Source organism: Rhamphochromis longiceps, linkage group LG13 (assembly GCF_057381845.1).
Source record: "Rhamphochromis longiceps isolate RC_006_pf linkage group LG13, R_longiceps_female_GT1.1, whole genome shotgun sequence".
Classification (NCBI taxonomy): Eukaryota; Metazoa; Chordata; class Actinopteri; order Cichliformes; family Cichlidae; genus Rhamphochromis; species Rhamphochromis longiceps.
The window spans coordinates 18,843,641-18,904,588 of NC_140569.1; the positions used below are offsets into that span (position 1 = coordinate 18,843,641).

Here is a 60,948-nt window from a genome sequence, read left to right on the forward strand (position 1 = left end):
CCACTAACAGGGCTGATTCTTTGTCTGTAGATAAGTCGAACCTGACTCATGTTTTCCTTGAATGACATTCAGAAGCTGTTTCTTTTTTTTGCCTTTGTCAATCAGAACCAATTCATCCATTCAGAAAGAAACAACAAAGCAGGAATGAGTCATCTTGTTAACACAAACTCTGTACTTACATCAATGGTGGTATCCACTGTTAGTGACTGTAGTACTTGGCTTAGTGTGGTACAGTTCTGGCATCTTGAATCGGATAAAGTCTGATTGATGCTGTTTTTCACAGCAGTGATATTGGCCTGGACGCGGTCTGCGCTGGACTGCAGCTGGACCAAAGACGAGTTCAACGTCTTCAGTTGACGGCTGGTGTTTTCAATCTCTGCTCGTATGAATCAAATACACAAATATTAGTCTCTATGTGTGTGTTTATACACTACATAAATATTCATCTAAGGCTGTTTATATAGGGGGGGGGGGGGGGTGTCCCTGCTACCTTCCTTTGAATGTAAAAGCTATATAAGAAGCTAAAATTCATGGGAAATTCTCACATAAGCCAAGTCAATGAACAACAGGAACATTTGTTTACCCACCCTCTTTTTACAATCCTGCACTAAGCCTGCTCTCTGTTACTTTAAGAGTGGATGTGCTCTGTAAAGAAGTGTGTCAACAAATGATTCAGCTGCTTTTGCTAAAAAGAAATGCTGAAATTCCCATAGTGAAAAGGTGGATCCTTAAAAGAGAATATTCCGGTGTCTAGACTAATATACTAAAATTAAACGATTGTAAATTAATAAACAAACATATCTAGGTTCCTTATACTATTCAGAGCCTCCGTGTCTCTGAGCTGACACCCTGGAAATGTTTTTAATACAAAGAGTCTGATCAAATGAGCTGCTGAGAACCGGAATGTCCACAGCTTAGGTTTCAGCTTTATAGGATAACCCTTCACCACTGCTGCTTGTTGAAAGCCACAGGAGATTTTGATGTAGATGCTTTAGATAAACTATAAAGGTTTCTAACAAAGAATGAGCTGACTGAGGAACACTCCAGACACTATTATATACTGTATACTGTGTCCCAAATATGATTATTTACTAGTTTTGAAGCTTTTTTAACCCAAACTGTCAGCAGACGCACATCATTAGAGTTCATATAAGGGTTAGAAAGCAGTATGATTGGGAAATCCACAGCTTTTAACCTATAATCTCTGAGTCTAAAAAGTGAAGTTAGTAAGGAAGTGCCTTGAGCCAGAATTCTAATGACCAGCAGGGGGCGATGTTTCTCGTTTCAAAAAGAAGTGAGATTGTGTGAAATCTTATGAGAAAACTTTCCAGATTCCTAATTCCTTGCAAAAATGTGAGAAGTCTTACATAATATTTGATATTTTTTTGTTCAACCAATTTAGAGTTAATAGGCCAGATTTTTTTTTTAATTGTATGCAGGGTACGCTTTTGGGTGTGGCTCCCTCGCGACTGTCCAAGTTTCAAAATGTCAGCCTGTAAATCAGTATGTAACCAGAATTATTATATTTTTGTGTTATCTAATTAGTTTTTATTTTGATTTCCTTTTGAATTTTTGTTTTTCACTTTCTTTGGTGTCAGTTAGTTTCCAGGGCATCTTTCTCCTTTTTTATTAGTTTCGGTGTTAGCTTTAATCTTTTGAATTATTTCTCTATGAGGGGCATGTGTCAGGGTTAAGCTTTAGGAAAATCAGTACAAGTATTACAATAAAAACCTTTTAAAAGCTAGTTTCACAGCTAGTTTTAGTTTTTAGTTTTGTTTTGTTTCACTATAACAACCTTATATGTAACATAATTCTTTTAGCTAGTCAAAGCATTGCACTTGCACTGTTATTTCTGTACTTCTGTGTCTGTTTTTTTCTTAGCTAAAAAAAAGAAACTAAAAAAGCTAACTAAGTAAATAAAGCAAATGCAAAGGTTTAAGGGAAAACTAGATAAAAGGGATGCCAAGGTGAAAAGCATTTACAGTAAACTGTACACTGTGTTTTTTGGTGGGGGTGGCTTTGTTATTGCCAATCTCATGACAGGTATCTACATTTGAACTTTCATTAACACGCTGATGCAGGACTCAGCATGCAGATATGGCTCATACCTTGATCCAGAAGTTTAACGGAGCGCAACGCTCTGTGCAGGGTACCGTTGAATTTACTCTGGATCGCTGATCCCAACTGGATTCCGATGTCTAAGACAGAAAAACATGTTTTGAAATGGTTAAACATGTGACAAGGGTGGGAAATGTATTGCAGCAGTTTGGTTGTACAATAGTTGTTCCTCTGCTCCTTCATTGTTAGTTCCTTTTTCTTACCTTTCAGGTTTTTTTTAACCTCATCCACAGTTTTGTTGCTCTTGTCCACAACACTGTTAATTTGCTGGAAATGGAGTAAAAACGAACTATTTCAGACTGTGTACTTAAGATATGGTTCACAACACAACAAACAGAGATGGCTGATTACATTGGCTGATCATACATAGCAGCTTTTGCAAGTGACGAACAACAAACAGCCCCATTTTCCATCCAACCTTTTCCCAGTCTCTTGTAACTTCAGATAAGTATATTGACAATGTGGAAAACGGAGTCGGTATTTAATCAGTGGTCTGACTTCAAAACTGAGGTCTGTTTGCATCTCACACAAAAGCTGCAGAGGGATTGCAGGAGAGCAGCACTTACTGTGAATAATCCGTAACAGGAACTAACAAAACAGTTTACGGTTAAGAATAAAGTTCAAGAGCAGTTAGTCAGCCGGTACCAATAAATGCTGTCACAATGCATTTCCACATTTTAGAAATGTTCTCTTGCCTCAGGCACATTGGTGAAGAAGGTGTTAATATTTTCAATAGTGTTTATCAGCTCCCCTGGACCCTTGTCCACGCTCACTTTGAAGGCTTCGTTACTTCTGAACATGCAGACATTCCCAGCTCTGCAAAACACATACAGACACAAACACAATTAAATTTATGTCACCAACGTATTGTTGATCTGAGCGATGCAGTGAGCCGTGTGCATTCAAGCTGTCTTCACTGCTAATTTCAGATAACACATCATCATTACGCTGGTCAAAACCTCCCAAGAGCAGCCTACACACACTCACAAGATAATGATGGTGGTGGCGAATGCACACCAGTAGAGTGTTTTCCTGCAGCGGTGAATGGAGGATGACTGCTCCTGGTACATCTTCCCACCGCAGTTGCCACAGCAGCGGCAGCAGGCCAGGAAGAATCCAACTATGGGCATGAGGACGATGTACAGGATCCCGATGGCAATACACACCAAGAAACCCACTTTGTGCACCAGGATCTGAACACGTAACATGCCCACACACATACAAACGATATGTATTAGCGTTAAGGTGTCACAAATATCAGTTTCAAAGCCAAGACGGCAGAACTGCAGCAGTTCTTTGTGGCCAGCTGTGACGTCAAATACCTGTGAGACATCAGTACACTGTGGATTTACTTTACTGTGGTGACAGTCCACAATCAAGTGGATCAAAGAGCTTTAGTACATTTAATGGACTGGAACAAAACACAAAGGGATTTTTTTTGAGACAGTCTCATATAACAGCCGTCAGAGCTCTAATGACGGAGTGGCCTTTTCTATTATTATTAGCACAAAGTTCCTGTTTACAGTAAAATATGTGGAAATCATGTACACTGCCTTACTTCTTTGATGGTTGCTTGATCTGGCGGCCCACGTTGGAACTCTTTGACTACCGTGACCACCAAATCTGGAAAGAAATTAAAGAGAAACATTTTATTTTTTTAGTACATGAGTGGCCAATACAAATCTATGCTGCTGGTTTCTGTCCTAGTCATCCACACAATTTGTACAAAGGCTAGAAGGACAATATGTCTTTCGCTCTGCATACGCGTTTATTCTTTCTCATTGTAAAAGTGGAAACCTGACACCTTGCATCTTGCCGTGACCAGGAAACCAGTCTAGCTTTCAGAAAACATTAGATACCAAAAACAACAATACAAAACCTATCATTTAATGTCTGACAGGGACAACAGCAGGCACAGGTGACTGAGAAGACATGTCGATCAGGAGACCAGATAAATGTTAAATGTCCTTTAGTATGTTGAAATGAATTTGCATTTTATAAAACATTTGCCAATTGATAACCACTGGCTTAATCGCTTTTTCCTAAGTAAGAACCCTGTTCAGCATTTTATCCTTATCGTAACATTAAGTTATTATTTTTTTATGAAACGCTGTTTGTTTAAGCCCTGGTGACCTCATGAGGATGGAAAAATCAGCGGACTCTTTATAAATGATTAAAGTGGTCATTGTGCGAAATCTACTCAATAAACATATCTAATACTAATACTGATAATCGTCGCTTTTAAATTCAGTCTGAACTGGTGAAAGGCAGGCTTTCGTGTAAACGTTCCTTCTTTTCATAAATCAATACTACATAGAAATTATTACACAGGTTTATGGAGCAATTGGACAGACAATAGATGTGACACACACACGTCTGAGCCAGGATACGGGACCTTACAAACAACAGAGCACCTAAAGGTTAAATATTCACTCTGCAAAATGCAAGAATGCCCATTAACTTCTTACTGATTAACCAATTCCATCATGTTTTTGTCTAGTTTCTTTGTAGCACGGAGCAGGAGTGCAGGGTAATAGTGTGTCACCTTTAACCAAACAGGGAAATTTTGCGACATGCAGAACATGAAAGCCAAAGGATTTTATTGTGATTTGAATATTTCCTGTCTGCTCTGTGCGTGTGTAGCTCGACATGTTGCTACATGAAGAAGTAAGGCAGTAAAGGTCGGTGGTGATACTGACCTGAAGAAAAGGCGTTTGGCTCAACTGTGTGGAGAAAGGATTGGACTATTGCTGACATAAAGCCTGTTTTTGAATTATTTTTGGCTGTATTGTGGTAGTGAGGCTGGGTAAAATTCTGTGGGGCCACATCTGCTTTACAGCTAGTTTGAGAAAGGACAGGCTGGGTCAGGCTGAGCCCGAGCAGCACCACTCCTACTACTCCGCACAAGTTCCTCATGTTCCCGTATAACCCCATGTTTGCAGGTGAAAGCAGTCAGAGAAGGCAGGTCCACAGAGAGCTCAACTCATGGCGCAAGCTCTTCCTTGAAGCATCTGAAAACAACACAATGAAACTGACAAAACCATGGTGCATCCGCACAAGGCAGAAAAATTAGAGACTGAAGAAGAGACGCATAAAGCCACAGACTGAGTCACACAGACAAAGAGACAACAGAACAGTTTGTTACAGCCAGGAAATGGGAAAGCAAAAAAACACTGCTGGCATTTTGTAAAATGGGAAATCTGAATACAGCGCATGTAGGTCCTTTAGGATTCTGTGTTATTCTATACTTATCGAGAGACACTCAATTGTGACCCAAAGGAGTGACCTTCATAATCACAGGAAAAGTTGGTAAAAATTAGATGAAGCCTGAATACTTTCATGGAATCGGTCCCTGCTATGTTTATAGTGTAAACACACAAATAGGTATGTGTCTCATGTACCTGTATCCTTGCTGTTTAACCCTAAACCATGTTTGTTATTCATAGCAGGAGACAGTAAAAAGGAATAAGCGGAATAAAAACAATTTTCAATGCATGAAACTCACATGCAACACTTGAATATGACTGTAATGTTTGTGAAGGTGGAGCTCTTTTAAGCAAATTATATTATCGTGATAATACAAAGTTCTCTTTTCCCGTTCTAAAATGCGTCACTTTTATCAGTCTGCTGATATTTGCCTTACATACTGACACTCAGCTGGGAAGAGTTTGAGCATGTCCTCCACGTCTAAACAGCAGCTGAGGTAAGAATGTGAACAAAGTGCGGTCAAAGTGAAGAGAGTAAAAATCATGAAGTAACAGAAGCGTAAAGTGAAGCCGAGTGTGAAAGCAGAAGACAAAGAGAGATCATTTGGATCTTGTCATTTGGAAAACATACCTTTCTTGGCTTGAGCGTTGAAGGACCGAGGAGCTGCTCTAGTCTCTGGTGAATTAGTAGGAGACTCTCCAATCCCACAAAAGAAATGTAATATGCTCAGTCTTGTTATCAAGTGGACTGTGTGCTGACTTGCAGAGAACTGCCACTGAGAAGAGAGGGAGGTAAAATTATAGACTGAAGGAGGGATAAAGGGAGGGTCGACGCGTGGTGTGTCAGGGGGAAGGAGGAGTCATAATAGGGGTAAACAAAATAGATTTTACTAATTTTGTTTCCTGTATTCTCAAATGCATGTAAGGGATGTCAGACTTGTTTGTTTTGGAAATGTTTTCTTAACATGTATAGTTGTAGTTAAATTTGTGGCGCCTAGACAGGCGAAAAACTAAAGAAACCAACAAAACAAAATTGTTTTCAAGAAAATGTGTTAAAATTAGGAAATTATTTATCACAGAAAGTCATCGTCGACCCAAGTTCACTCCCAAGTGAATCAGTTCACATCTGCAATATGAAACGCAAGGTGTGGCTTTAATGGAAGCAAGGGCAAAGCCCAAACATGTAGGGGAAGATGGAAAGGACATGCTTGGGATAAGAAAGAAAAATGACTAAAGCCTGCCAAAAAATTCTCCAAAATATTTCAACATCGAGCAAATTACTGACAGCAGCTGACAAATTACTTTCACTTTGGTCAAAAGATACTGTGTCTGGAGTTGGCAACAAGTCAAGACAGGACAATTTTTACACAGACTGAGCAACACTTGACAACAAACTATTTACAGTTGCACAAGAAGGAAGTCCCACTACACACCTGCATGGGTAGAATTCCCCACTGTGATCATACTGTTAACATTTTTGCATGGAAAGAATCAACAGCGTTTTCTAAAACATTTTGCAGGAAAAACATTTCCCTCTCTGTGTAACAAAGCGTAACCTTTCTGAGGTGGGTATTTCTTGTTTAGAAGGTGCATTCATGGAACGAAGAAAGGATTGTAAAATAGGAATGCATTTAATTTCCATAATGCAAACAGAATTCAAAGAGTTTCTGTCCAACGTCAACAATCATTTGCTGATTGCTTATAGGTGTTTTACTATAACCTAAAATTTTAGGTTTTCCGGTTTATAACCCTGTCAGGTAGCTTTAATACAAGGATGACATCAACACCTTGCAGTGCTTTGACTTGCTGATTGTCCTTAATAATTGTGTGCTCTTGAAATAACATCACAGGTCATGTAATTCTCAGTTAAACAAGAACTAAGAGGGCAGATTAACAACATAACAGTACTTTTCATCAATAAGGGCAGCATGTTCCATTTACCAGCAAGAATTCAGTGAATGATAAGGCAACACCAGTGACTCATCCTGTTTATTATGTCAGCGCTCATGATCCTTCTTCTCCTTTCAGCTTGTGAACATAGGGGTGATTTGGTGACTAAAGAAGTTTTTGTTAGTTCAGGATAAATTGCAACAAAACTGAATGTACTTTAAAAAATTAAATATGTAATCAACACTCTCTGTTTAACCTGTTTTACAGTATCTTAAGTTTATTTTCTGCCAGTTATCAATAACAAAGACATGCGCGGATCTTTACTTAATTGGTAACCTATGGGTAACTATGGCTACATATACATAAAAGCCACACAGACTTTGACAATTTCTGCCATCAGAAATCAAGAAATAGTGAAGAAGTTCTTTTAAAATGGGGGGGGGAAAAAACAAAGAGAGATGACTCACCTCAGGAAATGCAGCTTGGATAATCTGGCATTTATAAACTCAAAACAAGTGCTGCTGTGTCTTGTTCATATTAGTCTTCACACTGTCTCAGCAAGAAAACTCTTGTGCACCCATTCTGCTCGTCTGTACGTTAATTTTCTTTCCGGAGGCAAGTGATTTTAAAGAGTATGTATTACCACAGAGATTTTACATATCCATAACCTGTGAATAAACAATAGTGGACCGCACCCACCTGCTGTTCAAATCTCATGTTTACCAAGGGCAGACAGTCAGGAGAAAGTAGGCAAGATGGTAGGTTTGAAGGAAACAACGATTTTAATTCTTCTTCTTCTTTTTTTTTAAATTTCAGACAGTGGATTAACTAAAGGGCAGCTATGTAAGATGAATAAGGATTATATTGAACTGTACATCATGCAAAGGAACTCTTCCAAAGCACAACAACAAAAACTGTAAATGAGGAAAATAAATCCTGCTTTGAGGAAGTTATTATTTGTTGTGGGTGATTCTCTAACATGCAATGCAGCAGGTATACAGCCAATAAAAAAACAAAACAAAACAGGAAGTTGTGAGAAAAAGTTGTTGAAGGTAAGTTATGAAGAGGTGATCAGTGAGCAGCAGTAAGGCTTTATGCCAAGAAACAGCTCTACAGACGTGATGTTTGCTTGAAAAATCTTTAATGGGGAAGTATAGAGAAACGTCAGAGGGAGTATTAGTGCATTAGTGGATGTAGAGAAAGAGCATGTAAAAGGGTGCCAACACAGGAACTGTGGTACTGCATGAGGAAGTCAAGAGTGGCAGAGAAGTATGTGGTGCACAACATGTACGAGGGCAGGGAGTTAGTGGTGAGGTGTATGGTAGGAGTGACAGACGGGCTCGAGGTGGGGCAAGGATTACATCTGGAATCAGCTCTGAGCCCCTTCTTGTTTGCGAGGTGATGGACAGGCTGACAGATGAGGTCAGGCAGGAGTCTCCAGAGGGTATGTAGTGAGAGTAGTAGTTCCTGAGAGAAGAGGAATGACTAAGAAGCAAGATTGAACACATGGGTGTGAATTAGAAGGAGAAAGGTGTAACGACGAAGAAACGAGGAGCACAGGTAGTGAAAGCAGATGAGTTTAAATACCTGGGGTCACCCATCCAAAGCCATGGAGGGTTTGTGTTGACTTGTGAAAGGAGGATAGCAGCAAAAGTGACACTAACAAGACAGGAGGATGAGCTGGAGATGGAAAAGTTGAAGAAAATAAGATCAGGTCAAGTGGTTTAGAGACAAACAGAGGCAAGGCTGAGACAGAGGGATGGTGGATATTGGAAAAAAGTATGGTGACACGAGAGCTGCAACTGAGGGGAAAAAAGGGGAAGACCACAGAGAACATTTATGGCGGATATGCAGAGCTGGTGTGACAGACGGGTTTAAGGGACACGGTGAGATGAGATGGCTGCAGATGATTTGCTGTGGGTGCGGTCACCTATGTGTGACAAAACGCCAAAGAGCTTCCTCTATCACCAGCAATAAAGACAACCACATTTTTCCGTGAAAATTCATCTTTATTGATACCATACATGAATTATCAATGACAGAAACCTGGCAAAAAAATATAGATATAAAACCACCCCCATGATGAGGTGCTACAGGAGCCAGCTATGGGTGCATTGCCATTTCATCTCTGTCTCATACACCCTTATATTTCCCAAACAGAAAACACAGGGTGTTGATAAGTTGCTCCTAGATTCAATTCTGTGTCTGCCTGCTGAACTGAAACACCACAAAAGTAGACTAGGGGTGCTGGAGACGATGAATAAGGATTTCAACACAATAGCCTGCAGCCTAGTGTAGATTTACAGATGGCTTTTCAGCCAAAAACGATGGAGGAATTTCTGGCAGGCTGCGCACTCATGTGCTCTGTGAGACCCCTGCTGGACAGTCTACAAATTACCATGCAACAGCTGTTAGCCGGCATCTGGGTGATGCTGTCAGGCAACTTTTTCCCTATTTCTCTGCAAACCCTGACACCACAGCTTTAAGACCAACTTCCCCAAGGGTAAGATCCAATGTCAGTGGTCAACCTTCCTTTTTTGTTAAACTCATCTCTCAGATATTAACATTTATCTGAAAAACAGACATCAAATAGCCTAAAAACAAGACCATAAGTATTATAATTAAAAGGTTTTGGTCAATCCTATTAAATTTCAATAAAGGTCGCACCATTGTGGCACATTTCCAGCATCTAAGGAACTTGAGGCATACAACTGGATGACTTTGAGGTCAACACTTTCTGTCACCGTTGCCATTTACTGGTTTTCAAATACACCTGACGCTTCCACACCCTCGATGGCATTTAAATTCCTCCTCGATAATACTGAGCCAACAGAACAATGTGCAAACTGCATCTCCGTAAGAAACACAACAGAATGACCTCCGTTGGCATTAACTGACTCAGCAGCCCCACAAATTCCTCCATATATCATCATGAATATTGTACAGGTGGGTTCAACCTAAACAGAACATCAGTACATAGAAAAATAAATACAGTTTCCTAAAATGCGGGCAAAAATTGTTTTTTAAGTCAGTGATTGTACCATTAAAAATCACGTTTTTAAAAAAAAAAAAAAAAAAAAAAAAAAAAAAAAACTTAAGAGGTTTTTCATCTCTTTACATTAGATTGAGTATCTCATAGTTCTAGGGAGGAATACATAGAATAACTTTTACAGAAATTACTACCTAAAAATATACAAGCACAGACACAAACATGAGGAGTAAAGCCAACAAATGATTCATTATATAACATAAAACAGCGCCGTTTAAACAGTATAAGAATCTTTACATGTAGCTCCTTGGTCTGCAGCTTTCTTAATTGTACTTAAAAACATTTCTGGGAAGCTTAAGTTAATACAAAAGTCTTATTTTTTATTTTACAACCCCATCAAAAGTTGTTTTTAAAATATTTGAGTAGCAAATTTGATTTCTATCATTATATTCTTTGAATAGAGGACCCTCACCCCAATATAGAGATCTGAAGACAAAGCAAACAGTTCTGCGATGATAAGACAACAGATGTGAACCAGGTGCTCGATGGAAATTTACCTGGGGAAACTGGTTTCCAGTGTGCTACTCTGAACTCGCATCAGATAGTTAAGCACTGGCCCTGTTGTCTCCAGCCTGTTTAGCACTGAAGCCAATGGGCCAGATGACAGCTGGATGTCTGAGACACATGGATGACATATCAAGGATAGACTTACATGAAAGTTATTTACCATCACAATAAGAATGATCTAACAGCAATATTTCTACATTAATATACTGCAGGTTTCAGATGTTTACAGTTCTTACATTAGCAATAATAGAAAAGGAAAAAAAATACACCGTCAATTCATAAGAAAAATAGATTGCCGTTAATAGTGGAAAACAGTGCAAAGAATATTCTGGGGTGTTTTTTGTTGGCTTGCTTGTCTGTTTATTTTTAGAAATTGTTTACAAAAAAATTGAAAAACAAAACAAAATCAAAACAAGTCTAAAACATAGAAAATAAAAACACACTTCTGTTAGCGCCTGGTGCTCTGGTCCAGACACGCTGCATACCACCTTTCTCCAGTACCTCAACGTTTTATGCTGAAGGTGTAAGGTAACCGTGTTAGTGTGTGCGCACTGCTGTGAGTGTGTGCGTGTTTGCATGTGTGTGTATGTGTATGGGTGTGTGTCTGTCAGTGTTTGTGTGTGTTTAAGATTTAGCGTAGTGGTTCTCAACTCCGGTCCTCAAGCTCCGGCACTGTACAGGTTTTTGTTCCAACCAGGTCCTACAAAAACAAATAATTGAGTTTTTAAAAACCGAACGTTGAATTTTGATACTAAGAGTGCACACAGTTTTCTGCAGCCTGCAAAAACATGTCAAATAAAAGCTAAGCATTCCTTCCCTGTGACATGAGCACAACAGAAACAGTGACGTGCGAGGCTGACGGGAACGCACGCCTGAGAGACCCGAGGTTGGAACAAGAACCCGCTGACATGGGCGCCGCTGCGAGCACTCGGACAACCGGACACGCCAACTCTGGCTCAAACATTGTGGTGAGCGATGATTGCGGGACGAGGGAGGTGGGGGGGTAAACACACATACACGCACACTGCCAGCCCGCCAGACTCACCACACCACTAAGAGGACTGGTTGTAGCCGGGCAGACTAGGGCCAAGGCTGAGCACCAATGATCATGTGAGGGAGGTAGAGTGGCTGAACTGGCCTTTGTGTGACGGCAATAAGCTCGATTGGTCAATCTATTTCACCACCCACTCTCCTTTTATCATGAAAGAACACAAATAAAAATTAACTCAACATAAGCGCTCGAAGCCGCCCTCCCTGACCCCTCTTGCTAGCATGTTGGCTCAGGTGGATCCCAGTAAGTTTTTTGGGGGGGGGGGAGAAAAAAAAAATACAAAAACAAAACGAGTTGGGACCCCCCTCGTCTACTGGGACGACTGGGAGTTGTCATTCTTGCTCTCCTGACTGGAGGGTGCCTTGTTGTTCCAGGGCGAGTGTGCCCCCAGTGCAGGTGAGCTGTTGAAACTGTCCTCATCCTCCAGGCCATTCGCCCCATCGTACTGCGTGTTCTCCAGCCGCGTGATCAGACGCTCGTCCTCGTCACCAAACTCCCCTCCCATCAGAGTGGGCTCGCCCACCATCATCACATCCTAAAGGGGACAGCAAGGGCCGGTACAAATTATCCCCATAATACAGGGGGGTGCGCGGAATGACTGCACGCATGGGTCACTAACCCTGAACTCAACTCTGTAGTTGTTCATTTCGTTTTGGTTTTTGCTTTAGGTGCAATCTGACTGGGCTCAATTCCAGCATTACATTTATTTGTTTTATGAACGTCATTATACTGGAAATCAAGGGAACCCAAGTATTAAAAGCTTTCCATTTTAGTGTCCTCTTATTCTGAACCAAATCACAACTGGACAATGTGTGTTCAGGTCATCTACTCAGACATTTAAGTAGTCCATGTGGCCCTGACTCCCTGTCCCGAGAACCAGGGTCGAGAAGCCTTTCCTACTGGCCAGAAGTGGGCATCCCTGATCCTTGAGTGCTGCATCACGGGGGTTTTCATTCCACCTCGGGTCTCGTTCGCTCAGTCAAACAAGCAGTGCTGTGTGAAATCACGTGCTCTGATAGACTCAGTGGTAACTCTAAGACCGGGATAACACGGCAGATTTAGAGTGAAAGCCTAACTATCCCACTGGAAATCAGAGCAAGGTTAACCCTACCCCACAGACCCAAAATATATTAAGCAGAGACGGAGGTCAGTTGTACCTCCTCTATATGATAGACCGTTTAACCTGTGGCCCTAGAGGACCAGGGACTGCCCATCACTGGATCACATGAGGGGGTCTAAAACCTAAATCTATCCTCTGTAGAATTACAAAAAACAAAACCACACACACACGCACACACACACACACACCTCCACACACACACACACAAAAACCTAATCCCACCAAACTCCGAGTCCAAATGCCTCCCTGACCTACCTCCACCCAAACCTGGTACTACAACTAAACATGCTAGCAACCCCAGCTCCCACCCAATATACGCATACAAAGAATTTTCTGACCCCTCTGCCCTTCTTTCCAACCCTTACACCCTTTTTTTCCCCCCCATGCTTTGCTCAGCTGAAGTTTGGAGGTGCAGACAGAAGTCAAGTAGATGTAATGCTTACAGGTACCTGGCTGGAGAGTGAAAAGCTGTTGGCTGGACTCTTCTTTTTACTGTTGCTGTTGTTATTGCTGCCTCCGCCAGAGCTCACGGTGCTCCCGCCGGACACCTTCCTTTTCCGCCGCTTGTTTGGAGCTTGTCTGGCAGGCTCAGCTACAAGCACAGAAAGACATGTTTCACATAAATCTCTATAAATCACTAGTTTCTAGGTCATTTACAGATAAGAAACTATCACGCAGCAGCTGCTGGATTTTAGTATGGGTGCTTCAAAGCTTAAATTGAAAGGGTAACTATCATAAATGCCACTGGCTATTTCAAACGCGTTACCTGGAGGCGCTACCATTCTTTGCCACTTTTGGAAGAGGCAGGTCTTCAGGCAGTCTCTGGGGCTCAAACTATAGGTTTTATGCCTAGACATCAATTCTTGCATGGGTTCCAATATCACACATAGCTTAAGGGAAGACGAGAGAGGCCAAAGTTGAATGATAGATGTTAGATTGTTCCAAACACAGATAATTCACCAATATGTTACCAAAAAAAAGAAGAAAAAAAAAAAAGAACAAGATCAAGAAGGAAATTTGCTTACACGGAGGTAGTTGAGCGTGGAGTTGGACAGCCCACATCTGGTGATATTTTTAGCCAGCTGATCAAGCATCTGGGGATCCTGGAGGATAGGGGGGAAAAACAAACAAGTAATGACCAATTGCACGCACGGTACGTGAATCTGAGTATTAAAGAGGGGCTTGTTTACACGGCAACTCACATGCATAGCCAAAATGCTCCTCGGTAGGACCTCTCTGTGTTGTCTGATGCTGAAGTGCCACGTCTTGATCCTCATCATGTCGTCAAACATAAACTCTAGGTACAGGCGGCCCTCAACACAAATCTAAATCAAACAGCAGAGATCATGGGTTACCATCTCAACAAAAGGTTCAGAGACAATTGTGCGTCTATTATCCACACTGGCATTACCTGTGTAAACATAGGTTTGCCGTTCTGGGTCACCATGGTGCACTGGTCACAATCGAGAGACACAAAGTTACTATGGAACGACTCCTTTGGATGCTTCAAAACATAGAAGAGCTCAGTGGCGCCCCCCTCAAAGATACTTCTGAAGTACCGGGGAATCAACGTTCTGCCGATGGCTGCAGACAAAATGTGCCAAAGTTAAAAGCTTAAAGCTGACAGGACATTAAAAAAAAAAAAAAAAAAAAGCCGTCATCTGATTTATAAAAACCTTATAATACGGTACAACCCCAACAGACCACTCTTCTCTTAGACAGCAGGACATTTAAAAGTAGCATGGGAGGCAGAGCCTTCAGCTTTCAGGCCCCTCTCCTGTGGAACCAGCTCCCAGTTTGGATTCAGGAGACACCCTCTACTTTTAAGATTAGGCTTAAAACCTTACTTTTTGATAAAGCTTATATTTGGGGCTGGATCAGGTGATCCTCAATCCTATTTAGTTATGCTCCAATAGCTCTGGGCTGCTGGGGCCTTGCCATAATGCAGCAAGTGTTTCCTCTTCACTTACTTCTTTTCACTCTGATTATAAACCACTCTGCATTTAATCATTAGTTATTATTAATCTCTGGTTCTTTTCTACAGTGTGTCTTTTGTCCTGTCTCTCATTCCCACTGTTGCCAAGTGCTTGCTCATAAGCAGGTCACCTGATTGTTGGGGTTTTCTCTTTATTATTGTAGGGTGTTAAAATAAAACATATTCAATGACAAGCAGCTATCATTTCTTTGAAAACATATTTCTTACTGTATCGTTTTGGACCATCTTCCAGACAGAAAGTGATCGTGAGCATAGCATCATCTTCAAAAAACTCTGTGGTGAAGGCATCCCACCAGAGATTGTCACAGTCCTATGAGCAGAAGAAGAAACATTTTTCAGTTTTTGATTCCTCAAAATGTGCAGTGAGTTATGTTAAAATAGGTCATGTTCAAAAGGAAGAACAGATGCCATTTGAAAAAAACAAGAACTAGAAATTCATATACCTGCACCTCTCCTATAACCTTTCTACTCCTCAGGACAACAGAATGAAACGCACGCAAAAAGCCCTGCGATTGGCGACCTGTCCATGGTGTACCTGAATCTCACCCTGTGACACCTCAGATGATAGTCATTCAGCAGCTTTAAGCATTTTCTTAAAGATAAATGTTAAAGTGTGTTTTCCTGGATAAGCAACCAAACCCAACAATTCACTTTCCTGAAAGTAAAACTCAATTCCAGTAGTTCTTCCAGCTGTAGCATTTCCTGTAGTGTGCAAACAGCCTCACAACCTAACAACACATAATGGCTACTCTTTTGCCCGTTTAGGCATAGAAACAGTTGGTACTCCAATTAGGGCTGAACGATTATGGAAAATAATCTAATTGCGATTTTTTGCCCCAATATTGCGATGCGATATGCGATTATTTTTTAAGGTCTTTGTCTTCTGTATTATTAAACAAAGACAAGCAATACATCATATAGTATGGCCAATACTATATTACATTAATTTTAAACTGTTCTTTCCTGGAAGACAGACCTCTGTTATGATGACATGAGGTGATGCATGAATTGATGACTGACATTTTTATTTAACTTCTTCAATCACAACAGTATATTTGAACATACACAATAGTTTATTTTTAGCTTACAAACATCTGAGCATAAAGTGCTGGCAAGGAACCCTGGTGTAAACATTAAAATGAAAGTCAGTACAATGTGCAGATTGCAGAAATATACATTAAAAAAAATCAGTGGCTTTACCACACTCAGTTTTTCGACATCTGTGAACTACTAGACAGTCATTCAATTAAAAAATAATATTAAATAAATAAAACTAATAAATAAAAAATACACACATCTTACTGATCTCTGCAGTCAGTAACATTACACATAAAGTGCAAACATAATAGCAATTGTATAAACACACACACAAACACGCCTTTAAAGTTTAAAGGCGTGAAATTGGACGGTCTAGCCTTCTGATTAGCTAATCAGAAGGCTAGTTCTGATTAGCGTCACCGCTGTCTCGGTGGAGTTTAATAAACTCGGCCGTCTGCTTCTTGCTATCTAAAATATAACCAGACACTGGCGTAAATTCTCGACTGTCTCATACTTCTGTTTAATAAGTTTTCTGTTTGACGTTTAGTCAGCTGTGTGAAAACCAAGGAGGAACCCACCCGGGGGATTAATAAAGTTTTATTTTATCTAATCTAATAACTTTAATCTCAGCCAAACCGATTTACTCACGAACAAACAAAACACTGAAAAAAGCCCAACAATAACATTTTTAGGTTGTCTAAGTGACTTATATATCACGTTTAACCCGAGCAGCGAAACTCCGTGGTGATCTGAAAATGATGTGCCGGGAGTTGTGCCGTTCTCGGCCGCATCAGTAATCCTCGAGCTCCCGGCTAGCTGTCGAGCTGGTGGGTAGCAGACGCCTCTGAAAACGTCGAAGCACTTTTGCAAATATGGGATATCTTGATAAACCGAGCAGATATTTGATGTTTACACAACTACTTTCTCGCCTGAAAATATGTTAAAAGTTTATTTTGTGACCCAGAAAGATTAGTATGAGTAATTTTAAAACTTAGTAGCGGCCGCCATTGCTGGAAACTGGAGTTTGGCTGGGCCGCGCTATGAATTCTGGGATATGGTAGTAATTTGGACAGCCTTATAATCGCAGTATAATCGCAGCCTTTGCGGTTAGAAAATTGCACTTGATCATGTCGCGATATTATCGCAAATGCGATATATCGTTCAGCCCTAACTCCAATTATGTTTTAGCCAGGTTTATCAGATAGTCCTATTAGAGTCTGGATGTAACTCAAGTCTGAGTTCTGACTTAATTTTCTCGCATAATCCCTAACATGGTTACCTACACATCAACAGCTGTTGGGAGGGAAATCTAAAAATAGGGCAACAGTACCGGTAAGTGGTTTACAGGATCTGCAAAATGTAGTTCTACGAGGACTTTATTACATTTCCTGCTTGGAAATAAAAGACAGGCTCTGTGTTTTTGTGAAACAGTTTGTGTTGGGTTGCTACTACACTGTGTGAAATACAAAACGATTCTCACCTCTGTCCAGTTCTGTAATCTTTTGTTCAGCTCATATATCCGGTAGTCTGTCTGGTTCCCATACGGTGTGGGTCTCCTGAAACAGAAAATGGGGATATTCAACACCCTGCAGTGGGGGCTGCTTCAGTGCACTTACACCCGTAGTGCAAACAAAAGCAATAATCCAAGAGCAGCTTCAAACTAAATGCAGCATAAATTTTTGAACAGTATATGCTATATAAAGGACTTCTGACCTAAAACAGGATCAAATGGCGTTAATTATTTAAGCATCAATGTGCTCACCCCATTCCAGGCTCCATGTATGAGGGGGGATACATGGGTGTAGGCCTAGGACAAAAAAAAAAAAAAAAAAAAAAAAGATATTGATAATCTCCACCAAGCATGTATGCCTTTAATAACATTCTGCAAATAGATTGCATTTCATAACCTCTCCATATTATTAAAATTAAATAAATAAATGTAAAAACAGACGTCTTATATTCTTAAGTAAACATCAAGAAAACTGATTTTATAATAAAAACAAGAAGCCTGCAAGAAGTCAAAAGATAAGACATCAAGAGGGTAGCAAATGGCATAATTTACTGGCTGAATGAATTCACAAATTTCCCTTGAGAGCTCAGCTCAGACCTACCCCACATCTCTGTCCAGCATAGCGCCTGGGTGGAAGGGGGGAAAGCTGCCGCCGTTGGGGGGCTCCTTAGGAGAGTACAGCTTGAATGACTTTGACGAACAGCCTGCACACAACCCCGGAGCAGAGGAGGAGGAGGGGGGGGAGGGGGGGCAGAGAATTAAAGGAGATTTAGATTACTTTGGATTTAGCTCATTCAAATCGCAGCAACATCTCAGTAATCTAATGTTGGATGATTTTGTTCAGACTTGTTCAAATAAAAGCCCACTGCCATAACAATTTCCTGCTGCTCTCATCATCTAATGCACCTTCAATCTGCTAAATGGACAAGAAAACAAATGATTGTTTTGGGGAGGGGGGGTATATTTATTAACCTGTAGACATCTGAAAACACAAACTGCAAAATGAGTGGAAACCAGATCCACTGGCATATTTTTTGTATTTTTGTGGCACCTGTACCATTACTGGTGACCCTCCTCTCAACATACAGCCCTATGTGAACCTAAAACCATGCCTCTCTACACTGTGTGCTGGACTCCCCCCTCTTGCTGCCTCTTCTATACCCATCCCCCCCCCCATCCCTACACTGGCTGTTGTTAACCCCTGTCTGCCCAGATAACACAGTCATGCTCAAACAATCTGGCAGTGCTGAGAAAACATCTACTCAAGAAGGCTCCACACAAACAGCTGCTTCAAGTTTTAGGGTCTCAAAAGATATTTTATACCCAGGTTGTAGGAAAACAACCCCTAGAAATCTGAGTCAGACCGGCCAGTCAGAGCAACCCTCCAGTTCCCCTACCCTTTGAAGCAGACACAGAAGTGGGGCACCAACATGAGGAATTTAAAGTATGTTTTGATAGGCAGGTATTAGCAACATTTAAATAACAGCAAAACCCATTTGTATCCAGTTGTTTAACAATGCCTACACTGCCTGTAAATGTGGTATTCCCAACAGGCACCTGCATAATGTTAATTTGACCTACAATTTATGCACAACGGTTGGTCACTGTCTGCTTGGCATAGGAAAGAGGGGGCTGTACTTAATTAAAACCAGCAGGGGGAGAAACGTCGACTCCCAGCGCCATGCATGCTAATGCAAACCAAAACCATAGAGGGGTGTAAATGTAAGATTTTTGCCACTTTCTGTGAACTGATCGAGTTATCTACATGTGCACCAATTCTCAAATGGTGATTGTTAGGTTCAAACAGAGAGAGAAAAACATTAATTGTCCTCCTTCACCACACACTACTACAACTCCTCCTCCATTTACTTTCACCCTTTTCTTCCTTCTTTCTGTATACTCTCAAGAGTCATGGTAGGTCATCTTCTCCTTCCTATTAGTATGAGGCTGATCTTGCTCAAGGCCACCCAACAATGGTTCCCTACACATTACCTCTGACCTATACACCCACCCCCAGCAAGTCTAGCCATTAGTCCCAGACTGCATTCAGGCCCATATGATAAGCCTTTGTTCATTTTGATGCTGATCCCACAGCTTTGTGCAAAACATAATGTCCAGTGTAACAAATCACATCTCTATTGTGAAAAAACAAAAAAAACAACCTTTCTTCAATCACAACCCTTAATGTGAAAACAGAAACAGCTACAATGAAGCTACAATCAAATTATGCAAAGATATTTTAAAACAAAGGCCCTGAGGAAAAAAAAATGTTGACACATGGGGGATTCTCACCTCTAACATAAATACACACACAAATATGAGGTTCAATCAGCAGTACTAACCCATCTAAAAAAAAAAAAAACCCTGCAGATCATTAGATCCTTATGCATGTAAACAACTACTAACACGAAAAGACAGGCTCAGAGGCACCTGAGGTTAAAGGATGTCACGTACTGACAAATGACTACAGTCCTTAAGCATCCTTGAACAGAGTAAACTTTAACAAGGTGAGAGATCACGATGCATATTTCACTACGCTAACAAAAGGTTAACTTAACTGGACTTTGATGCAGTTCAGTCCGCCCAAACTGCTTAATGCAAACAATAGAGCTGCATCCAGAGGATGGCCATCAGCCAATAAAACATCCAAAGCTATGTGCAAGACTCCTAACGTATTTGCACAGCTCTCTGGTGTCACCTCATTGCTCCGTGTATTCACATGCATGAGCAGTATACCTGTAAAAATGCGCGAGCATCCACTTTAACAGCACGGGCCAGGCGTAAACTGAACCACAGGGCCGCGTTCATTAACATTAACCGTTTGCAGAAAACGGATGCCATTGCTAAGCTATTAACCCACTTGCTAAATATCACCGCCCTCCGCTCCCTATCCCCCCGTGTCTGTTTACGATCAATTTCAGCGGATATTGTGAACCTGTGATGCTGCTAACCTGGTATAGCAGTTCGATTGAGTTACCTGCAGAGAAACGTCCACCTAAACGCGGTGCTGCTCAACACCTCGGGTCGGTGTTTCTAGCCAGCTAGCCTTGCTGCTAGCCGGAGCGGCTGGATGGTGAATTCTCCGCCGCTGATAATGTACTCTTGTGGTCCTAAACCAAACAGCTGACGACGGGAACTGAAACACTCCCGCTACTTCCCCGCTTCTGGTGAATTTGCGATTCCTGCTTATATGTTTTAAATGTCATTTGTCTGGAGGACTGTGTTCTACTACTACCGGACCCTTTGTTCCTGCCAGCCGAGACACGAACAAACAAAGGCCCCGCCTTCCTCCAGGCTCCTCCGCCCATCCCTACACACAGACCGGGACAAAAATCTCAGGCCCCAGTCAAGACAAATTGGGGCCCCCAATTTGTCCCATCAGTAGACCAGTGGCCCCCAGTGTAGTACAAGGTGGGTCCCCATTGCGAGGAACAACCGTCTCACTTAATCTTATTCCACAGTCTGACAGGATTGTGGGCCATGCCGTTTCTGTGCCAGCCCTGCGCTGAAGTATAGTGGGTATGAATAATATTTGGGTCAGCAGAGTTTAGGAGGGTAAGGTAGCTCTTTTTTCTTCTTTCATTGATGCAATCAAATATCCATCTGCACTTTGCCTACTGTATTTATTACAAGTCATAAAGTGTCATAGTCTATAATAGCATTGTAATAAGATGCCACACAAGTGAAATACACTGAAACATGTAGCTCACTTGCAAGTCTATCTTTTTGTCCAAGTATTACATGTGACATATCTCAGATATTTAACTATCTTGCACTTCACTTTGTTAAAATTGTGTGTGAACAGGCTGATTTTTAAAACACACCACATTGCTCCCTAACTGCAGTGCTAGATAATTAAATATCTTAATACTTGACCAAGTAACCACGTGTTGCAAAAAGAAAAAAAAATGCATCATTATGTCTGCACTTTTTTTCCCCCCTCATTCAAGCATTTTTAATCTAAAAAGTTACATAGACTTCATTACTGCTCAGTAAAAGCTGAATCTCAGATTTCATGATCAGATATGGCTGCAATAAAATATGTCTTTTTCCTACTTTAACTGTGGATCAAAGTGACAGGATTATGTCCCGTGAAACTGCAGTGTCTGAGATGATTTCTTCTCAACTTCCCACGCAGAGTGTCCGACCATTTATGAAAGCTCTGTGTGAGGGCACTGAAACAGTCAATCAGTCATAATGATCACTCATGAAGAATGAGTAGTCCTTTTAGAATATGCTGTAAAAGTAACACTGTGTTAGCAGTGCTGGACCCATTTAAACTAGTGGTCATCCAAGTCCTGCACAATCTTAAAACCCCTTAACCTTTATTCTTTTCATGGAGTGTGAATCAAACATCCTATTTATACCATTAAATCAGTTATGACTTGCTACCGACATAGCGCTTTTAATTGTAGCTTTGTAAAGGCCTATTAAAAGTGATTGACGCGGCTGATGACTCAAATCTTTTCAACCACAGCTCTGTGCCCGTCATAGCCTCAGTTCGCGTAGGCTAATCTGCAGCCTCACTTTTAATCAATAACCACTCTAATGTTTACAAGCAATATATTTGAGGCCTAGAGAACCATTTGTGGTCTCAAAGTGCATTTTAAGCTCATTTGTTGAGGCTTTCACTTGAGCTGCCAGTCAGTTAGAATTTCTATAAGCCGGGAGTGCAGCCTAGGGAAGTGAAGCTATGCTTTTTGAGATGTACAGTAAACACATCTGACCCACACCAGCGTCTCTCAGCGCACAAACCCTATGTTATATATAGAGCAGAGATATGTAAAACTGTATGCAAAAAAAAAAAAAAAAAAAAAGCAGGCACTGCTGTACGCAGTTTTCAGAGAAGGATGCACCACCTGTGGTCTAATCTGTTAGTGATAACACAAGCCCAACTTTGAGATCGCTTGTTGAACAAAACCAAAGCTGGCTGGTGTATCAACTCCTTGTGCAAGTCAGTTTTGATGGACTTGCACAGAGGTGTGAAAGGACAGCATCTCCCTCTGCTGGCAAATGCTGATAAAAGAAAAAAATTTTTATCTCATGCTTCAAAGTAGAATGAATTTACTGTCCTGGAGTTTACAGTAATATTTGATTTTGGCCATAACAACAAATTTGTACATGCTCCGCTGTAGTTGTATATTAAATTCTATTATCAACAATATACATATGCACAAAATCCATTAGTGTGGATTTCATGGCAATATGCATTACCACATGCATTACTCTGAACTGAATCCTCTTTAATCTGTATTCGGTAAGAGTCACATTTAGCACATAGTCACCTGGCAGGCAGTGATAACATTAAAGGCACCATAGCGCAGGAACTAAGTCCTATTTTGGTCTCAGAAAAGGAGGTTTTGAACGGCACAGGTATTCGTGTACAAACACCGATATATCGTCTTTTTTTTATATCTATCTATCTATCTATACACACGCACACGCACACACAGAGAGAGAGTTGGGCCGACTTGCATTCAGTCTGCTTTGTCTTGCTCGACTTCTGTGCTTTGTTTCATTGTTGCAAAAAAAGGTTTTTCCATTTTTATTTATTCATTGGTTATTTAAACTCTGGCTTGCTTAGGCAAATAATATACTAGGAAAAACTGATATTGATAAACAAAGTAGGTCATCACACACTAGCCACATGTAATTATGCCTCGAAAACATTTTCCAGGCCCTTCAAATGCATTACGACTTTGACCAAGCGTGTGACAAAAGAGCTTTTAGCAGCACTGAGGAAATCTGAAGAAAGCTGGTGAAGAAGAGGATGTTCCAATTCCTGTTGCTGCTTTTTTAGACACCGCAGTGGAAGTATAAGCCTGTCTGGGAAACTGTTGTGACACCTGACTGGAAGTGATAGCAACAAGGCAGGAGACTGTCCTAACACAGGCGTCACCCAGAGGATGCTGCTGTGGTTTACCGAGAGGAAGTTAACAGTGTGTGTTCAAGACATGGCAAAGGATAACGACAGAGAGAAAAACCTCATGTCTGTGTGAAGGTCTGTGTCGTGAACAGTAGCAACAACACAGATCTCGGACCTGCAGCCAGACTGAATTAACAAATTCCTTGGAAAGAGTTAAAATTTTAGGTTTTAAAATGAATTTCACAGTCTCCCTGCTGAAATGAAATTCGTGGGGGTGGTAAGTTCTCCAGATAAAATTTTAGCTGTTTAAACTTAAGAACTAAGACAGACTACGATATTATTTAGAGACTAAGCATGGAAATCCCCAAAAGGGTATAAAGACACAGCATTTAATTGTAATGAAATATGTAAACTTAAAGCGATGCACAACATCACTTACTCTCTTACCCAAAATTAGAAGCAGAAGAAACAACTTACAGCAAAACTCCCTTCAATAATGTCAGTGTTTCAATATTAGTCTTGATTTGCATAAAACTGATCAAATATAAGGCTTGCCATTCAGCACTCTAACCCATCTTGACACCAACTTTACTTTGCACAGGTTGAATAATTCATGATACATTTAATAAAAAGGGGGAGAAAAAACAAATCTGGTTGGATTAATAAACCATTCCTGGTGCTGAGTCCACATAGGCGGCACAAAGATATAGTTTTCAGCTCTCCTTATACTTTGTTTTTACAGCAGTCTGCTGTCGTCTTCACTAGCTTGTACATGTTTTACAATTACAGGTGTGCTTCAATAGAAAAATAATTTCCTCCCCATTTCGATGTCTCCCTATCCTCCCCCTGTTTTCAGCTGGGTGGCACATGCCAGCTTTCTCTTGCCATCCTGTCAGCCTGCAGCAGATGTGACATCACTACAGCTCATCTCCACTCTGCCTGCCCCCCCCCCCCCCCCCCAACAAAAAAAAAAAATTCTCCGACTCCCCCAGCATCTCTGTCTGTCTCCCACGCATTCCTTCTTTCTCTCTGCCTCTGCACACACAGCCATTTTGATCTAGCAAACAAGATCTGAGAGCCTCGGTAGAATAGAGAGAGGCGGGGAAAGGAGAAGAAGCAAGAGAATTGAGGAGAAAAAGAAAGCGAGGCAGGCTTTTCAGTTCAGTGAGATAAAGCTGAAGGAGTCACGTTGTTGTGTAACAGTAATCACACAAAAAAAAATCCTAGCTGTTTGGCTGCCATCTTGGCTCTGCTTTAAGTCACTTTTCTTTAATCAGGAACCACGTGACTTTCTGCATGAGGTAACGCCACTTTTACTGCAAAAGGCAGTAGGCGAGGGATGAAGGAGTGACTGAAAGGGAGAGGAAGAGAGGGTGAAAGAGGGAAAGGAAGAGGGGTGAGAGAGTGAGATGAGGAAGGCAGAAATGGGAGGGAGGGGTTAGAGTGGGATGGGTGAGAGACGGAGAGAGTGGTGAGCAAAGGGGAGCGCATGCTTGAGTGGGTGCATGCGAGAATGGGGGGGGGGTATCTTCAGCTCACAAGCAATCTATTTTTACCATTTAGCCTGAACAAAGGATGTGATTGGCTCCACTGTGTTAGGACGAATCTCCTTCACGCAAGGAACAAAGCCTTAAAAAGGTTAATTCACAGCAAAGTCACAACAACAGCAGGATGTCACAGGGTTGTCACCGAGCTAGACAGCCATGAGAATGCCGTTCTTTATTCTGGCTTATAAACAGCAAGTATGCCTAGTGAAAAAACAAAACACATCTGTGCAATTCTGACCGAATAAATGTGAAAATGATGTTAGAACTATAGACAACTTGTTTTTACAATGTAGATTCATGCAGGAATGATGGGGAAGATCTCCCATTCAGGAACATACAAGAATGTAAACAAACCAGCCTTCAAATATAATGATTTACAGCATGCAGACACAGGGAGGGAGACAGAGAGAGAGAGAGAGAGAGAGAGAGAGAGAGAGAGAGAGAGAGAGAGAGAAACAGCAAACCAGCTTGGATCAACATGACTCTGGTTATTTGTGAGACCTACCAGCCTAAACTTGTCCTAGCAGGCTCCTCGTGATGGTGCACAAACGAGCGAGTGTACTTGCATCCTGCACTGCAAATTTTTCCAAGCATGCATGTGTAAGCCTATGTAAGTCTGTGACTGTTTAAGCGGTGGTACACGGCATGCACATGGCAGATCACTCTGGTGGACCGTGTTCTCCGTACATCCTTCAAAAACATGTGGATGTCATTAAAAGTTTCTGCTCCACAGTACGGTCTGTTAACAGGGGGAACGAAGGAGGCAGAGTCACTGAAATGCTACAGGAGGGAGAAAAGAACCTAGATAGTACAGAAACAAAAACATCTGAGAGAAGGACATCAAGCAGAGGCCCTAATATTACTCCATTTGATAGCTGATTGCCCATGAATCAGAGCAGCCCCATTAAAATGATACTGACACCCTAATTCAATCTGCCCTCTCCAAAATCCCCCGAGCAGATGCTACGATTCAATTTCTATCTGATATCTTTTCCAATGTGATGCACAGAGCCCGTCCCCTGGCACCGTGAGGCTTTTCACTGTGTGCAAGGCAACCATCTCTGTAGCCTGCCTGCTCTCAGTGGGATACTTTTAAAGAGAAATTGCTCCAAAGTCAAAAAAAGGGGGATCAAACACACCATGAAGAGAACAGATTAGAAGATGTACTTGATAAAAACTGCCAAAACATTTTGCTTGCCAGAGACTGACATGTGCAGACAGACTCCGACTGTACTAGATGCTCTTCCTCTTGCTCTGATAGAGTAGCACAAGAGCCAACTGTAGATCCTGAATATCAATAACACTCAATTCTGTGGTTATAATCCATACTTTAGCTAACCGTTAAAGCTTAAGAGTGCAAGTCTTATTTTCTGAAAGACATGCAGGAATGCAAAATGCAAAGTCACAATGACAAAGAGCTGTGCAATAGCCCAAATGTAGCTTAACTCTAGGCAAGTTGGTTAAGTCTTAAGTACCCTCATTAATAGTTTAAATCCATCAAGGGAGCTTTAAACCATTTTGAAGCAAGTAAATTAAAGTACTTTTGCCTCATTCAGTTCTGACCCCCGGGACAAATCTAAAATGTATGTGACACTAAGCAGTGAGTTCCAACAACTCTTCTAGATGTACAAGAGCCCTAATATCCCTTAAGCAAAACTACAGTGGCCAGATGAAGCTGAGAAATGGAGTACTTATTGATATCTCAGTCTCTGTATGTGGTAAAACTCAAAGAGCCATTGATCAACCGCACAGCAGGCTAGCGTGACTGAGAGGCTCTGCTGAACAACTCAATCCTAAAGTGTGGTAGCCTCAGTCTATAACCTTGTTTTAGGACATGTGCTGCGAGTGAAGCATGGATTCACCGCCACACTGCATGCCCACACAAACTCACACTCGCATAGCTTGACGTTGGCCCTAGGGGGGTTTGCAGCACTTTTACATAAGTCATCTTTTTGACAGCACCACTGAGCACAGAGACGGAGGAGGAAAGAGGGAGATCAGAGACAGGAAGAGATAAAGAAGAGAGAGTAGGCACTCACCGGGACATGCACAACCTCCAACAGACATCTTCTCACATGTTGGGTTCTTCTCTAAACGAAACAGCTGCACTCAGTCCACACGCTGCTCGCATGGGCCAACTCTGAGGAAAACAACACAGACAGAGGGGTGGAGAGATAAGAGGGAGTGGTACAAAGCAGGGCATGTACACCACAACTACACTCCTCTCTCTCTCCGTCAGAGGCAGGAAGTTGGCACTGGTGCTCTAGCTGCATCATTAATAGGCATATTGCAACACAAGTGGGAGGGAAAATAGAGAAAGGAGTGAAATAGGAAGAAAAGAGTGTGTGAGACTGGAGTAAGTAATATGGACTGGAGCAAGGGAGCGTGTGTGAAATGGAGAATGCAGGAGGGAGGCAATTAGAGCAAAGGAGAGGAAAAAGAGAAACTGCACAAGGTGTGTGTGTGTGCGCGTGCGTGTCAGTGATGCATCGTCTATTTTTGCCCGGTGCTGCTGTGGGAGATAAACATACTCAGTAGGAGCCCAGAGGCAGAGGGTCATTACCGCCAAACAAACATGTATGCACAAACACACTCTCACACACACACCGTGCCTCATGTATGACAGATTTTCATCTCTCTTTCCGTCTCCCTCTCCTTCCTTTTGTTTTTCTGCTGCAGAGAAAACGCGGGTGTTAATCACTACAGACAGTATCGATTAAAAATGCAAAGCCCACCTGGAGCGCAGGGACACCGGAGACCCATGGGAGGCAGGAGGCGCGTGCGTGCGCAAATGCGCACAAGCCCACAACCAAGAGCTGAGTGTAAACAGTCTGACTCCATTGCAAACGTCTGTTCAGCAAACCCTACTTCTTTTTCCTTTTTTTTGGCTTTTTAATCTTACTGAACTGTCAGTTTAATCTCCTCACTCTGTTGATATTACTTTGACCTTTCTGCAGCTTGATGTGATTGTGATTCATTTCCTCTCCCTCCTCCATTTCACTGGTTTCCTTTTCCTTTCATCCCACAACTTCTCTTGGCCCAAGCGTGCCTGCTCTCTGAGCCAATAATCTCATAATCTCACACATCACTACACAAACACACAAGCACATAACCGACTCTCATAATTTAGATGTCTTTGTTGCTCATCTACTTCATCCTGTCAAATGGGTGAAAGTCTATGCGGTGAATTATCACCAAATTATTGAGACTAAACGGGAAACGGTGAAAAGGTTTAAAGATGATAGGAAATGAGCCTGGGTCATAACTGCGTCAGTAAATATCGGGCAGAATACTTTTTTTTTTTTTAAACAAAGATGCATGTGTCCCAGAGGCCATTTCTGCATTACCAGTCAGAATTTGGAAAACCATGGAAAAAGTTTGCACTGTTTTTTTTTTAATGCAGCATAATGAGTTAGGGTGCACACAAAGTAACGCAGAAGAGTCAAAAAATAGATAGCAGTTAGCTCAAAAGTAATGGATCAGTGGTTGATCGCTACAAAAGGCACAAGTAAAAAGTTTAGTAAACAGCTAAAGTAGAAGATAAATGGCTAAAATAGAAGCCAGTAGAATAGTGTATGTCATGCAGTCCAGGTTACAGGTTAGCTGGCAATTTTACAGCATTTTCTTTTTTTTAAACAGTGCTGCCTAGTTTGGGTTGAAATTTAGTTTAAAAATATGACATATGTGTGGACTATGTGAAAAACTTGGGGGGGGGGGGGGGGGGGGGGGGGGGGGGGGTTGTTGATAGTGGGCTACATAACCACTGGTCTATGATATCCGTGTTGTCCCTGCATTAACAAAGGACTCCCAAGTGAGTTGAAGCCTCGTTTAACAAACCTCTGTTTTCCATTTTCTGTCACTCACAACCAATATGCCAACACAAGACAAACAACTGTCTCCACAGAAATGAAAGCTGACGGGCACATTCCCAACACAGCAGCTCACTGGCAGACGCATCACAGTTAAATGTCATACACAGTGTCAGACAGACACTGCTCTTAGGACCAAGACACAATGAACAACCCTGCGGGCGTCCTCGTTTCCCTTTACTTGTCTTCTCCCCTCCTCTTTTCATTTGCCCTTCTCACACACAGACTTTTTTTGGCGTCTTTTGTTTCAACGGTGTTTGTCTTTCGGAGTCATCTCATCTCAATCTGCCGTTTCGTCACAGTTCAGTGTTTTTGTGCACCTCGATGGTCGCGATCAGTGGGTTTGACATCAAGACAACATCCTGCTACTTGTGAACTCTGAGCAACACAAGATATGAGAGAACAACAGAGACATCCCCAATAATGCAAGAAAAACAAACAGAAATAAAGAGCGTGAGGGAAGAAAGAGCAGGGAGGGTGTGCGAATGGGATTTTTGGAAATGGCTCCTGTTTCCAGGAGTGATAATGCTTTGAAGCCGAGCGCTTCAGCACTAACTGCACTGTTGTTCATCCTCTTTCTCACTCTCCTCTCTGCCTCTCACTCTCCCTGCTTGTGCAGATGCAGAGATTCCCGCTCTGTCAACACATTGCACAAAAAAGCTCTCTGAGAATAATGAAGTTCCCCCCTCTGTTCGCCTCCTTCTCTCCACTGTGGGAGCACGCAGCAGCAGCAGTTCCATAACACTATGTGACAGACAGCAAAGTGCCTGCACACAGACATGCTGCCAGCTTGGCTTACTGAGGCATGCGTCTCATCCTAGTGTGTTGTCTTTACACAGTGTAAAAACACTCCACAGAGCACCTTGATTCTTCATAAATATCTATTAAAATGTTTGAAAGGCTCTTGGTGCCACCATCGCCTTCCTCTCACTCTTTTGTCTTCCAGGTGTTCTACCCCCCCGCTTTTCTTTTCTCCACTGTCTCTCTCACTCTCTCATTTACAGACAAACACTCTTAAATGTCCTCCATATCTGTGCTTACCTTTGTCTTCCTCTTTCTCCTCTTACCACACTCGCGCGAAAAAGTCCGCTCAGGCCAGCCACGCAGAGGAAACCAAGCTGGGCCAGCAGAGAGAGAGTGAGGGAGGAAGAATGTGATGAGCAGATGCAGATAGGAGACACAAATGGGTTGGGGGGTGGGGGGGTGGGGGTCTAGTAGTGTGCAAATTGGATGATGAGAAGGAAGGAAGGAGGGAGGGAAGGAAGGAAGGAAGGAGGCGGGAGACGGTGGAAGAGGGGAAATGAGAGGAGGGAGGGGGTGATGGTGGTGGTGGTGGTGGGGGGCTCTCAGCTGCACTGGTATGAATATGACGCAGAGGCAGCAGCCAGAGCCACTTCTCTCCTCTCCTTTCGAGCCCCATCCCTCCATACCCACCGACAGACAGGAGAGAGGGGAGAGAGAGGGCACTGTATCCATGGCAACGGCAGAGCAGCGGTAGGTAGCAGTTAGGGAGTGTGCTGGGGCACAGTGGTGTTCCTTTCTTTCCCCGTCTCTCCAACACACAGACAAGCTCATAAGTCCTACAGCTCCCACAGATGTACAGTATACAGCCGCTGATACGCTGAAGGAAAACACAGAGGAAACGTGGGCAGCACTGACTCATTTGGACATGACAGATAATGAGAAGCAGACTGTTTGGGTCTGTTGTGTCTCAGGAAACTTGGAAAACTGGGGCCAGAGAAGGTTTATTATACTCTAAATGCAGGGGGGCGGGGACAACTGTCAGCATCAAGTAATGAAATTGTTGTCTTTTGTGTCAAGACATGGATAATATGAAACACTGCAAGTGCAATGAGGCCAGTGCTTTGCAGTGATGCCAACAAGTGAAGCTGATGACAATCAGCAAAATAAACAGATTCCCTGGCGTTCAAGTTGAAAGACAAACATGTGGCAAGCAGAGACATTACTGTAGGAACAAATATGCAACACTTCTTTCCAGACATTGTTTTTTCTGTCTATACCTACATCTATTTAGCATATAATTTTATGTAGGAAAAAAACAGTCTAAATTTTAATATCCATCACCCAGACATATGTGGACAAGAAAAGCAAGAGGATGAACTGCAACCTTTTCAAACACTAAAAAAAAGCAGTAGGCCTACTTCAAACTACTACTAGAACTATCAGAGACTGCATACCTTAACCAAGGCTGAAAATTCCCTCCACATCATGCACAAACATATTTGTTCGGTGTGTTTTCTCAGGAACATCAAAACCCAATTTCAAATTGATATCCAGGTTTTCCCCTCAGCTGTAAAAGGCTGATGGAGTATCGTCGTCACCCTGCCGGGCAGGCCAGCAGACAATATTGACACCAAGGTTTGCGGATGCGAAACTCAAGAAAGGAGACGGTGTAGGAGTTTCAAACTGATACCTGGTCAGGGTAAGAGGTCAAGTTTTCTGAAAATCTTGTGAATGTAGCAAAGACAGAGGGGGAGCACTGGTGGTTGTCAGCTTTTTTTTGTTTTTGTTTTAGAGGGATCAGTGTTTCATTAACATGCCATCTGAAACACAAATAAAATACAACTTTAGTAATATTTGTCCAATCTTTACAGTTGCATGACATCGGACATACAGGTTTAAGGTTTCACACTCCAGCATCATTCATATATTGAGTTCATTTGCAGCCACTGCCATTACAGAGCTAAGTTAGTTAGGGTAACTGGTTTCATTACAATTTAACACACTACAATGTATTCTAACTGATGTGCGCACACATTTGATTTATAGAAGGCACTTTTTTTAATTACCTGTGTGAGTGTCCAGCCTCCTGCTCCAGTCCCTCCTAGTTTTAGCAGAACAAGATTGAGGGTGGAGCTAGTTGTAATGTAAAGGCAAATCATTATGGACTGAACCATCTGCTGTCACAGTCTGGGGCTGACAGGATTTATTTTAATTAATTTTAGTCATTTGGTCTGTATTTTCCCCCTTTGCATTTAAAATGGTTTAATCTGCTAGTATATAGGTTGAGTTTGTTAGCACGGTAAAATAATTTTTCTTGTTTTGGGTTTTTGAGGTTGTATCTCTGTCTGTATGTCCTTTAGCTGAGTGGTCTCTTACAAGGGGAAACAAATCATGATTCAGTATATGTGAATTCAAGTTTGGTTTAACACTGAAAAACAGAACCCATGGCATGAAGTCAACACGGTAACCTAAATGACTCTCAAACATTTCTAAAATGAACATTATTTCCAGTTGAGTTTCCAAGCAAATATAAAAAGATCTTAATATATATGGGTTTTTTCAAACAGTTCAGTTGGCAGTGGCTAAAATGCAGTTTCTTGCTTCTTTCCCATCTGGCGCCCACAGTTTTAGCCTATAATTACTTTCAGTGACCGTGGAAACAAGGAAGTAGGGAGAGCTTTCCAGGACTTGAGGGCACTTATGTTGCTGTTTTAATGTGAACATTTTTTTTTACATGGACACAAATATCAAATATGCTAACCACAGCCACTGCAAAAGAACAACAATCTTTCCCTAAATAGACTCATCTACCACTTTGTTAGGTACATCTTGCCAGGTTGGATCACCTTTACTCATTTTTCACAGCATAGATTTACAAGGTGCTGCTGATAGCATCACACAGTTGGATGTTAAAGAAAGTAATTTGAGCTTTAATTTGGCACATTATCCTCCTGGGGGTAGCCATAAGATAATTGGGTACATATAAACAGTTGAACATGGTCAGCGTCAATGCTAAGGTACTCCGCAGCTTTTTAAGGATGGTCAAGTGGTAGTAAGGTGACCAGGATGGATCCATGCTTTCATGCTGTTTATGCCAAATTCTGACCCTACCATCCAAATGCTGCAGTAGAAACTGAGACTCATCAGACCAGACAACATTTTCCAGTCTTCTATTGTCCAGCTTTGGTAAGCTCCTGAAAACTCTTGCGTCAGTCTCCTGATCTTTAAGCAGCACCTTGTTTCTGCTTAAATCACCTTACTTCCCATTCTGATGCTCGATTTGAACTTCAGCAGGTCATCTTAGTCATGTCTACGTGGCTAAATGCATTGCACTGCTGACACGTCATTGACTAAATAACCTAATAAAGCGGCAGGTAATTTACATCTATGTTTTATCGACATAGCACGTAACATATTGGGTCAAGTGATGGGGACAATCACTCAAATCACACCACTGATGAAGATTTTACAGTAAAGTCACGGGCTATTGTCAGACTCTGTTTTCTGATTTTGAGTTATGGTTTTTGTAACGCACTCTTTAGAATAATCCACGTACAAAATCAAGTTTGCGCAAAAGATTACCACTGCGACAACCTCGCTCAGACTAACCAAACACCACACTGCAGAGACATAGTGCTTCCCCTCAGAGCTTTGGTGACATGAGTAAAAGACGATGGTGGAAATCTTTTGTCATGCGAAGTAATAAATGAAAGGCACAAGAAGATAGGCAAAACAAAGGGAGAGATTAAACTGGGTCAAATACAAAAGTGGGGGTGATGTGTTTCTCATTAGGATTCCTATTGTATTGGCAAGGAAAAGCCATAGGCAATTCCCTGTGTCTCAAAGGTAGAAATGGATTAAAGGTGAGCCCAACCACAAGCACACATGTGCACACTCTGTGGTCTTCCATTGTGGTTTGCTACTCTGTTTGTCTGTATTTCAGATGCATTCTCTTCTGTGATAAATAAAACTGCTACATCTTCAAACTCTCATTGGTAAAATGTTTAAGTCTTCCATTTTGAGAGGCGTCCTTATTGTGGCTGACCTGTTCAGTCCAAAACTAATGTGGTTACTTTGAGAAAGCATTCTTACCAACAGCACGCTAAAAGACATCACACAAATAGTTTGGGACACGTGGGGTGAAGGATGGGGCCTCGCTTAATCAAGCTTGTCCTGGTGCATCCCGTCGTTGCTCAGTTGAATCGAGATCTTAGGAATTTGCAGGTTAGGTCAATGCCTCTGTCTTCCTCCTCGGGTCATTTCTCAATCAGGTGTTTCTCATTTTTCTAATGCTCCATACTGTGTAAACACGACAGACAAGCAAAGTCAGAACTAGGAATAGTCACAATAAAATAAAATAGAATATGAAAACATGGTTAATAGCAATGTAAACCATGTTAAAAACCTGATTTTAAAAAAAACATAGCAAAAAAGATCATTAAAAACAGGCAATGAAAGAATAATAAGCTATTATTTCAACAAAAGGCCAGGTTGAACTGCAATGTTTTCCGCTACTCAATATGACCAACCCAGATTGGGTTAGTCATTTTGGGCAGTTATTTTGAAGGATAATCTGTATTAACTTCATTCTTATGGCCATTGGAACATAAATTCTAGAGCACGACTGATATATTGGCCAATAATAGTTTTCTGCCAATATACCACCGTCTTTGGCCTATAAATCAAAATTTTAAAAGTAAAGGAGAGACAGGAAAATTGCCCTTCAACTATATTATCAATGTTGTTTCACAGTGTGTCCACCAGAGGGCACAAACAACAACCAGGTCATCCAAAGTAATTCACAAATACATTACCACCACATCTTAGTACAGGCTTGTAAATAACCATACATAACAAATGTTTAGGGAAATCTGTTTATGTTTCTTCTGTCAGAAAGAAAAAAATATAGGCCAATATATGATATTTAAATTATACTAGATATTGGCATTGGTATCGGTCTCAAAACTCATATTGTTTAGGCTGTAATTAAAAACTGCACATAGAGAATCAACAGTGCATCAGTAAGTCAGCATTTTAGGTTAGTATCTCAAAATTTCAATTAAATATTTCAAAAAATGTAAAAATACACAGTAAGTAAGCTGAAATTTTGAGATAATAACCTGATAATAACCTGATATTCTTCACTGGCAAAAACAAGGCCGATTAAAACCTGCCTGAAAAAAGAAAAACAGTTTGGCATTGTTATTTCGTCGTTGTCTTTGACGCATAAGTACCAAATCTCTCTTGTAGCAAATAGAGACATTGTAGCACTTTGGACTACATCAGCAACTGACTATTGACTATTCATTCATGAGGCTGAAAACGTGGGTAGCGAGCTAGTTTGGAACTACAGGAACTACAAAGAAACGTGGCCGCTCAACCCCTGACCCCCTCTGCGTCATTTTGCCGGGAATGCTGCACCACGTGTCTCCAGCCGGTCTGCGTGCACCTCTGATTCATTACTTTTCATTCTGAAACGAGTCTGGGCAGGGAGTAGACCTCCAAGATGGCGGCGCGGTGGGGAACAGGCGAGGAGACTTTAACAGCGTGCAATATGGACTTTTTCCCTTTGGATACACTAGACGAGGTAACGAAAATGTTTTATTCTTTATTTCCTAGCATCTGGGTCCACTGTTAGTAGTGTTTGGGTGACTTTTGGGGGGCAGAGTGCTCATCTGTACGGGATGTACTGTGCACGAGAAAGTGACACGTGGATGCAACTGTAGCATAACAACTATAACTCACTGAAAAGGCGCATCTTATTTAGTGATTGTTGCAGCTTTATGACTCCGTGGTCTCATGTTTTGATAAATAATGCTCGCTGGTTAAATTTTCTTGTATTCATGGACGTTTGGTAACGCTAGCTGGTGAGTCAGTGTAGCTTGGCTGGCCGGCTGGCTAAGTGAACGAGGCAGGTTTTCTCTGACATAAAGCCAACAAGCGGTTAAATATCATCGTGACAGTTGTGCAGTGTTATCAGTAGTTGGCCTGATATTGCCTCCAGTTGTGTAGATGATATCAATATTACGCTTTTAATCTCATTTGCTGCACTTTTTACCCGATAGTCTTGCTCTTCATCCACAGATACACACGTGGCAATAAAAATCGCATTAACCCTGCCCGATTATTTTACAGTCCTTCAACTTAATACAATATAGTGTGTATATAATAACCACTGAAATAAGTGTTTTGTAAACAGAGTTATTTGCTCGACAGTTGATCTGATGCTTTATTAATTTAGCTGTGTAGTTTACATGCTTTGCCCTATCATTCTGCAGTAAAGTGTCAACAGCTCAGGGATGATGATGATGATGATGCTGTTTTATATCTAACATTGTACGTACTCATACTCACACTGGCACTGCTGTTATATGCAAGTTTTCATTCAAACTTAACTCTGTGTACACATGTGGTTCAGTGGGGGATCACATGTTGGATTCCCCCACACATGCGCACGAGAGACAGTCAAATTAAAGCTCACAAGCCGTTCCCTCGGAGTCCGCGAACTGTGGTTTTGTTAACACGTTGACGTGTTAATTTGTGCATTAAAGTGAAGATTTTTGCTTTTTAGTCGCATGAATTTAAGCCAGCAGTGGAAGAAGAGCTGAAGGCCCTGCTTCTGGTTTGTTGTAGTGCAACACGTGGGTTTGGGTGGCCTGTCGTTGGACGGGGTGAGGCGAAGATCAAACATGTCTGCACGCTGTGTGCATGTGTAGATAGAAACACGTGGGGCTCTGTTAGACCACTGCATGGCGACATTAAGTTAATTTTGTCGGTTATGTTTCCAGTGATAGGAGGGCCCGTTTGTAGAAGTTATTGCCATGTTTATGGTTCTGGAAGATTACCCGAAGATTAGTTTTACGCCAAGTCAGCCAACATTATATCAAAGCGCATGCTAATACGTTTTACACTGGTCAAACTGGTCTTGGTATTCACAGAACATGCTACTAGTATGTGCATAATTTAAGTAATGATTCAGGATTTTTTCTTTTCTTTTCTTTTTTTTTAATTCATCCATCCATCCATGGATGGATGGATACATACATTTATATTAATTGTAAAGCAGATCCAGTTGTGTTTATGTACAGAATAGCCTCTGCTATTTTGTTTTTCCTCCTCCTGCAAGTTGGAATTAAAAACATGTGCCCTCCTTTGCCCGCTGAGGTTTCCTTTTCAGGCTCTTGTTTATAAATGCCTCACTTGAGCCACGGCCATGAAAATGAATGAATGAGATTTGTTGACCTGTTTCTCTGTTTACCTTTTGTGCACACTGTTCTTTATGTGGTTTTTTGAAATGACACAAGTCCACTCGTGATGGTGAGGCAGCCCAGTGGTCCATTAGTGACACTGCAATGGTGCCTCGCCTTGAAAGGTTTGGAGGAATGTGGAAGTTCTTTTTTTCACTTGTGCATTTATGGGTTTGTTTCTTTCTTTCTTTTTAAAGCAACAGTTAGTTATTGATTTGACTGCTTATTTCAGATTTGACATTTGTTTGCTCTCCCCCTCTTTAGACTGATGAGCTGAGCTCCGGAGAAACTCTGGAGGCCCTTCAAAGCTGCTTAAACCTGTCCTTCTTTGAGGACACACCGACAATAGAGGCAAGACTAACTTCACATTGTGTAGTATTACGTTTTCATCAACTTCAAGGAGTTATACAGTATTGTAAGCTCTGTATATTACACTACCTAATGTCCCAGACTCTGACCTAATTGTTTGTTTTGATCCTTTATATAGTCCAAAGTCCTAGATGATGACAACGAAGCCACGCTGCTAACAGCCTTGACGGAGATTCTTGACAATGTAGAAGATGAGAACCTGTCTCCGTTTGACATACTGCCTGACTCAGACCTGCTGTCAGGTCAAAGGGGCAGGGAACAGTCTCCGGTTAGTGCCCAGCAGTTGTACATGTGTCTGAAATTATCTCTGCTCTCAACATTCCCCAATCTGATCTTTGAGCACAGGACAGAGTGGAACGCTCTGCTAATCTCTGTTATTCTGAACATACCTGTTTGCTAGTTTGTTAAAGTTAACATCAGTATTTTTTTTCTTGTTCACTCTCTAGCTCAGGAAATTACTGGGTTTATCACGTTCCCCTACAGAGAAAGACGCACCATCTAGGCCTTTATCAACTGGAAAGGTAGCGTCTTCCTATTTATAGTAATGTAAATAATCTTGTACTGTAGGCAGATTTTAACCAGATAGTTATGTTCCCATTTATACTCAGAGCCTCCCTAGGATACAGAAAAACTCTATGCAGAGGAGTGATGGGGAGGAAGAGGAAGACAGCTCCCTCACGCTGAGCCCAGTTGGGCTTGACTCATGTCCTGACGCTGACCTGTTAGACTGGGAGGCTCTGTCCTTCCTACATCCTCTTACCTTGGAACAGACAAATGAAGACGGTGTCTCGATTAGCCTGGGCGACCTGGTCAGGCATATCCAACCCTACTGCTTGTCGGTATGTGTGGAGAATGAGGCAGGGGAACAGATTATGCCGGAAGGAGGCATAGTGCTTGAGGTTGTGGACCGGGGGGAAAATGGAGAACCCATCCTGGCCATGACAGACATAAATCTACCAGTTAAAGAGCAGCTTTCAGAAAAAGAGCAGAAAGTTTCAGATGAAGCAGAAGACAGTTCAGAGCATATAGTTGTTGATGACGAAGACGATGTAACGGTCAACGAGGCACCCATGAAAATCACATCCCCAGAAATAACAGGAGTGTGTTTAGATGTAAAAGATGAGAAGACCGTTAAGAGCCAAATGGAAGAAATTAAAGAGAAAAGTCCATCCAGGAGGAAAAAGAAAAAGAAATGCAAGCAACAGTCTCATCCTTATCTTGTGGAAGGAAGAGTCCTTCGGAGTGGCACCATAAGAAATGCAGCACAGGAACTGCCCAAAGAGCCCAAAAGAAAATCTGTCAAAGAAGAAAAGAAACAAAAACTCCCAAAAGTTCCTGCTGCCTCAACCCAAGTTCCATCGCTGGTAAAACCTAAAGAAAAAGAGCTATGCCAAACTGAAACTCAACCTCAGACCTCCACTACAGCAGTAATCAGTGAAGTGACTGTGCAACAAACTAAAGTTAAATCTCTGTCCTCTAGACAGGACACAGTGCTGTTAAGTGCTAAACCTGGGAAGAGTGAAGACAGGTATACACCCACAACAATGAGTTCTCAGGATCCCAGTGAAGCTTCACAACAGCCAGTCCAAGCCCCCACTGAGCTCGTGAATGTATTAGCAGCTCCCCCTGTTTCCCTCTCTCCGGTGTCTTCAGAGATCCCGACAGCTGCTCCCATCTCTGTGACTCGCGAGGTGATGCTGAGTGCTAGTGAGGCTGTCCCTCCCGTGGCTCCGGCAGTCCCAGAGCCCAAACCCAAAGCACTTAGTTTAGAGGAGTATAGACGGCTTAGACAACAGAAAAGGCCTGCTCCAGTGGAAAAGCAACGCAACAATAGCACCAAGTGGCCTAGCCTCCCAGAGCTTCCCAAAGAGCTTCCCCCTATTCCCTGCCTGCCTGACCCAAGCCCCAAGGATCCTCGACGTCCCATCACCCAGCCGGCAAAAAAGGAGGTGGAGGAGGTCAAACCTGCGTGGCAACCAAGAGGACCATGTGCACCACCGACCCCCGAGGCACTGCTGGCTCCACCTGCCTACATGGTTGCCCCTTCCAGCAAGGTTTCACCTGCTACTTCAATTCCTAAACCCCAACAAACACCCGAACCGCCCAGTCTGCCTCAGAAAAATCCTGTTCTGGTCCCTAATGTAGTTAAAGATTCAGCCATGCCCCAAAACATCACTACTCAGCTTGCAGCACCTAATGTGCCTAAAAACTTTGGGGCTCCTAACACTCAGCTCGCATCTTCAGTAGATGGGAAATGTTCTCCTGCTCTTTCAGGAGGGATGGATGGAGTAGATGGAGTCCCCATCTCTCAGCCTGTATCTAAGTGTGAAGAGCTCACCAAGACCACTCTTAAAACCACTACAGATGAAATAAAACCCACTGCTGCTACTGGATCTCTTCCCAGTGTCCCCCAGAAGACCACTGTGGTTTCCCAGAAAGTGCCTGAGGTCACTGCTCTCACTTCCTTAAATATCACCATTGCGTCTGATAGCAAGTCCTCCAAATCCACAGCTGATGGTACCCAGCTGTGTTCCACTCCAGCTGCTAGTCTCTCGAACTCCCAGAGTCTAAAAACAAAACCAGTTGTTGCTGAAACTAAAGAAACACCCACAACACCAGTGGAAGCCCAAAGAGCAAAGAGTTCCACACAGGAGCTGATTGAAGCATTCACAAGTGAAATAGGTGAGCTTAAAGTTAAACTTGTGTTTTAAAAGCTTTAGTTTGTTTTTAGGAGTAGAAACATTCTCATACCTTCTCTTCTTTCCTTTTTTGTTTTTAAGTATTATCTTTCTTTGACAAGAGTAATTCACTGATATGCTATAAACTGTTGTCAGTGCCACAGCTTTGCTGACTTGAACTCACTGTGCTTAATCTGCTCCAGTGGCAGGCTGATGTGCAAGAATCCAATATTAGAAATTATAAATTGTCTACTGTTAGAAAGCAGGAAAATGCACAGTGTCACTTTAAAAATCGACCCATTTGTGCTCTTCAGGACTGTTACGTACAATAATCTGTTTCCTGGCTGTCACGTTTTCAGCTGAGCCTTTGTCCTGTGTCCAGTCTATTCTCTGTACCGCTGTAGTTCTGCTCAGTTTGAGTGTTACTGTGAAAAGAGCTTTTGTGTACTGCATTATAGTACATGTAATAGTTTAAGGGGGGCTTTTTTGCCCATTTAAAGTGCCATGTTTTTGGCCTCTGCTTAACTACAGCTCTAAATAATGCTTAAAGTAGGCTTCAGTTCAATCTTTCACACTCTGATTTTTAAAATGAGCAGTTTTAACTCCTGAATCGTCAGGGTCACTCTCCCTTTAAGCCAGCTTTCTTCTGATTGGCTGCTTCTTGTAAACAACAGCTTTGAACAGCAGGTGGGTGGAGCTTCTGTGCTCACACCCCAGGTGGAGATGGCCATATTAATGATGTCCACTATCAGTGAATTCATTCAGAGCCACGAGTAGAACAAAGTGTCTGAAGCCTGATCATTTGGGTTTACTTACACATGTTGACGTTATTAAACTGTTTGAGCATCCACTATTGCTGGCAGTATATCTATGAGAGAAAATAAAAAGCTCTGCAGTTTGCCTTTAAATGAGCATCATTCTGTTATAATCACATAATGACCTTTATTTACAGGTATTGAAGCTGCTGATCTGACCAGTTTACTGGAGCAGTTTGAGGAAACCCAAGGTAATTAATAATGCTTCAGTTTTCTCTGTATCCACTCCATCTCAGAGGTTTCGTTTGAACGTTTTGCACACTCGGATTTATTTTACTTCCTTGAATTATAATTAGATGGGTGTTTAGGCCAGTAGCTCCGTGTGTCACATAGTGAAGTACCAAGCTAAATGTGGTCAGAGGATCAGTTTTCCTGGTTTTGTAATGGTGCAATGTAGTATGCAAGCTTGCAGCCCCATCTTTGGTTAGCAGTAGTGGATTAGTGGGTAGGAGTTGTGATTGACTTCAGGAGATGTGTGCTTAACAGGGGTTCATGCATGAACTTTCCTTTAGTTTGCAAATCACATACAAGAACCGCCTTGTAGTTGGTCTGTTACTATGGTAAATGGGTGAATTCCAAGCTTGTGTTTCTAATCAAGCCGTTTGTTTAAATTCAAAGATAGTGGGGCATCTCTGTTTTTAACTGTAACATTCCCCTTTAAGAGAGATGGATGCTGCAGGGGCCAGAGAAGCTGCTCTGTGCACTTGTCTGCTCAGCTACTGGAATTCTGCTCCGTCTGCAAATCCATTTAACTCGAGCCCTTCTGTCTTTGTTTGGGCGGATGTACAAGGCCTGACTTATGTCAAGTGTTTGGGTTTGTTTTTGTTTTGTTTTGTTTTTTTAAATGCGCTTTATGTAGCTGCTGACTATTTTCAGTCCTATGGAAAATAAGCCCTGTACTAAAAACATTTCCACTGAGAGTTTTTAACCTCACTTTGTGCACCGATGCACTAACTTTTCTATTCCTTCCCCCTTCAGCCAAAGAGGAGCAATGTGTGTCGGAGGTCTCTGGTAGAGCAGCAGCTGTAGGAAACTCGAGGTGAGTTACCCTACAGCCCTGATGCTGCTCTGTGTGAGTGAGTAACTGTCTGTGAGAGTGAAAACCGTTTGATTTGTGTGACAGATTGTGTATGTGAGGAGGTGGTCCAAGCCCACCTCATGCCAAGACCTACCGCAAATCCTGCCAGTGCCTGGCAGCACTAAGGGCCATCTCGGGTTGGGCTGAAGACCACCGAGGTTTGACCTACGCTGTTTACCGCTGATATACTAACATACGCCTGTGCTTGCTCAGCAGTGTCGAACTGGTTCCAGAGAAGTCTGTTGTGGAACGTGTAAAAGCTAGTGACATCTCAAGCACTGCAGGTAAATGAGCATTTTGACTTGATTAATTTAGAGATGTTTTGTCTGCTCAAATGCTTCATTTATGTCAGTGTATACAGAAGTCTGAAGTACTCATGATATTTCCCTCTGCTTCAGCTCTGACACCTCCAGCCACTCCTCCTCATCAAATGTGGAAACCCCTGGCAGCTGTGGCACTGCTTGGGAAGAGCAAAGCCTCCGAAGCCTCCAAGTCGAGCCCCTCCAAAGTTATCCAGATAGAAGCTCGGCCTCTGCCCTCAGTCAGGCCACGTAGCAAACCCACGCTCGCTGCTGCCACTGTAGCCCCCGATTTGGCGTGCATGGATCATGACTATTGCCTTCCCAACAAAGGCACTCCCACTGCAGAGCCAGGCAAGCGTTGGAATATTAAACAGCAGTCCTTTATCACCATTAAACCCATCAGGCAACATACTCCAACCACTACACAAACAACCCCAGCTGCCCTGGCATCATCTCTCCAATCTACCATAAATCAGGCGGTTTTAACCAAAACACAAGTTTGTCCAGTGAAGCCCCTGGAGCCCAAGGCAAATAGGTTGGACGAAAGCTCTGTTATGGAGACTCCAGATGCTTCTCCTACTCGGCCAGAGACTGAATTGAAGGAAAGGAGCCCGAGGAGAGGTCCGTTGGGAAGGTCATACCGTCGCCATGCTGCTTCTCGCACACCCAGCCCCAGATGTAGTTCTGAAGAGAGGCCCAGAGGTCGGTCTAGAAAAAGATCACATCATTCTCCCAGTCCAATGTCCAGCTGTTCAGAGTCAGACTCCGATTCTTCTAGATCTCGGTCTAGATCACACTCTCCAACAAAGAAAAGGTTTGTCCCAAAACATGTGTTTGATTCAGATGCATTAAACCTCTTCACTGATGTGTAATGATTTCCCTTTTCCTTCTTTTTGATTTTTAGGTATCGTCACCAGAGCAGTTCCAGCTCCTCGTCCCGTTCCTCCTATCAGCCTTCTGTGTCCCGCTCTCCTCCCAGAAGGAGAAGGTATTCCTATTCTTCTTCTCGTTCTGGCTCTTGGAGTCGCTCCAGGTCACGATCTCGGTCCCCTCAAAGACGGGATCAGTGGAGTAAAGGCAGACAATTGTACAGGTACAGTACTGTGACTTCTCTTGGTAGCTGTTTCATTTGTGCCCTACATATACTTTGAGAAACCTTGAAATGACGAGTAAAGGCTTCATCTTTTCTTCTTCAGTCCCTCATATCGGCCCAGCTATGGTCATGCTCCAAAGCCAAATGCGGAAGAGGTGAAGAGACGCAAGGAGAAAGCCATTGTAAGTTAATTATTCTAGGTATAATTAAGTGAAATGATTCCAGTAGTTATGATGTAAAACTGATGGACTCTCTTCCAGGAGGAGCGCCGCGTTGTTTACGTTGGTAAAATCCGGGGAACGATGACCCAAAAAGAACTAAAAGAGCGCTTCTCCTATTTTGGCGAGATCGAAGAATGTACCCTGCACTTTAGAGACCATGGGTAAGTAAGCTCCTCGTATTATACATGCAAACATCTTACATCACCACTTTTTCTTAGCATAGAGCTTTTGGGAAGGTTTTGTAAATGAGAAAGTTGCACTGTCTTTGAACCTTCTTGGTCTTGTCTATGACCTCTTAGGCCAAGCTACAGTGCTAAAGCAAATTCAGGCTTGTTCATAACTGGAGCTTCCTGGCATCACCACCAGGTGGCTCTTTTAAAAGCAAGTTACACCTTGAAGCTATGTGCGAGTCCTGTTGCTGCCCTCTCTGCTCAAACTAAAAATGAGGAGGAATTAAACTTTTGGTCATCTGCCACAGGGACAACTACGGCTTTGTGACTTATTACAACACCAGGGATGCTTTCACAGCGATTGAGAATGGAAGTAAACTGCGCAAGCCTGACGAGTTGCCGTTTGATCTCTGTTTCGGTGGAAGGAGACAGTTCTGCCAGAGCAACTATGCTGACTTAGGTATGCTTTTAAATTTCCAGATGCAAAAAAAGTTTCTGCATAACTCTTTGATTTTTTTTTTTCCTCTTCTTATTTTTAATGCAATTCCGTCTCTATAATCATTTCAGATTCGAGTAGAGAGTACGAGCCAACGCCTGCAAAAGGCAAGTATCATGCACTAGACTTCGACACTTTACTGAGGCAGGCCCAGCAGAATCAGAAGAGGTAACGAGAGGCCTGCAGCAGGACGCAGCAGATATTTACCTCAGAGCTGACGATGGCTCCTCACCTGCAACACTGTTTACAGTTTAGCTGTTGCATTAGGGATTTGTTTTTTGTTCTTTTTGTAATGTTGTTTCTGCAAGCTAACACCTTCTATTGAAGTGAAGATTTATAATGAAAAAAGCAAAAGGAGGCAAAAAAATTGAATAATGGAATAAATACAACAATAATTTTTAAAGTTTATTTAAATGTACAATTGAACTTGAATTGAATGGAGAGGGAAATGTTTTTAAAAGGGTGGAATAAGTAGAATGGCGCTCCCTAATTATTGGGAGGAGGATGTATTACATTGTAATGTATTACAGACCTCAATAAAAAAGAAAAATAGTTTTCTTTTTTTTTCTCTCACTGTTTTTAATTAAATTTGAATTTATAATTTTTCTGTGATGTAATTGTTAATTTCATGGAATATGTGATGGTTCAGACTTGGTGCTTTGGTTTCAGGGTCCGAGTGAATTCATCAATTCAAGTTTTGTAATTCTGAAGAAGAAAAGAGTTGAGTACAATAGCAGTGGCTCATTTCTGCTAAGCGTCCCAGTGGGCTGGTATAAATAATAATGGATTGTATTAATATAGCGCTTTTTGGGGCCCTCAAAGCGCTGTACAATTCCACTATTCATTCACTCTCACATTCACACACTGGTGGAGGCAAGCTACGGTTGTAGCCACAGCTGCCCTGGGGCAGACTGACAGAAGCGAGGCTGCCATATCGCGCCATCGGCCCCTCTGGCCATCACCAGTAGGCGGTACGTGAAGTGTCTTGCCCAAGGACACAATGACCGAGACGGTTCGAGCCGGTTACAAGACGAACTGCCAACTCTTTGAGCCACGATCTAAATGAAAGAACCCCAGAACTGTTCAGCTAAATGTGCTTATTAATGTCATTGGTTAAACTTGAGATTTAACCAGCATTTCCTGCTGTGGTAATCATTGTGTTTTCTAAAAAGGTGAAATTCTCTCCCTGTCATAGCTTTCTGCACTACCCCAATGAAAAAGAGCCATGTTTAATATTAGGTGTCACACTGCCACAAGCCTGTTGCATGGATTTTGTCATATTTTTAATGTGTGTGCTGCAAAGTTTTCTATTCAGTTACATTTTTAGGTCACTTTATACCATAAGTTAAAGATCTTACTGTATTGGGGAGAGAACCCAAACAATTTAATGAGTCTGCACTGTCACAAAGTGCTGTGACAGCGCATCATAGCAAGGGCTACAGCATACTAAGCCTATGGCACCCTAACCTGATCCAGCCCAAACTGTAAGCTTTATCAAAAACAAAGGTTTTAGCCACATTTAAAGGGTACAGAGGGTGTCTGCCTCCTAAATCTGAACTGGGAGCTGATTCCACTGGAGAGGGGCCTGATAGCTAAATATGAAAGTTTGTTTCCACCACTGAACCAAAACGTAATACTTTGAACCCCATCCATAATTCCAAATTTCAACTAACTTACTTCAAATATCAAGTTATTTTCTCAGAGAACGGAGTAAGTCGAACTACTGCGATAACCTGAAATCTTGACTACGGATGGAAATTTTTCTTCAGTGGTGGAAATGAGCTTCCATAGCTGAAAGCTGTGCCTCCTGTTCTACTTTTAGAAACTCCAGGAACCACATGTAGGCCTGCAGCCTGAGAGCAAAGTGCTTTATTAGGATAATATGGCACTAAGGTCTTCAAGATATGCATTTAACTACTGCAGAGACTCCACCCATCCTACATCCACCTGTTTGACCACTGCCCTCAGGGAGATGCTACAGGTCCAGCCAAACCAGGACTAACACACACTAACACACTGTTCCAGTTTTTTTCCACAAGCCATCAGCTGTACTGAACACGCACATCAGCACCTCTCACACATAAACACCACCACCACACAACACAAGTGCAATACCTCAAAGCAACCTTGCACATCTGTATAAAGCTTTAATATGTGTATAGTTGGCATTTTTAGATTTGTTTATTGTTAGCTACTTGTTTGTTTTATTGCTATTTATTATAAATGCTGATAGGAGAGGGATCTTGATATAACAGCTACCCACTATTTTAATCATTTGTTATATTCCTTTTGATACTCTTTTTTTTTTTTTTTTTACTCTTTATGCAATTCTTTCATTAACTTTTCTTAGCTAGCATCAATGACTGTGTAAAAAACATGTACAAATCTATTCAGGGCCATTGAATTTATTTTTTTGTCCTGACTAGTTGACCTAATCTTTGGACTCACCCCCTGGATATTGTGAAAACTCGCAACCCTGTTTTGTAGTCATTGTAGTAAAGCACGCTGTGTACTGTGGAAAAGTATAACTGGATTATCTTGACGATTTGGAACAAAGCATGCGCATTTTGCTGACACAGATCATAAACAGATGAGCAGCACCTCCCCTGTTTGAAAGTGGTGTTGGAGCTTAGCTGCATTCCTAATATGGGCTGGAATTTAAAGATATTACACAGCCGGCGAGATGTTCAACGCAGTCGACCAACAGAGCGAATAATTGCCACCCTCTTGTGTATTTGATAAATACGTGCACACTTTGTATCCCCGCTCATTGATAAATGAGAGAGATTGATGATGTTGTGGGTAATCACGCATAAACCAATCTGTTATTTAGCTTCATTATTGCTACATATCTGACTACTATTAAGTGTATTGAGTAAAAAAAACGGATGTCGTTATAATTTTGATGTACATTTTGCCCACAACTAGTTACAAAGGAGGCTAATCCTATCATGCCGTGAACTGAGGTGTAGGCTATATCTTTAACTGTGTAAAATCTTTGCGGTGTTTTGTCACGTACATCTAGTTGTGACTGGTTTGAACTGGTTTCGTGAGCATGCGCACTTGGTGTAAACAGGAAGAAACGACGTAAAGTAGGTCAAATCCACCCATAAAGAAGAGAAAATGCACGGACAGCCACGAGCGAGTGTTTGGTTTTTGTTTACATATTAGCCAAACTAAATGATGATTTGTATCACCTGATAGTAATTTATATCACAGCTTGTAAAACCAGTCAGGGTCTTTGTTTCGAAAACTCGATAGATTCCTTGCGTTAGCTAACATTAGGCTCAGAGTGACGCGGTTTATTTCCACCAGGTTTGCCTGGCAGCATTCGCCTGCTAACCTACATTTGAAAATATTCCCTGGGTTCGTCGCAAATTTCGTGACTTTTGTATCGAGCGAAACGTCGAAAAATGGTTCAAAAAGAAAATACGTTAGAGACTCCTCAAGTGGATGGTGAGCCGAGCCCCAGCCCAGTCTCCGGAGAGCCTTGTGCAGAGGTCCCTGGCCCGGTGGAAGAGACTGTGATCGGAGTCGAAACGACGGGCCTCAGAAAATTTATAAGCGGAGTCGTGGAAGGTAATGTTGCAGAAAGATTATGTATGTAGTTTGGTATCGTCACATATATAAATAATAAATTTGTATCTTAAAATGCAAATATGCTGGTTAATAAAAAAAATTACCCTTTAAAATTTCATAGGCTTACGTGTATATACAACACGATCTAGTTAATCGCATACAATCAGAAGCTAGGCGTCGAAATGCTGCAGTAATTCCGCTGTCTGTCTGTACATGATGAACACAGTGCTACACTTCATGAATTTAAAAGGGACGTCTTTATTTGGGCACATTCCTGAGTAATTCAGAAGATCAGTATTAAGCAGATTCAAGCACGTCGGCACCAAGGGGCAAACTGTCGAAGCGACTAAGCAGCTCGCTGTGCATGCAGGAAACGCACATTAGGACTGCAGGGTGCGTGGAAACTGAATGTCGTGTTTTCTAACGCAGGCTTTTATGGGCGGCCATGGACAATGGAACAGAGGAAAGAGCTGTTCAGGAGGTACTGTGGATCATTTAAGACTGCATGTTGACAGCATTATAGCAGGGTAACTCGGATTGTTTTAATGAGTCTGAAAAAAATGATTTTCACAGGCAGCAGAAATGGGGACTGAATACATACCTTTACGCACCCAAAGATGACTGCAAACACAGAATGTTCTGGAGGGAGCTGTATTCAGTGGAGGAAGCAGGTGATTACCAAGAATGTCGTTGGGGAGACGGGGGAATGATTGTATGATACTTTTAAAGTGAGCCAATTGCATATTAATTATAAATGCACAATAATTTACACTTTTGTCTTTCTCCTGTCTCCTAGAGCAACTCATGACTTTAATCGGTGCTGCTAATGAGCATGGGATAGAGTTCATCTATGCCATTTCCCCTGGATTAGATATTACCTTCTCCAACCAAAAAGAGGTTTCTGCACTCAAGAGGAAACTTGATCAGGTATTGCAGCATTTTTATGAAGAACACATTGAAATCCTTCTTGATGGATATCTACAGCAGTTTTCTGTATTTTACTATGTCATTTCTTCCCTTTCAGGTTTCACACTTTGGCTGCAAGTCCTTTGCCTTACTTTTTGATGATATTGACCACAACATGTGCCCTGCTGATAAAGAAGTGTTCAGTTCTTTTGCACACGCTCAGGTTTCTATCACTAATGAAATCTACCAATATCTTGGCGAGCCTGAAACCTTCCTCTTCTGTCCCACAGGTAACTTGTTTTCCTTGTTTTTTGTACCTGCCTTATTTGCTCATTTTGTGTGTGTTTGCGCTACTTGCTCACTTATTTTTCTCACCGTCAAATTCAGAGTACTGTGGAACATTTTGCTACCCAAGTGTCCCTCAGTCCCCTTACCTCCACACAGTAGGGGAGAAGCTCCTGCCTGACATTGATGTGCTATGGACAGGCAAGTCTAACAGTTTTCCTTGAAATTGCAAACCTATTCATACATGTCTATGTTGAAGACTTAAAAAGAATAATTATTTGGATATGTTGACTTTTCTGTAGGCCCCAAAGTGGTTTCCAAAGACATCACAGTGGAGTCTATTGAAGAGGTGTCAAAAATCCTGAGAAGAGCCCCAGTAATCTGGGACAATATTCATGCCAATGATTATGACCAGAAGAGACTTTTCTTGGGTCCCTACAAGGGCCGCTCCACAGAGCTCATCCCCAGACTGAAGGGAGTCCTCACCAATCCAAACTGCGAGTTTGAATCCAACTTTGTAGCAATCCACACTTTGGCCACCTGGTACAAGTCTAATATGAACGGTGTGCGCAAGGATGTGGTCATGAGTAAGCAACAGAGACTTCTTTCTTTTGTTTGTTTAGTTATTCTGCAAATTTCAAAGCATACCACAGACAGAAAAGATCCAGCTTGAAATGAGTGGGTAAAATGTACTTCATTAAGCAATAAGGAAGGAGGGGAAAAATGAAGATCAGTATCAAATAATTTTATCAAAACCCTTTATGCCTTTGAGGCAAAGGGGTAATTTAACAAAAATAAAACACACAGGGTTTTGAAAATTTGGGTGGGGGTGTACTTATAGTTAGCTGGGGAAATGTAACACCCGATGTAAGGTTTATCGAAACTAGGAAAACATTTCCGCAGTCTGGTTTTAATATACTATACATCTATTTAAGCTAAGTAATGCTTATACAAGCGCACATGGAGTGAAAAGAATCCTGAGCATTGGATTTCTTAAACGCCTTTCATTAAGTTTAGGCCTCAGCTCCTCATATCAAAGTCTGAAGTCATGGGTAGGTACACAATCTTTAGTTACAAGGATTTTAAAGTTTCCAAAAGTGTCATTATCAGTATAATGCTTATTTTGTGTTGATGCAGTATACTCTCAGTATGAAGTTACTGTCATCTTGCACTGAAATCCAGATTATTAATGGATGTACTTCTCTGTTTTTTCTCTCCCCACCTTGCCCCTTTACCAGCTGATGGTGAGGACAGCACCGTTTCTATCCAGATTAAGTTGGAGAATGAAGGCAGTGATGAAGAACTTGAGACAGACATGCTCTATAGCCCACAACTTGCTCTAAAACTGGCTCTCACAGAATGGCTTGGGGAGTTTGGTGTGCCTCACCAATACAACAGTAAGTTTAATCTCCATTAATTTTTTTTGTTAATAGAGTTTTTAGCAGCATCACCTGAAATGCCTAAAAACCATACCGTATGCACTGACACTCTGTTCTCACAGGCCGGCAGGTGCCTCAGAGTGGTGCCAAAGGCACGGGCATAGATGTGTCATCCATGACTGCTCCCTCTCTTTGCTCCTCAACAACGGTCACAACTGTGTTCCAGCAGCCCATCATGTCTCCAGCAATGCCTGCTCTGTGCCTGGATCCAATCTCACTTCCTTTGGCAAAAAGACCTCAGGAGGAAGAGGAGGTGGAGTTTGCATTATGACACAGTTGTAGCACTTGTGTGACCTTAACTCAATTGCTAAAAGTACTTGTTTTCTGTTCATGCAGCTCATCACCCAGTAAAATAACCATTGGGTCATTGATTAAAGGGCTAATAATGAAAGTAATTGTCCTCTCTTTATAGTCTGGTACAATCCAGACAGAGGATTGTACCAGACTATCTACAGGTACTTTAACTTTTTACTGGGCATGTGCAGGTGGAGGTGGAAAAGAAGGATTCAGATGAGGAGCCCATGGAGATGGTGGTTGAGAAGCAAGATGAGGCAGAGCCAGAAGCCGAAGTCGACCCAGAAGAGAAGCATGCAGGTCCTATTTTAGCTGACAAGATGGCCGAGGACCTCAAACCTATGGATACAGACAAAGAGAGTCTGGCAGAGTCCAAATCTCCTGAGGAGTCAATTCAAGAGGACTCTGGTAATGATATCGCCCCTATGCAGACAGATGATCAGCTCAAACAGGTGCTGCAAACATTAGTGAGTCATTTCTCCTTTATATCTGCATTTGAAGGCAAAAACCAAATTAAAATGCTTGCAAAGTCTCATTGCTGATTTGGGTCCACAGGAAGTGTTTGTACCAGGGCCCAACGAAAAGGCACTGTTCACAGCAGAGCCTCTTACCCTGGAGGACCTGTGCTTGCTGGCAGAGCTCTTTTATCTGCCTTACGAACATGGACCCAAGGCCATGCAAATGTTAAAGGAGTTCAACTGGCTAAGAGCCAACAGCAGCGTCGTTAGTGTCAACTGCAAGAGGAGAGAATCTGAAAAGGTGGGTGATTTTACTGAAACACGCACATGGAGTGTGTTCAGAGAAGGAGGTCCATTAGATGGCTAGTCTGTTATTAACTAACCATGCTGTTCATGGTGCAGAAAACAAAATGGTGGCTGTGTAGTACCCATACTGCCCATTGGGTGGTGTGGTTATGACGGCAAATGGTGTGCTTGGACTACAGTTTAGTGCTGTGCTTTTTGTGTAAACTATGGCTTCCCTTTCTATGCAGCTTGTTTTGCTTTTAGTTACATATTCACACGTCACAGTGGAAAAGTACAGTTGTAAATAATTTCAACACTCATGGCCTATTGGGACACTTGTATATGATATGTCATAAGTGACATGAGTGGGGTTTTTTTTTGTTTTTTTTGGGGGGGGGGGGGGGGTTTCTTCCTGCTACCACAACTCTTAAGTGGTTTAATGCTTGCGTTTTCCACCAGTATTTATCTTTTTCAAACATTGTGTTGAACACAGGTGACCGAATGGCAGTCACGGGCAGAAAAGTTTGAGGAGATGTGCTGCTCAGTCATCCAGATGTTCACACGGCTATCTAATACAGCTAACCGCACCATCCTGTATGACCTCTACTCTTACCTCTGGGACATCAAGAGCATCATTTCTATGGTCAAGTCTTTTGTCCAGTGGCTCGGTATGTATAAAGGGAACCACGGGGTCCTTATTCTTAGAGAGCAGTAGTTTAGCGTAGAGTCCATTCAAGTGTTGTAATCCTTTACCATTCTCAGGAACACAGTTGCATACAAATTACTAAAGCACATCATTTTAAAAAAAAAAAAAAAAAAAATGAAAGAACAAACAGTGTAATGATGGCTCATTTAGCTGCATGGTTTCCATTCTAGACCTGGACTATGTTATTTTTAAGAATGATATGAGACAACAATCTGAATAACAGTAATATTTCTAATCTTCTGCATCAGTTAATGTAGGATTAGTTTTTGGCAAATATCCCCAGCTGAAATTGGTAGCAGGTTATTTGATTAGTTTAGAAATGGGTTAGGTCAAATGCATCACATTTAAATGGATATAAATCTATTAATTGCGCTTTAATTTGTTGATTTTTTTCTTCTTTTTTCTAATCTGACTGAATGCTGCTTGCACTGCTGCTGTGCTCCCTTTTTATTCCACAACAATTTGCTCCATGTTTGTCTAAACTGAGTATCTGTGGAGAAAATGTCCCAGCAGGGTTACTGCTGCTTGCTGTGTATCCAGTAACATCACTGCTGCGTTCCCACACAGACACTTGCTTCCATTTCTCCGTCTGTGGGGATGGGCACAGGGGAAATCCCAACCCCCCCTCCCTTCCTCCATGCCCTAGCGCGCACGCGAGCTTGGAGAGCAAGTTGACTGACTCACTGTGGAAGGCCATTCTGGTGCATAAACAAGGAATCAGAAATATCTAAATTGTCCTTAATATGAATCGCATGCATATATTACAAGAAGGTTGTTGGATTTTTAAGCTACTGAATCATGTGCTCACTCTGTATCAGAGGAGAATGCATCACATTGTAAAAGAGGATATTCTTTCTTTCCCTCCCACTTTCATCTCTCTCTTAAATTAGTCTTTCAGGTGATGTCCTGTGATACAGCATGAGTGACATGGAGTCTTCTCATGACATCTCCATCTTTTCATGGAGTGTTTGTTTGTTAGTCTGAAGCACCAGCATGGCCTGTAGGTTACTCCCTGTAACCCAGTTTCATTCACAGGTTTCTGTCCTGTCTGGCTATATGGTAAAGCTGAGGTCTCTGGCCCACAGTACACAGCAGGCAGCATACCCACACTGGCAAATCCACATTAAAAGTCCACACTGCCGGCTTGATGCTTCAGTAAATGGTCTTAAACGCTCAAGCCTCACCAAAGAAGTTAAAGCCCCATAAATATAGTTACCTGCATGAAGTTCCCAAATATTGACTTCTGCTTTTGCTATCAGCATTCATTTCATCAGTCCCCATATTTTCCCCCCTAGTGGAAGCTGTGCAGCCGGCACTTAGTCACAACCTCCCTGGTTATTGCATTGAGAACACTTACTAATAACTATTTTCTACTGTTTTCTCCCTTCACTATGTACAGATGGAAGAATCCACAGTACAAGTTTCTACTGCTATTGGATCGACAGTGGCCGATGTATGCATATGCAGGCGTTGTCTCTTATGTTCATGTATCAAATTGATCTTTGTAGTTTTATTTTAAAGCTAAAAATTTAAAAGTAAAGGAAAGATTTGGAGGAAAGCAAGCTGCCCTCTGGATGAAGTCACATTTTGCGCAGCGATTTTAAAGTCTGAATACTAAGTGTTAACTCCCAAATTTCTCTTTGGCAGCATCTCTCTAACTTGTTTTTTTGTTTCTGTCAGTAGGCCTGTAGAATTGGCTCAGACCAGCCAGATGCACTCACTCAAGGGACCTTACACTTGGTTTTATTTATATTTAATATGTAATATTTGAGTGGACTCACCCTAAAAAAAAAAAGGGGGGGGGGGGGGGGGCAGAAAGACAAAAGAACAAATGTTCCATGTTATTCTGCATAAATGTCACAGTGCTGGATCGGTGCCGTTGCACTACATAATCGGCTAGTCTTTTGCGGTACCCTTTGTGGTTTTTAATCTGGATATCCAGGTTCCCAGTTCCTTCCTGTGGCTGCATCTGTATGCTGTGTTGTCAGTTCATCAAGGGAAATGTTTTAGGTATCAGGGAGAGATTTACATGTAAAGCACTGTTAGGTGTCCTGCACGCGCGCTGCATTTGTCTGGTCACATGACAGGGCTTCTTGTCAACCAGGGGTTGGTTTTTATTAGCAACTTGAATCAGAAGCTTGCTCATTTGTCTTTATATTGATTGGGTTTTAATAATAAGCTGAGAGGTCCTTTAAGTCTGGAAATGCTGATCATGCTGCCTCTCGTCTTCCTGGTTTTTAATGACTTGTGCTACCCCCCCCCCCCCCCCGTCATGTGACAAGGCAGATAAAATGAGAATGTGACTTCACACAAGGTGCTAATATCAGTGGGGTGACGGCAGCTAAAGCTTACTTTGGTAGCCCATAGACGGATTTTATTTTTTTTATCCCCCCCGCCCTTCCCCCCCCCCCCCTCTGTATTGGTCATGAAGTCTGTCAGCTTCTCAAATGAGAATTACCCTCCTGAAACACTGAAAATGAAAGACCTGCATCAAATAACTTGCCACGTGGACACCATGTCACATGGAGCTTTTGGGTAACGTTTTGCATTTACAAAGGTGCAGAGCAGTTTTTTGTAAAAGTAATGTGCATCTTGCACCAGATTCCTTCTAGCATATATAAGCTTTAGATGCTTGAGCCCCATTTGATTGTAAAATATATTCTCTACATATAATTCCAAATTGGGTCCTTTTTTTTAATGTTTTAATGATTAAAAAAAATAAAAATTCATAAATATTTTGCTATTAGATATATGACCCCCTTCATTCTCATCTCCCCACTCCCTTCATCTGTATCAGAGAGCCCCATCCTGTGGTAACAATGTCCGCTTGGCTCTGCTCCTAACAGGGTGTCGTAGTCAGTCCTCAGCACAGTTCCTTAGAGGAGACCAAGAGCCATGGGCCTTTAGGGGAGGTCTAGCAGGAGAGTTCCAGGTATCTAATGCACCGAATTTACAGCAATCAAATGGAGAAAAAAAAAAAAAAAGAGAGAGAGAGAAAAAAGAGTGCTGTGAGCAAAGGCGACGATGGTATTATGTGCATAGGTATGAAGGGGTTTGGTCTGTCAAAGGTGAGCTGATTGCAGTGAGTTATGCTCACGACATCCAGGCTCCATCCCCTCCACTTGATCTCCAAATATGTTTGTGCCCTGGCATTACTTTGGGATATTGGCAATATCTGTGAGGGGAGTGGGTGACCTGAATTCCATGCTGGGAGGGGAAAAAGACAAACAAACTTAAAGCCAGTGTTTGGCGTGGCATCTTCTGATTGTGTTGCTGCTTCTGATCAATTTTGGTTTCTTTCAGCAACTGCTGAAGGAGATGCTGCTTTTCCCTGGCGCATGCAGCGCAAGCGAGTATGGTTAGGTTTTATTTTCATGACATATCATTTCTTTGCAGGAAAGCACAGCGCTCAAAGCCAGCCCTTTGCGAGCGCACGCGCAAGCATCGCAGCGCCAGCGAGAACGCAAGCATGTACGCGATGAGAGAATTCCATGATTAAACACATCAGTCCAGTCTAAAGTGGTGTTTCCAGCCCAGACTCCCAATGGCAACCAAAATGCTGTTGAGTGACTCAGTTGGCAATCATTTAATTCCCCGTTTTGGTTTTTTGTTGCTTGGAGTTCTCTCGGTCTTTCTGCGCTAGCATCATTATTTTTCTCAACAGGAGGGTCCTGCGCAGCGAAGTATTGCGATGCCTTACAAAAGGGAAAGGAGCATCTCCTTCAGCCAGTAAAACCTTAGTCAGACCAAAACGCGAGCCTTTTTTTTTCTTTTTGTTATGTTTGCAAATGTCTGTTTGTAGTTGGTGCTGTGTTTCTTTAGCGAAAATGAGAAAGAAGTGAGGTTTGCTCTTGTTGTCCACTGTCAGGTCAACAAGGAACAACAGTTTATATACTCAAGTTGTCTTCAGACTCCAAAGCACTTTTCTGTCTTTAGTTCCTTTTGGGTTGATAGTGGTTCAACTTGGCAAACACACAGTGAGGCAGTCAGCCAGACTAGCACGACACCTTTTCCCTGTGAAACTGACCCTCCTTATTTTGATATCCACAGCGATTGTTGCCAATAGATGGGGCAAACGATCTTTTCTACCAACCTCCACCTTCATTGCCATCCTCAAAAATCTATACCATAAGGCCGTACTTTCCCAAAGATGAGGTGAGATACTTGTTGTTTTTGTTTGTTTTGTTTTTTTTTTAGTTAAGCCACACTCCTGTAGTCCTTTTTATAACAGTTGTCAAGCACGGCAAAATTGTCTTGTCTTGAAGGAATTTCTTTAGCTTTGGCACGTTTACTTGTTAATTGATTAGGTTTGCTCATTAAATGTCACAAAACAGTTTGTCACCAGACCTCAGATATTTGTATAAGTATCCTGTCGTCTTCCCCTCATTTCACATAAGTGACAAAATGATGAAGCTGCAACATGTCTGTCTTGGACATCCACATGTTTTGTATGAAACTGATTTACTTCTGGAAAATCCCTTCTAACTAATATGTGACCATATTTTGTATTTCGTCACTTATTTAGTTCCTCTGAGTCTTTATTACATTATCTAGCAAAAAAAAACCCCACCCTATAAGCAGTTTTTGCCAGGCCTTCAGCACTTTTTCAAATTTTGATGACCATGAAGCTGCGTATTGCCGACATGCGTTGAACACATTAAAACAAATGAAACAAAAAATGAGACTGTAACATTGCATTCACAGGGGATGTTTAAATTTAAAAATAAAATAAAAAAATGTGGGATTTATTATAAATAATGGATTTTTGTCTTTATATTGATTGTAGTGAAAAGCTACAAAAGTCTGGACCAATATTAATGTAAACTGCAAGCTGAGTAATTCGCAGAATCCATATAACTTATGAGTCACTTATTCAAGTAGAGTTAAAGTTGCTAAACTTGGTGTGAACGCAACGGTTTCATTAACAGCTGTTATCGGTCTCATTATGCAGACTGCAGTCTATAAAATATGTAAAGAGATGTACTGTGAAGGCACGGAGGATGTACCATTCTCTGATGACGATCCTGACCTCATAGGAGACAGGTAAGAAAAGGCACATGCATTTGTTTGCAGTCCACACATTTCCCCATTCCCCTTATTAAGGCTTTAATCTGTGTTCACAGGTTAGTAGGAGGTCTCCTGACACTCAGTTCGGACTATGGGTTTGTGTTGGAGGATGATGAAGGGATCTGTGGTTATGCTCTCGGCACCGTAGATGTTAAACCCTTTATCAAGAAATGCAAGTTGAGCTGGATTCCCTTCATGCAAGAGAAATACCACAAACCTGACTGTGATAAGGACCTCACAGAGGCTGAGGTATGCTTATAATCCATTTCTTTCTATCGTAATATTGAGCGTTATGATTGTGCGTCCTTTTATTAAGATTACTAAAGCACTCTTTCATTATTGTAGAAGATGATACTGAGTTTCCATGAAGAGGAGGAGGGTCTGCCGGACTCTTTCCTCTCCAACTTTCCCTCTCTCATCAAGGTTGACGTTCACGCCAAAGTCACTGACCCCAGTGTGGCCAAAAGCATGATGGGCTGTCTGTTATCTTCTCTTAAGGCCAACGGTAGGTAGCAGCCAATCGTGTCTTTAGCCCCCTGCCTCATAACCACTCCATAGAAGTATTGATTCATTAAGTTTATTTTTCAAGTTTTAGTAAAGTGGAAAACAAAGGTTCACTTATCTACATGTAATGTGTGCATGAGGCCAAAGTCCAAAACGACAAGATTAGAAGCCTAGATGACTGTTTTTTATCATAAAGGCTTCTTTACCCCTTTTAGATTTACTGTAAATAAACCAAGGGTAGTGAACTTTGGTTCTCTTTTCTGTGTCCTTTCTCTCTCAGGATCCCACGGCTCGTTCTGTAAGGTTCGACAGACTGATAAGCGAATGTTGGACTTCTATAGTAAGCTGGGATGCTTTGAAGTGGCCAAAATGGAGGGCTTTCCTAAAGACGTCATCATTATGGGCCGTAGCCTTTGAAGAAACATCCTGCAACAATGACGGACAGAGCGAGTTGACATAGTTTAAACGTGTTTGCTACCTTCATGAGAAAACTTTCATGGTGATTTTTATATCACGTTACCAATCTGGGCTCTTTTTAGGATTTGTGTGGAAGCACAGCGGATGCCTGTGCCCCCCCCCCCCCCTTAGATGTTTTGGCTCTACTGGATTCAGCACGTCGAAGGCCAAGGAGTGATCTGTAATCTCTTTCACTCAGTAACACATAAGTGGAACCCCTTCTCTGATCCCACTATTCCTTCCTAGGAGGAAGGAAGAGATGACTCCTTGAGACCTTCTTAACCCACCTCCCCCCCTTTTTTTTCTTTTCTTTTTTTTTTTTAAATCCAGTGGCCATTACATGAATTTTACCCGCATGCCTGAAATCGGCATCTGTATCTGAAGGCTGAGCTGTGAAATGAGGGTAGCCCGCATCTAGTGTCGTAACTACCGCTACATCCTGCTTTCCCAGATGTGACATGGAGAAATGGTATAGTCGTTGGCTTAGGTGAAACATCTTTATGCAGGATGTGAAGTGCTGTTTGAGAGTTTGCCTTTAGTTTTCACATCGTGGTATTTTCGGTCGCTCCACCACATACTTGGAGATGGATGCCTTTTTAGGTAGTGTGTTTCTGACAAAATTGATCTGAAGCACCGTGTGTGTGTGTACACATGAAGGGTGAACAGTTGTAGCTTTTTAAGGTTTTGCCAAGCCCTGAATTAAATTGTTGCCACAGGCCAACAAAGCAAACGTCAAAGAGGTCCTTTTGAATTTCTGTTCTAGTAGTAGACATTTGGAAAGCAATAAAAGCTTTCATGTGTTCATTAACATGTTTTTCAGCCATTGCCTTTTTGTTCCTTGCCTTATCATTTTAGCTTATAATTTCAAACACAGCTAAAGATGGCACGTTGACCTTGTTGTTTTTCAAATTCCAGAGATGTAGCCTCACACTCACAGTAAAGCGTCTTGGTTTTTGCTCTACCAGATCCATAACGCAAGCACAGAAACCCTTCAGTAAACTAAGCTGACTAAAAAGCTGATATTGTACCATTTTTAGTTAAGTTAAATTCTATGTTTATCTAATATTGTTGAAATGTTTGTCTTTCTAACTTTGCGTAGTTAAAATGTCAAATTTACCACAGTTTGTTTCGTTCCTGTTTGAAAGCACGAATGTTTAAATCGACACTTCCTGAGAGTAGTACACCACGGGACCAAAATGTGTTAGGCTTTTTGCGTTGCTTTGTTTTTTTGTTTTATTGTTTTCTTTTTGGTTGAAATGATGAAGAATCCGAAATCTTCTGTTCCTCCACTAATATGAAACTGCTCATTTCACCAGACCTGATGGGCAAATTCACTCATGTCATCCCTTAATGCTTTGTTTCAGCGTTGCATACCAGTAAATGTATTTTCAGCTGCGTTTCAGCGAGGCGCTCTTGGGATCACTGAGGTTGTTGAATCCTGTCACCAAATGTGAAAATGGCAATGGTTTCAACACTGTTTAGTTCAGTTGACGTGGTTTGGAGCCGAAATTCATACCCTTCCTCCCTCACAAGCTCTTCATTGAATGTGTTTTTAAGTCAAAGCTATAATTTGCTTTTATGAATTTTTTTTTTTTTTCTTTTAAAAAGCACTGTCACTCATAGGAGTGTTTAACCGGTTAACTGAGGATCTGTGGTTGTTACTCAGTAGCTGCCTGCCAATGTGATGTTTTGAAACTGTGCATGAGTTGTAATGGATTTGTTGTGGCAGATGCTGGGGAAAAAAAAAAAAACTCATCTTCATGCTACATAGAGGAAGAAGCATGCCACTCAACCCTATGAATATAATACTGTTGTTCTCGGAGAGTCTGTAAACTCTGTCGATCATAAAGTGTTGTTTTGTTTTCTATATTGAAACTGATGCTGGTTTAGTTAATCTCTTGTCCTGTACAGCCGTTTTACCTGTCAGCCAGGTGTGAAACTCGCCCACGGGATCTGCTATCTGTCTGCTGAAACAGCAGTATAATTTTCACACTTGTCTTAAATGGTTCATTTTGCAGTTTGCTGATGCTTGAGCTTTCTCCTCTGCCAACTAGATTTGATTAATACTTGGCTGTGAAAGAGAAAGGGCTCCAGTGGTAGATTTTCAGTTAAGGGGTGGGGGGGATCATTAAAGTGAGTTTTCCATTGTAAAGTTTGTATGTAAAGTATATAAAATGGAAAAACTAATAAACGATAAGTGACTGTTGCTTTGTCCTGTGCGCCACTATTTATCTAGAAATATTTTTTAATACCTGTCTGCAGTGAAAGATTTCATGTAAGGTTTTTAGAAGTAAAGGGAAAGTAATATCTTTACATAAAGGAATATTGACCTGTTCAGATGGGTCGAAGTGACCTTTGGTTTAATGTCCTTGTTAAAAGAATCTTTATTGCAAACAATTATGTAATAATCAACAGCCAGTGGTTAGGTACACCTGTTCAACTAGTCATTAAGGCAAATATCTAATCGGCCAATCACATGGCAGCAACTCAGTGCCTTTAGGCATGTAGACATGGTCAACATACCTGCTCAAAATCAAACCAAGCATCAGAATGGAGCTAAAAGGTGGTTTTTTTTTTTTTTTTTTTTAAAGTACTTGAAATGTGCAATCTGTGATGCCAGACAGGCTGGACTGAGTATTCAGAAGCTGATTATCTACTGGGATTTTTCCCAAAGTAATTTCTAGGGTTTATAGAAAGTGGGTTTTTTTTTTTGGTTTTTTTTTTTTGTTTGTTTTTTTAAACGTAGAAATGACTTGAGGTCAGAGGAGAATAGCCAGACTGCTTTTGAGCTGATATGAAAACAACCATAACCACTGATTTACAACCAGTGTGTGCACAAGAGCATCTCTGAACACTGAAGCAGATGGCTTACAGCAGCAGAAGACCATGCTGGGGTGCCACTCATGTCAAGTAAGGGCAGGAACCCAAGGCTGCAAGTTACATGAGATTGCCAGAACTGGAAAAAACGTTCTGGATTTCTGCTGCAACA

General features: G+C 41.8%; 4 protein-coding genes and 1 non-coding gene across 13 annotated transcripts in view; 3 read left to right on the forward strand and 2 right to left on the reverse strand.

Annotated features, from left to right (window-relative positions):
- The window catches only part of prom2 (prominin 2), an 11,675-nt gene extending 5,573 nt beyond the window's left edge, over nucleotides 1–6,102 (reverse strand). Inside the window, exons 1-8 of the mRNA XM_085428184.1 lie at nucleotides 5,956–6,102; nucleotides 4,818–5,129; nucleotides 3,677–3,741; nucleotides 3,106–3,311; nucleotides 2,814–2,934; nucleotides 2,322–2,385; nucleotides 2,109–2,198; nucleotides 180–376 (exon numbers count right to left, since the gene is read on the reverse strand). Of these exons, the coding sequence (XP_085284310.1) occupies nucleotides 180–376; nucleotides 2,109–2,198; nucleotides 2,322–2,385; nucleotides 2,814–2,934; nucleotides 3,106–3,311; nucleotides 3,677–3,741; nucleotides 4,818–5,052 (978 nt within the window). The 5' untranslated portion in view covers nucleotides 5,053–5,129; nucleotides 5,956–6,102. The remainder of the gene's footprint in view (nucleotides 1–179; nucleotides 377–2,108; nucleotides 2,199–2,321; nucleotides 2,386–2,813; nucleotides 2,935–3,105; nucleotides 3,312–3,676; nucleotides 3,742–4,817; nucleotides 5,130–5,955) is intronic.
- A 4,147-nt stretch (nucleotides 6,103–10,249) lies between these two features.
- ldb1a (LIM domain binding 1a) lies at nucleotides 10,250–20,764 on the reverse strand. 4 transcript variants are annotated; one of them, XM_085428188.1, is made up of 11 exons: nucleotides 20,463–20,764; nucleotides 18,087–18,189; nucleotides 17,738–17,782; nucleotides 17,456–17,531; nucleotides 15,145–15,247; nucleotides 14,353–14,525; nucleotides 14,144–14,266; nucleotides 13,967–14,044; nucleotides 13,708–13,831; nucleotides 13,391–13,533; nucleotides 10,250–11,470 (listed from the first exon to the last, which is right to left on the reverse strand). In XM_085428188.1, exons 2-11 carry the CDS (start codon nucleotides 18,104–18,106, stop codon nucleotides 11,417–11,419), a joined length of 939 nt encoding a protein of 312 aa, XP_085284314.1. In that variant the 5' UTR covers nucleotides 18,107–18,189; nucleotides 20,463–20,764; the 3' UTR covers nucleotides 10,250–11,416. The 4 variants fall into 4 exon arrangements, with proteins under 4 accessions (XP_085284314.1, XP_085284313.1, XP_085284312.1 ...); XM_085428187.1 differs by having other exon boundaries at nucleotides 13,385–13,533; XM_085428186.1 differs by lacking the exon at nucleotides 10,250–11,470 and adding an exon at nucleotides 11,477–12,356.
- A 14,175-nt stretch (nucleotides 20,765–34,939) lies between these two features.
- pprc1 (PPARG related coactivator 1) lies at nucleotides 34,940–44,585 on the forward strand. 2 transcript variants are annotated; one of them, XM_085428189.1, is made up of 14 exons: nucleotides 34,940–35,098; nucleotides 37,023–37,109; nucleotides 37,246–37,395; nucleotides 37,574–37,648; nucleotides 37,736–39,809; nucleotides 40,758–40,811; nucleotides 41,599–41,659; nucleotides 41,912–41,982; nucleotides 42,097–42,814; nucleotides 42,905–43,093; nucleotides 43,197–43,275; nucleotides 43,354–43,475; nucleotides 43,793–43,944; nucleotides 44,052–44,585. In XM_085428189.1, the coding sequence occupies exons 1-14, from the start codon at nucleotides 35,018–35,020 to the stop codon at nucleotides 44,150–44,152; spliced, it is 4,014 nt and encodes a 1,337-aa protein (XP_085284315.1). In that variant the 5' UTR covers nucleotides 34,940–35,017; the 3' UTR covers nucleotides 44,153–44,585. The 2 variants fall into 2 exon arrangements, with proteins under 2 accessions (XP_085284315.1, XP_085284317.1); XM_085428191.1 differs by having other exon boundaries at nucleotides 41,915–41,982.
- On the forward strand, nucleotides 43,569–43,708 carry LOC146655676 (small nucleolar RNA SNORA50). Its single transcript, XR_014914718.1, has one exon. It is a non-coding gene; the product is annotated as a small nucleolar RNA SNORA50 (small nucleolar RNA).
- A 2,454-nt stretch (nucleotides 44,586–47,039) lies between the features above and the next one.
- Nucleotides 47,040–60,165, forward strand: oga (O-GlcNAcase). Of its 5 annotated transcripts, none has more exons than XM_085428192.1 (19): nucleotides 47,041–47,559; nucleotides 47,989–48,040; nucleotides 48,133–48,230; nucleotides 48,356–48,486; nucleotides 48,584–48,755; nucleotides 48,853–48,951; nucleotides 49,053–49,337; nucleotides 49,989–50,147; nucleotides 50,252–50,442; nucleotides 50,675–50,950; nucleotides 51,039–51,242; nucleotides 51,720–51,894; nucleotides 53,332–53,385; nucleotides 54,779–54,864; nucleotides 55,983–56,087; nucleotides 56,884–56,975; nucleotides 57,056–57,248; nucleotides 57,345–57,504; nucleotides 57,784–60,165. In XM_085428192.1, exons 1-19 carry the CDS (start codon nucleotides 47,394–47,396, stop codon nucleotides 57,918–57,920), a joined length of 2,835 nt encoding a protein of 944 aa, XP_085284318.1. In that variant the 5' UTR covers nucleotides 47,041–47,393; the 3' UTR covers nucleotides 57,921–60,165. The 5 variants fall into 5 exon arrangements, with proteins under 5 accessions (XP_085284322.1, XP_085284318.1, XP_085284319.1 ...); XM_085428193.1 differs by having other exon boundaries at nucleotides 50,675–50,935; XM_085428195.1 differs by lacking the exon at nucleotides 53,332–53,385 and having other exon boundaries at nucleotides 50,675–50,935.
- The last annotated feature ends 783 nt before the right edge of the window (nucleotides 60,166–60,948 follow it).

Bases quoted from the DNA above. Each gene is read 5' to 3' on its own strand.
- oga (XM_085428192.1), top strand. From the start codon at position 47,394: ATGGTTCAAAAAGAAAATACGTTAGAGACTCCTCAAGTGGATGGTGAG. The intron at 48,487-48,583 runs GTATTGCAGCAT...CTTCCCTTTCAG, and splicing joins TCAAGAGGAAACTTGATCAG to GTTTCACACTTTGGCTGCAA. The intron at 54,865-55,982 runs GTATCTAATGCA...TGATATCCACAG, and splicing joins GTCTAGCAGGAGAGTTCCAG to CGATTGTTGCCAATAGATGG.
- ldb1a (XM_085428185.1), bottom strand. From the start codon at position 18,106: ATGCTGGACAGAGATGTGGG. The intron at 17,783-18,086 runs GTAGGTCTGAGC...TTTTTGTCCTAG, and splicing joins ATGCTGGACAGAGATGTGGG to GCCTACACCCATGTATCCCC. The intron at 15,248-17,455 runs GTGAGAATCGTT...TTCTGCTCATAG, and splicing joins GATTACAGAACTGGACAGAG to GACTGTGACAATCTCTGGTG.
- pprc1 (XM_085428189.1), top strand. From the start codon at position 35,018: ATGGCGGCGCGGTGGGGAACAGGCGAGGAGACTTTAACAGCGTGCAAT. The intron at 39,810-40,757 runs GTGAGCTTAAAG...CTTTATTTACAG, and splicing joins AGCATTCACAAGTGAAATAG to GTATTGAAGCTGCTGATCTG. The intron at 42,815-42,904 runs GTTTGTCCCAAA...TTTGATTTTTAG, and splicing joins CACTCTCCAACAAAGAAAAG to GTATCGTCACCAGAGCAGTT.